At 40.8% G+C, this 52,304-nt stretch overlaps 3 protein-coding genes across 3 annotated transcripts; 1 reads left to right on the forward strand and 2 right to left on the reverse strand.

Moving 5' to 3' along the window:
* The first annotated feature begins 9,585 nt into the window (after positions 1-9,585).
* Positions 9,586-15,566, forward strand: mrps22 (mitochondrial ribosomal protein S22). Its single transcript, XM_084951154.1, has 8 exons — positions 9,586-9,730; positions 10,200-10,357; positions 10,465-10,629; positions 12,013-12,156; positions 13,985-14,068; positions 14,295-14,440; positions 14,554-14,662; positions 15,187-15,566. The coding sequence occupies exons 1-8, from the start codon at positions 9,604-9,606 to the stop codon at positions 15,277-15,279; spliced, it is 1,026 nt and encodes a 341-aa protein (XP_084807280.1). The 5' UTR covers positions 9,586-9,603; the 3' UTR covers positions 15,280-15,566.
* Positions 15,567-15,612: 46 nt separating this feature from the next.
* Positions 15,613-27,061, reverse strand: LOC146374216 (coatomer subunit beta'-like). Its single transcript, XM_084951153.1, has 22 exons — positions 26,914-27,061; positions 26,308-26,445; positions 26,054-26,140; positions 25,735-25,861; positions 25,293-25,441; positions 24,852-24,998; positions 23,310-23,409; positions 23,084-23,226; positions 22,710-22,909; positions 22,334-22,444; positions 21,094-21,179; positions 20,885-20,991; positions 20,635-20,778; positions 20,392-20,522; positions 19,999-20,206; positions 19,563-19,673; positions 18,972-19,186; positions 18,767-18,859; positions 18,341-18,521; positions 18,112-18,183; positions 16,644-17,624; positions 15,613-16,563 (listed from the first exon to the last, which is right to left on the reverse strand). Exons 1-22 carry the CDS (start codon positions 26,914-26,916, stop codon positions 16,480-16,482), a joined length of 3,618 nt encoding a protein of 1,205 aa, XP_084807279.1. The 5' UTR covers positions 26,917-27,061; the 3' UTR covers positions 15,613-16,479.
* Positions 27,062-27,711: 650 nt separating this feature from the next.
* Positions 27,712-30,036, reverse strand: LOC146374217 (retinol-binding protein 2-like). Its single transcript, XM_084950635.1, has 4 exons — positions 29,911-30,036; positions 28,656-28,834; positions 28,449-28,550; positions 27,712-28,193 (listed from the first exon to the last, which is right to left on the reverse strand). Exons 1-4 carry the CDS (start codon positions 29,981-29,983, stop codon positions 28,140-28,142), a joined length of 408 nt encoding a protein of 135 aa, XP_084806761.1. The 5' UTR covers positions 29,984-30,036; the 3' UTR covers positions 27,712-28,139.
* Positions 30,037-52,304: the final 22,268 nt, after the last annotated feature.

Raw genomic sequence — 52,304 nt, forward strand, 5'->3', positions numbered from 1 at the left:
ATTTCCTACCCAAATGTTAAAGAACAAGATTTGCTCCAAATGAAAATGACAACATACCATAATGTAAGATACATGACAGAATTATGTATGTAGCTATAAAAATAAATCATGTAGGCCATACAAGCCCATATAGTACAACCATAATTCATGCAATACTTTTCAACCCATGTGGAAAATCTGTGAAAGTCAGGTAGGGTTAGTTCAGTTATTCCAAACAGAGCTCTGGCCTGATGCCCTCTAGTGGTTTATCTTCCATTAAATAATAACTCCTATCTCAGAACACACTGAGATACTGTGCATGCAGACATTCAGGGACAACAGTGTGCACACACACCTCTATCACATGTATGTCCTTGCTTAATTATGAAATAACCATAAAAAGCAGAGCCACGAGGTAAAACTGTGTTTCAGCTACAAATTTAAATCCTACTCTTATTTTGCAAATCACAGATTTTCAGGCAGGTTATTACATAGCAGTGAATCCCTGACACCTGTAGCTAAAATATAAATCCAGGTTTTTTTAAAAAAAAAAAAAAAAAAAAGAAATGAAATGAAATGAATGTGCAGCTCCTGAAACAAATGTGACTTCAGCTATGTGCACCACTCTATTTTATATGGTTGGAAAAAAACACAGATTCAAAATCATATTCTCAGAATCTGTAAATACTGACAAAGTTCCCTCACAAAATTATCAGAATCTTTTATTTTGTCCTCATTTGTTTTCTTTTTGTGGCTAAAACTTCCATCCAGTGAAATGTAATCTATACACTTAAAGTCACACAAAACTGTCTGAGTCAAGGATCTGTGCATAGCTCTAACAAATGAAATACAGTGCATATGCTCCAGCTGTCCCCCTCCCTAGACAACAATAACAACAACAGCTGTTAGCATCTCGCGTGTAACTCCATTTCCCCGACAGCATCAGCGCTGCAGACCCTCCCCTCTCGTGCGCGACTTTGCCGTGACAGACATGACAGTTATTAATCACCTTTTCTTCCGCCTGTTCGTAAAGAGCTGCTATTTGGGAGCCAGGGGCCGACGGCTAAAATTAGAGGCCTGCTCAATCAACAGGCTGATTTAGTGCTAGCATGTGTGTGTGGTAAACTGTGTGTGTTTGTTGTCTGAGTGCTAGGGCAGATCAGAAGACTGATCCCAGTGGATTTCCTGTTCCTCTGAGCCACTGATTCTGCTTGCTGTCACTTAGGCAAAGCACCTTGATTTTCCTGCTGCAGTGTTTTGGTTCAAATTTTTCACCCCTGAATATTATGTGATGAACAATAATACCACACAATACCCATTCACCCCCCCCCCCCCCCCCCCCCAAACACACACACACACACACCCCAATCACCAGCAGTCAAGCAGAGGTGACCTTTGACATTTTAAAAAGCTGGGTATTAGCTACCTTATCAGTGCCACGCTCCCCCTGTCACCTCATCTCTTACCCTCCCCAGTCTTGAATTATAAAAATAACAATGTGAGGGTGAAAGAGGAGGTGGAGGGAACATGGAGAAGTATGTGTGTGTTGCTTCTCACATTGCATGTAAACCCCGTAGACCAAGCTGACTGTGGGTTTAGTTGGAAACAAATGCATTGGAGGCGGGGGAATAAAGGTGAGGCCGAAGTCAGGTTATTGTGTGCATATGAATGCTTTTATTTGAAAAAGAACATTTGTGAGTGGAAAGCTTTTTGAAGATCTGATCTATTACTATTATTAAAACTTAAGCCATTGCGATCCCTCAGAACTTGAAACACAAATTATTTGGGGCAAATATGAAATTTTTCAACATTTAGTCATAAAGAATTCCTTACACAGGGGACATCAGGTACTTCCAGTTGGTCGGATCCTTTCCATTTGTGATATAGTTGATTGCTGTGTACTTTTTATCACCTGTGTGGCATTAAAGAAGAGACTTTGAAGTTGTCTCTATAACAGATCAGCTTCAATTTTAATGTTTTTAATCCTCTCCAACTCCGAGCTTGTGTGGTATACCCCAAGGTTCCATCAAGGCCCTAATTTATGTTAATTGCACAATTTTTTGCACATGATTTTTCACTGCTGCAGAAAACAGCTCTCACTGAAACCAAGAAAACCAGTCTTTGATCAGGATATTTCAAGTTGCTTTGATGATATGAAAAGCTTTAGTTTGGTTCAATTCAATTTGATTTCTATAGCACCAATTTACAACAGCAATTAGCTCAAGGTGTTTTTTATTGTAAGGTAAAGACCCTACAATAATGGTGAGAAAACCCCCCAAATCATATGACCTCCTATTTGCAAGCATTTGCCAATGGTGGGAAGAAAGAACTCCCTCTTAACAGAAGGAAAACAGCTGGGGAGGAAGACAGGACGAAAAAGAGACACTCCAGAAGAGAGCCAAAGATCAATAATAACTAATACTTTAATTCATAGGGTGTAAACACATGGTGAGTGAAAAGAGATAAAAAATGAAATCCCTTTTTTTCCAGCTGTGCAATGTCAATGCTGATGCAGTTGCCCAATCTAGAATCTGTTTTGTCAAAGAAAGAAAAAAAGATAAAACGCTTGCAGCACCACAGCATCACGAAATTGTTGGACACGATGATGGAACCACTGATGTAAAAGCCAATGAGTTACCAATGATTGGCCACGATTATGTCCGCCACAATTTTCTTCCACGGGAAATACCCCAACTTCTGCTAGTAATGTTACATAACCTGTTAAAATGTGGGCTGATTGTTAAATGGCACCAAAGCGTAACTTGGTTTGGTTGAAAAAAAAGTATAAATACACTCTCTACTTGTTTTTGTACATGGCTGTTAGTAATGTAGGATTCATTAAAACAACACAAGGAAAAGTCTTTTTTTCCTCCATTACTATCCTTTTAAACTCTTTTAAAGTCTTCCCTAGAGTTAATGCAACAGTGAAACTACATGCTGTATTACTGCACACTGGTTACCAGTCCCAGTCTTATGTGTTACTTACAACTGGTTAGGAATTTTATCCTGACATTGTTTAATGATATTCCCTTCTCTCAACACTTGACTTGGTAAGTACCATGTTAAACCTGCTACTGATCAGAATATCCCTGACTCACTCCAGTTTCTGAAGACAGTACTATTTCCTGCGTTTATATGTTTCCTTATCTCACTATAACATGTCATAGTGTCAAATTCTAAGTAACAGAAATATAAGTCTAAAGATTTTATTTTTAAACCTACTAAAAATATACATGAATAAATTTTCTGTAAGGCATGCGTGTATCCATATGTGCTTGTGAGTGTGTGGTGGTCTTCTCTGGGAGGCACGAATCAGTGAATATAAACAGATGGATGGAGGTTAGTGAAGGTCATGAGGGGCAGGTGAACTGCGCTGCCATTACTGTTCATACCTTCTACATTCCCCTATTTTGACCCTTCTCACAGCCCCCACTTTCTAAAGCACACACGCCAAACTCCATATGACCCTCTCCTCCAGCTTCTCTTCTCTCAAACAGAAGCCTTTTTTGTTGTTGTCTATTAAAAATGATTCCACTTGTAGGAAACAGTTCCTGCCAATAAGAATTAGTAGAAGTGTCTTTAAACTGGTTTTAATGAGGTACCTCTCCTAGTTCCCGGTCTGTATCTTTGCTCTTGCAGAACTGCATCTCTTAACTCCCGTGAGATAGCAATATTATGGTTGTGTGCCCTTGAAGTGTTGCCTTCGCGATACCAGACACCTCCCAGTCTAGTTTGGAATGCACAAAGTTGCTGGGACAAGATACTGCTTTAGTCTGGAAAGTGACACAGGTGTGTAATTTGTCTCCTTGTACACCACTACAGTAAGTTTTAAATCAAACAGTCAAGATGCGGTTGGCACTCTTACCCTCACAGCAAGAAGTTCCTCGCTCCGGCGTCCAATGTCATGCTGGTTAAACTGGTAAACTGGGGTTTCTAAACTGGTCGTAGCTGTGGATGTGAGCATTAATGGTTGTCTGTGTCTGCGTGTTAGCCTGTGAGAGACAGGAGACCTGTCCAAGGGGCACCGCACCACTCACTTCCGCTCCCCCTCCCAGTTTGGATTATATAAGTGGTTAAGAAAAGGAGTGAATGGACGGGGCAATCAAGATCAAAGTGCAGATTTTCAGCTTGAATTTATGAAGTTTTAGGGATTACAGTTATTTTTATTTATACCTTATTTTCAGAGGCTCAAATGTAACTGGAAAAACTAACATAATTTATATACAAGGATTGTTTTAAATACTTGGATGAAAATTCTTTGCAATAAATGATGGGAGAATAGAACCAATTAGTGATTGTTTGATTATTTTTAAACCCACTGTGGTGGTGTACAGAGGCAAAATTGCAAAAATTATCTTTTACGGTATTAGATTAGACGGTATTACATTAAAAACACTAAACACATACCTTGCTGCTCAATTTAATTTTCTTTTTAAAATGTCAAATAAATAAACAATAATGTCTATAGAAGTGATTTTTTTTGTCTCGACCTTTGGATTACAGAGTTTGAGAGGGAGGCTGCTGAAGCCAGTGTCACTGTGATACCCCCACCCGAATCTTTTCCTTCTCTCCCTCTCACTCCTGCTATCACTACGTCTCCTCTGACCTTCCATCTGCCCTCTTTCTCCCATCCACATTCCTCTTCAAAGACGGGATGGAGGAGGCAGAGGAGAATAACACTGGCCTTGAGTGCCCACTGCCAAGCCACAACAGCTCATGCACTCATGCACAGGTGCATATCACACACACACACACACACACACACACACACACACACACACACACACACACACACACACACACACACACACACACACACACACACACAGCAACATTCTTCATATTTTTAACTTACATGAATCCATTTAAAAGCAAATCATTCATACATGGCCTTTATCTTTCAACAGGAAGCCTCTGGAGATAAAATACCTCTTTTATAAGAAAGCTGCTCAGAATAGAAGAAACAGTCAAAGTAAAACTCACAAGGATCATGCAGTATACAGCGCACAGCAGTAGGATATAAAACGTCATGGCTAATAGAAACCACAAGTACACATGTTCACATTATAAATATTTTTTCTAATCTCGAATTGTTTCTTCATCTCATAGTGGGAAAAACTGTAATAAAGGTTGTTAATAAAGGTTAATAATGTTAATAATGTAGATGTTGTCCAATTCTTTGATATTTAGCATTCAGCAATTACCTTTGTGCAATAATAAAAATGATGAAATATGCTGTCATTTGACGTACTCACACTGTGGTGTGAAAACATTCATTCAGAATCATTTCTGCACTCTGGCACAGTCACAATATGACAACAATGAAAAGAAGCACGAAAAAGAAGCATAAAGTGACAGAGGAGAGTGAACACCTGACACACACAGAAACATATTTAACTGGTGTATGGATTTATATCTGCATGCAATATTTATTTATGCAACTTATGGTTGCACTGCTGTCCTTCTTTGGCCAGGACACTCTTGTAAAAGAGATTTTTGATCTCAAGAGCTAAATTTTTTCATGGTTAAATAAAGGTTAAAAAGAGGGGGAAATAACAGCTTTTGTATCTATTTTTGCATTTTTACATGAAAAAATCAACAACATAAAAAATGATAGTGCCATATAACTGCACATCATTTTCAACATTGAACTCTTTCTTAAAAGTGTCACACACAGTTGATAGTGTGTGTGTGTGTGTGTGTGTGTGTGTGTGTGTGTGTGTGTGTGTGTGTGTGTGTGTGTGTGTGTGTGGGCGAGGGGGGGCAGACTGTATCGGGGCCAAACTGACAATGGCGAGCTGAAAAAGTTGAACTTATTTGTTCCAGCATCTCCTCTCACAGCCCTGCGTTTTTTACACTCCAGTTGTTTGAGGACAGACATCCTCTTCACATTCTCTCTCTCTTTCCACACACACACACACACACACACACACACACACACACACACACACACACACACACACACACACACACACACACACCTTTCCGTTTCACCTCGCTCTGAACTCGTTCTCCGTTGACCGTGCAGAAAGCTAAATAAACATATGCGGCAAGTCATTCCCAGAGTGCCCCTACCACCACCACCATCACCACTCACCCACCGGCTCACCGCACTCCTCAACCCTGCATCCCCTCTCCCCGATTCATCCCATCCACCCCCCTCCATATCCAGCCTCTCTTCCACACTCAGGTTTCACCTCTCAGCTTCCTGCTGCTCCCAGTCACGCTGACACACACTCTTACACTCAACCTATTCACTGTAGCCGGAGCAGCAGTAGAAAAGTCCTTTTCATTAATAGAGCAGAAGTAGCAAACCTTTATTAAGAAGTCTTCCATTATAGATAAAGGCTCATGATGAAATGACACTTTCAGTAAGAAAAAGCAGAGACTGGCAGCAAAATATATTTAAAATATATATTTTTTAAAATCACTTAAATTTGAAGTTTATTCTATCATATTTTTATAGTTATGAATGAATGAACAAACAGTATTTGTTACAGCTGGTGGAGGATGAGATTGTTTTAATGGCTATATGGCCTTTTTATTTAATATTATCCATCATATTTTCAAAGATGATCATGCATTTAGGAGTTAAATCATTTCAGCATGATTTTTATGGAGTTTTTAAAAGATACTTCAGAATCTTACAGCAAGACCCTTAAATTTGTGTGTGTGAGTGTTGCACGTGTACTAGGACTCGACAGTAAGAATTTTGATAGATAGATAGATAGATAGATAGATAGATAGATAGATAGATAGATAGATAGATAGATAGATAGATAGATAGATAGATAGATAGATAGATAGATAGATAGATAGATAGATAGATAGATAGATAGATAGATAGAATTGGAAGTAAAAGTACTTGCGGTCATTTAAACCTCCACGGGATAGACACTAATTCTGTCTCTGTCTCTCTCTGGCTCTGTGCTTCGGTGGCAGGATTACTTTCTGTCAGCAGTGTGACAGCTGTGTACATCTGGTTGCGTAGGGGCCTCTTACATCTCAATCCACACGTCGTTTCGCCGGTGTCTGGGCCTCCGGATTCACTGCCACTGCTCACCTCATTACCAACTGAGCCACACCTCCATCTGTCCGTCTAATATCTAAATCCCACTGCAGATTAGTGGGGGAGTTGGGGCCCGGAGGAGGAGGAAGGGGGTCGAGGGGGAGAAGGCAACAAAGATCCTGGCGGAAGAGTTTGTGCATGGCGCATGAAGTTATATTAATGATCCCCATGGCTATGTGGTGGCGGTGGTGATGGTGGTGGGTAAAGCGGCTGCATTTTGGGTTTGCGGATTGTAGTAGCATGTGGGGGGCTTGTGGCTACTGTCGTTTGTGCACATGAGTGTTGAAGGACAAACAGAGAAAGAGAGAAACTGAGAGAAATGCCATCATATAAAATCTAGAAAATACTTATTTCTAAAGTTTCTGGTCTTCACATAGTGAAGGTCAGCTGCATGGCAGCCTTCTTTTCAGTGCCTGTCTTTGTGCATATGTATCGCCTGTGTAGACAAAGTCTAATTTATCCTTTTCCTCTGTGCCACAGAGTCACACTGATGGTTAAATACTGGACTGGATCTCACGTTCCCTGTTGAATTATCACTATTGAATGCTATTACTCTGGTATTAATGCCTTTAATATAGAGCACCAAATGTGGAATAATAGTGCTCCTTCATACTCTAGTGACATTTTCTAAAAATAAAGTGTTGCTTTATTATTAAATCAGGCTTTTTTTTTTTTTTAAAGAAATACTTTTAGGGGTTTTTTTAAAAAGTTTTTTTAAGCTTGGAAACAATTGAGTGTCAGTGTGAGAACTATATTACAGTATAAAAAAACCCTGCCAGAATTACCCTTTAAACCTATTTTACCATGCATTACATTAAAAACATATATAAAAACATTAAAAGAAAGCTTGTGGTAGGCCTGCTGAACTAGTTCAAATCAGCACTAGACGTTAATTGCACCTCCCAAGATAATTCAGAGGTGTTATTTTTTTAAAAATTTTTATTTGTTAGTTTTTACTATCTTTTATATATTTAATAATAGTAGAGAAGGATATGTTTGTAATATTAATATTACTCTAGACAAATTAGGCATCATAGATGATGAAATTACCTTAATCATTCTAAAGTAGATTTTTACAGAGAAGGAAGAGCCACCATGGAATTACAAACTATTTCAAACATAAAAGTGACTCACTTAAAAATAAAATAATAACAATATCTTGGAAACTTATACTGAAAAAGATCTTGGTTTGAATTTCCAAGCCAAGCACTTCCGCTAATGATTACTCATTATCACTTCTTTTTTAAAAATATTTTCTTTTCATTTTTCCGGTTGACCAATAGACACTGCTTATTTTTAAGTCAAGGCTGGAGTGTCTATACAGCGCTGATAACATGTGGTTTGATTTTTTGTGTGTCAGCAACTGACTCACTTGCCCTTAATTGCCCTCTCATACTCGAGAGGGCAAGTGACTAAAATGCTCCACCGTTCAAGGGCATTTTCAACCGCATTAAGCAAAACTTTCATCCTTTTTACTCGCAACACTTTTCCACATTTTTCCACACTGTCTCAGTTAATCTGAAGTAAGAAAAAAGTGTAAAACACCACTGCACAGTTTTTGTTCGTTCCTAATATTGTAAATATTTGAAAGCATGCATTTTCTTGAAGCTATAAAGTCATCGACAACTTTTTTTTTGTTTAAACATATTACACTATTTTTTTTCACTGTTAAATTCTGTTAAAATAACAGAATTTCTTAAATCTTTTTATATTCTTTAAAAAAAAAAGGTTTCAAAAAGTGGGAAAGAGAAAAAAAAAAACACAGTCTTGACCGTCTAGCGTTTTATAGCTACACTTGATTCTTTTAGTCCCACACTGCACAAACTTGGTGTTAAATAGGACAAAGTTCAAAACAACCAATGGGTATTGTTTGAGACAGACCTATCTTTACATAGAAAAAATGTAGCATATATTTTTCGCTGGAAGAATAGTGTGTAATTTATCATCCAGACAGATTATCCAGTTATCAGACAATTCAAGAACACGCTGTAATGGCAAGTTAGGAATGTGTGTGGGCTACCCAAAGTTAAGCCGCACAAGAGGAACAAACAAATAAGAAAAAAAGGTCTTTGAAAATCTGATACAATGGTACGACATTTTTGAAAATGAATTATTTTCCAGTGCCCACACTAAGGTCACAAGTGAACGCTTTACTAGTGGGGCTAACCGCATGTGGTAGCACAGTGCCACCTGGTGGATATTTTCACTGAGATTATCTTTTAATGGAATTAACTTTTTTAATATTCTACAATGAAGTTTTGTTGTAGACAAGTTCTAAATATCAATACATTACCAAAAAAAATGAAGTACCCAAAAACAACAAATTAAAAAAGCTTTTTTTTTAAACAGCCACAGTTTAACACTCGAAAGAAAAAATAGTTTTAAATTGCTTAATTATTATTAATTTAAACTGCGCAAGCTATGAGAAAGCAACAAACAAATAAAGGTGATTTTATTTTATTTTTCGTAGCGTTGTGTAAACACACTACATATCCCATGATCACTTGGGGGCGGGGGTTGAAAGGTCCTGTCGCACAGATGAGGTAATAACAAAGATGGCGGCCCTCGGTACAGCACGGTGCTTGTTGCGGAGCTGCTCTGGGGTGAAAAATGTGCAAAGGAGCAAACAGATACTGATGAGGTCTGGCGCGAGGACTTTTTGTAGTGAAACACCAGATAAAGGTGCGTTTTATTGCTGGTAACATGACTGCAGCTCAGGCTTTTTCTTCGCTGTAACGCTGACCTTGTAGCTCGTTGGGCTCAGCAGTTGGGGTGCCGGTGACAAACGCTCACGGACGCTTTATTGTCGCTCTGCCTTTCGGCACCAGCTTCTTTTACAAGCCGCTGTATTTGGAGGTGTTGGCCGGTATAGTCGATGCTTGCTAATCCCAATGAATGATGCTATACAAGCTAAGTTCGTCTGGAAAGTAAACAATCTACAGTTAAACGTAACTGTCACCAAGCCAGACTTTGTAAATTATTTAACTCATTAACTAGCATCCACCAGTGTGTGAATGCGAGAGTGAATGAATAGTGGCATTGTAAAGCGCTTTGGGTGCCTTGAAAAGCGCTATATAAATCCAATCCATTATTATTATTATTATTATTATTATTATTATTATTATTTTTATTATTATGTCTTTCTCTGCAGCTGCCACAGACCATGCAAAGCCCCAATTCACCGATTCAGCTGTACAGGACATCCTCACCAGGATTACAGGCCTGGACCTGCAGAAAGTCTACCGACCAATTAAGCAGGAGCTGAAGCCACCCACGTATAAACTCATGACGGATGAACAGCTGGAACAGGTGCCCTGTTGATGAAGTGTTACAGAGTCCACCCCTTTTGATCGCATACATTCTTATATATGTTGGTGTTGCTTTTGTTTCATCCAAACCTTTTTTTGTGATTCCAGGCAGTCGAGTTAGCCAAAGAGCAAGCTAAAAAGCTGCTGCAGATGCCCCTTGTGTTGCAAGAGAGGCAGCCCATCAGCGATGTGCTCTGTGAGGATAAGATCCTGGACGGCATGGACACAGCTAAATACGCCTTTACAGACATCACCTATAATATTCCACACAGGGTACACACATCTTGCTTTGTGTGTGTGTGTGTGTGTGCGCTTAAGTGGGTATTAGTTGGCTTCCACAAGTCGATCAGCCGCAGTCCTGGAAGAGCAGTAGTTACCCTTCCACATATCCAACGCACGACTCTCGTATAAGATGCTCCGTTTTATTTGCTTTAAGCTTACATTTGCGTCATATCTGCAAGTGTCTTTGCAATCCACTTCCACCCCAGCTCATCTTTTCATGCTGCTTCTCATTTAGTCATCATCACTATTGCTTTTATTGATACCTGCTCTGTGCCAGACTGCCATATATAAAATACAGACTTTTTATTATAGGGGTCCTGACTGACGTGAGCTTCCATAATATATACATCTCTATGCCCCTAATTAGAGCAGGGCGATATGACCAAAAATATTTATCACAATATACATTTGAAAATGTGCAATAACGATATAACTGACGATATAATTGACACTAGACAAAATACTTTACAACTCCACAACTTTATTAGCGCAAATAAAAAAACATCAATGTATTTTCACTTAAACAAGCAGCTGTTTTTTATGTGCATTAAAGTTTAACAGTGCAAATTCCTCGCTGACAGTTTAACCAAAAGGCATTTCCAGTGGAAATTAGCTGACATATCCTCAGCATAACCATGTATAATATCCACAAAACTTAAGAAGTTATACACACACAATGTGATAGTATTATGTTGAAGCACAGTACGTATCATTCCGCGAGGCTCCTGCCTACGATAGCCGTAATGCTCCAACAATCCATCCAACGGTGTGGGTTCGTAGCTTAGCAAAATCGTACTAAAACATTTGACCGATGTTCGAGCGCCGTGTACGACAAAAATCGTTTCGAGGTCAGTAAACACAACCAGAATTCATACATAAGGCACACGGGATTATAAGGGGCTCTGTCGACTTTCAGAAAAATCAAAGGATTGATTTTAAGTGTGCCGTATTTTCCAAAAAACACGGTAATAACGACGGCCTGCTAGCATGCTCTACCAAAAATAGTGCTTTGTTGTGTATCTGACGGACGAAAGCTAAACCAGTTCCACACTGAAGTTGCAGCATTTTTACAAACCAATTCTGGTTCATCCGTTTCATTCAACAACCCGCTTTCGCCCTTCTTATTCTCTGTCACTGCCATGCTTTTTCCGCCATGTGCGTATGAAAACAAAGGCACTGCGCATGTGCGTTTCACCCATATTCTATCGCGATATTTCATTTTCTTATCGTTGCCCAACATTATACCGGTATTACCGTGAACGGTATGATATGGCCCAGCCCTACCCCTAATTGCCTAAAACTCACCAATTTGATATAGCTTTGGATTCAAGAATGTTACTAAAATATACCATATTCTGTATGTCTTTTCAACAGGAGAGATTCATAGTTGTACGGGAACCTAATGGAATCCTTAGGAAGGCCACTTGGGAAGAGAGAGACCGACTTATCCAGGTCTACTTCCCTAAGAAGGGACGCAAGCTCACTGCACCACTTCTGTTCAAAGAGGAGAACCTCAAGGTAGGACCTAAGAATTCTCCTACCTCTCTTTCTTCTTCTTCTTCTTCTTCTTCTTCTTCTTAAATGATATTCCATAAAACTCCTTCAATGCATCTTTTACAGAACTCAGGTTTTATAAGCGGCTTCTGTAGACAAAGGCTTCATTTTGTGCCCATGACTTGTTCCCTTTTATTTTTTTATTGGTCGCAGTGAAAACATCATGTGCTGAAAGTGTTACACTAGAGTGTGGTGCTGGCCAACAGCAGATACTTGGCCTTGAACTGCTGTAGTTAATACGTTTAATAATGGTTGCCTTCCATTTATGTCTGCCTGTTCCAGCGTCGTTTTATTCCTCTTGCTGGGCTCATCGTCACAGTTTGCTGAACACTATTAGCCATTATTGTGATTTGTTGGATCTGTGATTTATTTATTTATTTATTTTTCCCAGTATGTAGCTCATGTTTGCTCTGATATAAAATGTGTTGATGTAATCTACTCTACTTTTTAAAATTGTTTTTTTATTTACACACAGTCAGCATAATCCTTGTTTACACTGATGTTCTATTAACAGGGCTAACAAGGGAAAACTCTTGTTTGGACCCAATTTTCCAAACTTCATGTATTTCAGAATATTGCTGCTTGTATAGCATTACCGTGGATACATTGTATCCATACATGGGCACCAAATTTTAGTTTATTATTTAAATTGCAGATACAAATTAAACTTTTAAGTACCAGAATGGTAAAATCAGTTCCTTTTGTAGTCCACCAGAGGGTGCTGTGGGGTTTTCCTAGCCAGGTCAGCTATGATGATTGTCAGCATGCAGGAGGAACGTTCATTAAACAAATGGGCATCAGAGAAAGAAATGAGAAAAGCACCATCTGCATTAAGATGAAAAATATGTTTGTTTGTTTTTTACTTTTGTAACAAGCCCGGGATAAAGGTGCAGTATGCAAGTGAAATACTCTGAGAATGTTACAAACGTGAGGAGTTGTCTCATGCACCGCTATCCTGAAATACCTCATGTTAAATCAGATCAGTCAAAAAACAACTAACACTTGACCTACTTATCATGATTCAATTCAGTAAAACTTTTTTGATCCCGAAAGTTGGCCCGGAATGAAATGAGAAACCTACCTCACAGTTAACGGTGAGCTAAGAGAATAGGGTACATGCTGAAGCCATTGGAATGAGATATGTGACACTGTCACAGTGTTTTATCACAGACGCAGACCTGTCTAGGCTGTACAGAGGAGTGAACTGTAAGGCCGAGGAAAGTTAGTGTAGAACACAAAGGGTTACATTAACTCGCAGGCTGTGGATTCATATGTGATTAATATGGCTCATTTTGTCTCAGAGGTGCGGTGACTGCTGTCTCATATTCTAAATGTATGTAATGGTACAGCAGTTCACACATTTGCATTCAGTTGTTTGACTAGAATGTGATACAAACAGTTTGACAGGTGGGTGCTGCATTTAATGACAATGTTGGTCCACCTGTGTGCCTAACAATAAAAGTCATTCGAGTGGAAGAGACTGAAAACCTTGTCAACATTTGTTTTAATTAATAAGATTAAGTTTATCACTGGAGGCCATAATTTGCAGATAAATCGCAGTATATGTTATTGCAGAACTCAGCATATCACAAAATGTTTAAAATCACAATAAAATATCATGAGTGAACTTTTGTGATAATATCATAATCTACACATTATTCTGTCCATTTTAAAAAACGGCTATTAACCATGACTGACAACTGATCATCACCTCATGTTGTTCATTGTCATTGTGTCTGGAGGGTTTTCCTCAGTACACTGTTACCCACTTAAACCTCTTTCTCTTCATTAGTTGGTGTTTTCCCAGGACCGCCATGAGGATGTGTTGGACTTGTGCCTCGTCCAGTTTGAACCAGACTCTTCAGAATACATCAAGGTAAAATACCAGTGACCTTGTGGTATTTTGACCTCATCGTTGGCTGCACTGAGATCTGTAAACTCTACCTAGAACTTGTTATGCTGTGAAATTTTCTGTCTTTTTATATGTTCTCTGCTTCATTTGATATGAAGTGAAAAAAGGTGCATAATGAGTGTTGTGCTGATTAATTACAAATGAGCTAAATCATCAAGGTCTGTATTCATTTAATGTGTTTTGTGTCTAGGTACACACGACCACATATGAGGACTTGGACAAGCATGGCAAATATGATCTGCTGCGGTCCACCAGACACTTCGGAGGCATGGCCTGGTACTTAGTCAGTGTTCGCAGGGTGGATGGGCTCATAGTGGACATGCTAAAAAGAGAGCTGTGAGTTTTTTTTAAGCATTTGCATCATTTTAGAATTGAGTTACATTGAGTATGCTGTACCTGCTGGCAAAAGCTCTGATCTGAGCCTTCAGTGTGTGTGTTGGTGTTTCCAGGCTCCAGGATGCTGTAAGCCTCGTGTCTCTGTTCCACATGGTCCACCCCCACAGTGAGTCAGCCCGGGAAGCTGCCAGCCAACAGGCCACAGGCACCGACCTGCTTAAGGTAGTTGAACTGTGACAAACAGTATGTGCCGATTTGTATCTCTGTTTGGCACTTGAGTTCATTTGAAGTCTGTTTAACGTATTGCTATTTGATCTAGTTTACATAAATGGTATTCCTGGATGTTCGAGGCGAATCAGGAGTCAGTATAGCTGTTAAGAGGTCAAATCTAGGCTGTTTCCTGCATTAGACCTTTGGGTTTTTACTCTAAAGTGGGAATAGAGGGACCAGGTCCAGGATACATCAGGTCTTATTTGTTCTCACATGCCTTCAGCCTTGAAGTAAGGGGGAGAGACACTGAGAATGACAACCATTTAATGTGAAAGGTTAGCAGCAGGAGGTGTGGGTGTGTGTCTGTCTTCTACATTCAAGGCCTCTCATTTAGTCACAGTTGATTTCAAAACCCAATCTTAGCTGTGTTTACTACGTCCAGTAATAATACTATTAATACTGTGATATCACTTTGACTGCACTTTAGTGTAATTGATCTCTTTTCTTTTTCCATTTACTCATGTGTGCCCCTGCAGATCTATGCCCAGAGGGACTCCCAAAGGTCGGGCTACATCGAGCTGGCTCTGCAGGCATATGAACAGACTGCTGTTGAGGGCTCTGCTTCATGATTGGTCAATACCTCAATAGAGAAATGCTATACAGAACGTCTGGAAATCCTGCCTCTCATGTATAAAATATGACAGTTTGTTGTTTTTGTGTTGGGCCAAGAGTAAAATATGCTTCTCCAAAGGAAACCTTTTCACATCACAACCAACAATTTGAAGAGTTGGCTGCAACGTCTTGTGAGATACTTTAAGATGTTTGTTTCTTATGCGTAGAAATTGTCAGTGTAGTTCTTTGAATCAAGCTTCATGTCTGCTTATATCATGTACATAAAATAAATACAGCCTTTGTACTTGAGTGTCATGTTATTGGAATTATATTAGAGACTGTGGAAGCTCCTTTAATTTACTCGCCAAGGAAACAGTCACAGTAGCATGCAGTTTTTATTTCAAACAAAGGAAGCAGAAAACCACGTTAAACACACTAACAACAGCAACATACTGTATGTTTTTGATAATTTAATAAGCTTAAAAATAAAATTATGACTATCATTTAAGACAATGAGAAGAACCAAATGGAGGGTTTGCATGATGTGGTGTATACATAAAGTGGAATGGCATGCGGAACATTTAACTCGCATTGAACCGGTGAAATGGTAATTTGGAGTCTTGGATAAAATGCTGTGATGCTTGTGGGAGAGGTATTGCGATTCTTTCCTATGAAGGCTATGTTTCTGTCAGCAAGTAAAGCTTGATGCACTTAGATTTGAGACACAGCAAACCCCAAAGTATTTATTTAAAGATACGAACCATTTAAAATAAAATCATAAAGGCACGCTAGCAACAATGAAGAAATGCCTATTTGTCTGTCAGTACATTTTTGGCTTTAATAAACTGCATATGCAGATAGTGTTGAAATACAGCCTGGTCTCATCAGAGTCGTGGCTGGAAACCAGCATAACAGCTCTGTCCCACTGAGGCATGGACGGGCTTCCTAAAGGTTTTCACGGTGTCTGGCATCATGCCTCGAGAGCAGATACTTTGGGATTTGTGGGCTGCAAGGTAGGTGGGTTGGGCTTATTCCATTGTGTTCGATTAGTCTGGGATCTGGGCAGTTGGGAGGCTGCTTTTTGTCGTGTTTGGATAAGGGTTTAGGCCATAACTAAGAACGCAAATGCCTAATAATATTCACTTCAGTCTTAATTGTTTTGATTTATGAAACTCTCATCACTGAACAGAAAAAAGTGGCTTGTGAAAGGCTAGTTTCTATTCACCCAGGAACTCTTCATCTAGGTTGACATCTGTGGTGTCAATATCCTCCAGGTCAAAGTTGTCCAGATCATCCAGGGCCTACAGGTGTAAGGCAAAACAATTCTGGATTTAACATTCATAGCAATATTAGTGTAACGGGCTTATAAACCTTTGTTTACCTCATTGTTCGCCTCGAGGTCCTCTGGCAGTACCTCAGGTCTTTCAGGACCTTCCTCTTCCTCTTCTGCTGCATGGCCTTCTGCATGAGCTACAGTGAGGGCTAAAACCTCTGGCTCAGCCTTGTGAATAACAGGAGGCTTTACTGGAAGTTCTCCAGTTTGTTTCTCTTGTTCTCGTTCTTGTGCTGGGATTGGCTTCAGTACTGGCACTGCATCTTCAAGCAAGTCTAGCAGAGGATCCAGGGTCAGCTCCGGTAAAATCTGGACAGCTGCGTCCAGTGCTGGAACATCTGTGGTTTCAAAAGAGATGAGCTCCTCCACTGCCGTGTGTGAAGGTGCTGTTTCTGCAACAAGTTCGCACGTAACAGGAGTCTCTTCTGTTTCTGCTGCTCCACCCATTGAACCTGGAACTTCTGAGGCGATCCTATCTTTTTCCAGATCTTGATGAATGATCATTTCCCCAGGTGCTATAGGCTCGGACGCAACTTCATTATCGACCGTCAGACCAGCGCTAACCAGGACATCCTCAGCTGCTAATGCCTCATTTGGTGCTTCTTGTGTTGTTAGAGTGGTTTCTGTTTCCGAAGCACAGACAGCAGGTGGAGCTTCAGTTTCTGGAGATAATTCCTGAACGTCTTTCTTCACGCATGACCTGACATCTTCCACAGGACTGAGCTGTACCATCTCAGCCTCCTCATCAGGCATCCTGGTGATTTCCTCTACAGAGACTAGAGTGTCTGCTTTAGTGCCCACCTTCGCTGCTTTAAACTCGCATGATTCTGACACTGCTTGTTCTTCTGTAGCAGCAGTAGTAGGAAAAGGGTCTGCTCCTCTCAGGACAGATTCTTCTTCACTTGCTGAAACGGGATCAGTCGACTCTTGTTTTACTGAAGTGTCCTCCTCCACTACTGCAACTTTTGAATATTTACTTTCTGTTACTGCTGGCACAATGGTGGCCTCACTAATGCTCTCCGCCCCTTGCTTTAAAGAAAACACAGAACGATCAAACTCAGAAAAGGAGTTGCAGTGTTTGCTCAGCCGCTGGCTTTAATCATCTATTTAAGTTATATCTTTTTTAAAATTTGGATACTACATTTACGTTTTACAGAAGGAGCAACACTGTTCTCTTTCATGCACCATGTGCCATGAAAGAGAACAGTCAAGTGTGAAAGGAGCTGAATCAGTGGTAAATTTGAATGTTTTTTTTTTTTCGCTTCTCACAGTGAACCATTACAAATCTTTACAAATCTTTTTCATTTTTGTTATCATCCATTAGCTAATATTGTTACCCTAAAAACACATATTAGGTTAGGATATTACACTGTAGTCATGATACCATGGAAGGAAATTAAAAAAGACTGGTATGCTGCTGTGACATTTATAGTAGCTTAGGCACTTATCACAAGAGCAGCCTGTTTGACTGCACTGACTGAATGAGCATGTGTAGAGATGAAGACTGTGCTCTCACCTCTGAGTCAGTAATTTCTCCTTTAGGTCTAAAACCTGCTGATTCCTCCAGAAGACTGCGCTCTTCATTTGGCTAAAGAACCAAAGAAATGGGAAAAGTGGGATCTCAGACTCTTAACTTATGTTCAAAGCATGAACAGCTATAGTCCAACGAGCTTTGCAGAAAATGCAAAAAATCTTAGATGCTGATTTAACTTTGAAAATACAGTTCGACTGACTCTCACACTGACCGTAATGAGAGGGTATTCTGAAGCAGGTCTGACCCCGACATGAGTCTCCTTCAGGTACTGCTCAGCCAGCAGGGCTTGCTGGAAGCCAGGGAACAGGTTGGTGTACTGGCTGGGGTCAGCCAGAGCATCTGCTGCCTTCTGGTTGACCTTAGAAAGACTCTCCTTCCAGAGTTTCACCACCCTGAAGGAAGAGAGGCACACGCATCGCCACAGTGATGCATAATATATTATAGAAATTCTAATTAATAAGAAAGAACATTTTTCTAAAAACTCTGATTCAGACTAGTAATTATTTCAACAGCTGGGAGGAAAACAGGCACACCAAGTGATACATGCAGAGGTTCTTCAGGACACAAACAGATAGGCCCACAGGCAAAGAGTGTTACACTTGGACATATGTTAGGTATTCATTAGAAGCAGCATTACCTTGAGACATGGCTGGGCAAATATGTTCTAGCCAGGAATGCAGCTTCTGGCAGTCGATCTGTTTTGATCAAAAGGTCCAGACATTTGTCCACTCTGAGCAAATACAAAAAAACAAAGATGGTGGTGACAGAAAAAAAGAATAAAGTTTAAACACATAAGTCAGTTTAAAAACCTCCTTTGTGCTCTTTACCCCTGACGCACTAACCTCCCCTGCAGGAAGTAGGTGAGGAAGGCCACGTTGGTCTTCCCATCTCTCTCTGCCCCCTCAGCCAGTTGGCCCACCATGTCAACGTTGCCTGAAGTGGTGGCCAGAAGCAATAATCCCCCATAATCCTGAGCTTGGTGGAGACACTCCTGAGCCAAGCTAAACTGGCACTTTGTAGATGCAAGCTCTGCCAGCTGCTTCCATTTTTGTTCTGACTGACTCGGCCCCCGCGAGCAGAGGTGCCAAAGAGACAGGAGAGCGGATTATCTCAGGACGAAAGGCATGAACCTCGACAACAAAACACTGTAAAGCGGTTACTAAATAAGGGACACCGGGTCTGTGACTCACACTGTCAGGCTTGTATAGGGGAAATAACGGATTCTGCGCACATTATGCATCAAATTACACAGCTGTTGATTAAAAAACAAAACCAATAATCATTGATTTATTTATGTGAATATACACCACACAACTATTCCACTCTGTAGCTTTAGCTAACTTTAGCATTTAGCTCAGAGTAGCACAGTGCCTAAAGACATCCTTACATAGCCGCTAACATTTAGTAGCTATAGAAATTGTCCAGGCTCTCACCTCTGCTTTCAGGGCCAGTTGATAGGCTGTCTTGAGCTCTCCCAGCTGCAGAGCAAGTTCAAACTTATGCTCTGGGTCATTGGACACAGCGAGGGCCTGCTGCCTAAAGCCCTACACAGCACAAAATAACATTCTCATTAGTCTATATTCTGTATATTATCCTTTCTCACTCGTTGTGATGGCCAGCAGTAGAGTCTAGATATATGAAGCAATATGAATAGGGGAAAAGTGACTGCGTGAGAAGCCAAAGCCCTTGCATGATAAATATGTTTTATAAGAAACACACAGAAATTCTGCCCAGAGGTATCACACCATCTGGCTGCCTCATGTTCTGTAAATTATGCATTCGTCCAAGTCCTGAATTTTTACTCAGCCAAAGGAGCAAGAGAAGCACAAAGATGGATTTCCAAGGGTAAAAGCTGGCATGCAAACATACCTGTTTCTCCAAGAAGCGGGCTACACGGGTCTGCTGCTCCTTGGGAATCGTGGGTAGAACCTTGTCAGCAGTGCTGAAGTCCTTCCTCATGACAGCTGTCTGATATTCTAGCACAGAAAGCAGCAGCGAATAGCTGATAACGTTCAGCTCCTTGTCTCCGAGGTAGAGACGGTCATCCTTCGGGATGTAGCCCAGCAGATACATCGTCCTACACCAAAGAAAGACTGTCTGTAGTTTTGAATTTACTGGATAGCAAGTGGAAATAAAACGTGAAATAAGACACTAAATGGATTCATAGCCATACAACAGATTTTGCAGCATTACAGGAACATTTATGAATATGCCAAGGAAAAAAAACTAAATGGATTTGCAGATACATATTTGTGAGTTTACCTGTCCATGTGAGCAATGGTGATTATCTCTCCTCCTACATAATAGCTGAGTCTGTTAACAGAGCTGGTGTAGATGAAGCAGTCTCCCACCCAAACCCCTGTCTTTACCACCTCTTGGACCTCCCCCAGCACCTGACCAGCAGGAAAAAGAGGACAGACATAAAAGAGATTGAAAAATGATCTAAAAAGGTAACAGAATTCTATATAAAAATAGTCTAGACAATTAACCATGTGAGTCTCTGACCTCAAAGGCAGCCTCTATCCCATCTTCTGTCACCCCTTCTTTAGACTCCTGGGCTGTGGACACTTGCTCTGGTAGGTAGCGCAGCACGAAAAAAGACTCATCTGTAGCGATACAGATGAGCTCCCCAGAGTCAGACCACAAGACCTAAAGACACAATTAAAAAAAACCCAAACAACTCCTATTAGAAAGCCACAGTAGTAAATTTAGTATCGATTTAAGCTGATAAAGTGCTCATTGGATTATAGCTGACATGTTTAGGCTGGATCTCAATACGCCGGATCAAATCAGAGCTCTCCCAGTCATAAAAGGCCAGGCCGCTGTTTGACCTCACTCCTAGTAGGAAGCCACCAAAGATGCCTGTAGGGATGCAGGATAGTAATACATAGGCACAGATACTCACACGTATGCTCTCAAAAATATATTCAACAAATTCAAACAAAAACGTGACATGAAACTCACCTTCAGCTCCAAATTCAGGTTTGAATGTCTTCTTCTCTTTGAAGTTCTTAAATATTTTGACACTGTTGCCTTCTCTGACTGCATACCTATAACAACATTTATAATAATAATAATAATAATGTACCAGACCACAGGGGACTTACAGTAAGGCTAATCAGTCCTTTGACCATTTTCAGGAGTACATATTTTGGGTTTATGTTGACAGTTCGATGAGCAAGTTGAAATCCTGTTTTTAAAAAAATCACTCTCCATTTAATCATTAGTTATTATTAATCTCTGGCTCTTCTTCACAGCATGTTTCTGTCCTCTCTCTCTCTCTTTATCCCCAAACAGTCTCAGCAGATGGCTGCCACTCCCTGATTGTCCAGGTTTCTTCCTGTTAAAAGGGAGTTTTTCCTTACGATTGCTGCCAAGTGCTTTACTCACTGGGGGGTTGTCTGATAACTGAACTTTTTGCTGTATTGCTGTAGGGCCTTACAATAACAAAAGAGCCTTAAGGCTACTGCGATTTAGCAAATAAAACTAAATTGAACTGATTTGAAATTGGACGATGTGTAAAATGTAAAAAAAAAAAGAGAGCAAGAACACAACACTTTGCAAATCATATGAATGCTATGTTCATTTGCAAAAAGTACAAAGGCAACATATCAGAGTTTGAATCAGTCTGAAGTCTGATTTTATCTTAAGGTTAAATTCATTTGATGTTACTATTACCCCTGAGTTACATCACATTAAGAATATTCTGTGATTTTTTTTGAGGGGGGAACTGATGATGTAGATTTTTGAAAGCCAAATATATTTCAATTCTTGATGCAAAATATAGATATTTAGCTGCTCAACAGAGCCTCCTTTTTCATATTTCTTATTTCAAAATGAGCCAAATGGTTTTAATGGGCGATAGTTCTATCTTGCAAACAGGCCCATTTACACACCTAGACTCTTTTACTATCAAGCAACACCTCTGTAAATAGATTAAGAATATGATTTGGTTTTGCATTGTTGAAATAAGCTAGGTCTTCCCTAAAAATAAACTCAGTCCTCAGACCTTTTTTGGAAATTGGGCTGTACCACTCACCCTATAAAATTGCAACTTTTTACAGTGTTTACTATTTCCAGTATTTACTCTGAGCTAATCAGCCTCTGCATATTTAGCATACGTGTGATATTGGTTTTCTTATCTAAGTCAGCACAAAGTATATTTTCTAAAATGCTGAGCCTTAATGTAAAGGTAAAGACTTACTGTGAAGAGTCGTGTGCCCAGATAAACTCCAGAGCTGAGCCGAAGCTCTTGTTCCTCAAAGCCATGGCAGTATAGATGATATACTCCCCATCCCCACACACCACTACAAATCTGTCAGTGTGCAAATATACAAATTACACACATGATTATCAAATTATACTTTAAGATTTTTACCCCAAAGACTCAGTGAGCACGCAGGCTGCCACTATCTTACCTGCACTGAAACGATCATAGGCATTACACAATTACACTGCAGTTAGACATAAATCTAGTTCAAGTCTAATTTACACTTTAATAACGGTCATATTTTGGTTAGAGGAAAAAGAAAGATTAGTCAGAACCTCATGCTGTTTCCACCCAAAGCCTGGCGCTTTACCTCCCATTAGGGCTGTGTCGGATTGTCTGGGGGTAAATCTCACAGCTTCCCAGGTCTTTCACACTCAGAGGGAGCCTCTCTCCATCCCTTATCTCAGTCTCTGTCAGTGCCTTTAGGTTGGCCTGCTGCACTTCAGAGTGACGAGCCCAGATGACCTTCCCGCTAGAGTCCATGGACATGACGGGCTCCACTCGACCAATCTGAAACAAAGAGGGAGTGGATGAAGAAGGATTAAGAATAATAAAGGGAAAAAAGAGAGAAAGGTATATGAAGAAATGGAGGACAGAGATGTTACATCATCAGCTGAATCTTAACCACGCCACTACTTAAAAAGTCCATTCAGAAATCTGTGAGAAAACTACAAATATAACGACCTTGATGATGATGCTGCCTTCATCAAAGCCTATAGCCACACTGTTGGAGCCGGGCTGGCCACATATGCACCACACCCGCTCCATGCCATAGTTGAGTGTGTTTTCCAGCCGGTAGGTGTTGGAGTGCCACACACGAACAGTGCCTATGGAAAGGACAAAAGGTCAAACTTTAAGCAAGATGCCGTGCCCATTTGGGAGCAGAAAAATGTACGAATGTTTGACCCACCATCTTCAGCGCCTGTGAGAATGATTGGCAGCTGAGGATGGAAGCTGACGCAGGTCACATTCTGAGCGTGACCCTCCAGAGTCTGAACACAAGTTTTGTTCTAGGGAGATAAAGCACACACTGTTTATTGTTCTTTTCACATGTGGTAAGTTTTTTATATGAATGCACATGAACATGTGTGAATTGTCTATATCAACGCTGAATAACTGCTTAAGGACAACGACTTTGCATATAATGGCTATATAACACCTTCTTACTTTTACTTCTACTACAGATGCACCTCTTACTGTTGCAAAATTAAATGGGAACAGCAGAAATAGAAATGGTTACATAGATATGGTTTTGCTTTCCATTCATGATAACCATATAAGTTATTTAACTGTCCTGATTTAGCTGTATTTAGAATAAAAGGTGTTTATCTTTAAGCCTTATTTTGCTTTTTAGCATGTACAGCGTACATACATAAATTGTACCAGATATAGAACAAAATCTAATACAAAGGCCCCTAATGTCCAAAGTAATAATGATAGCACTTAATTGTGTCTAGTTTTTAGCTAATGAGAATCACTATCAACAGTCCCAAAGAAAACAAACACTTCATCAGGGCAAGGAAATTTCAGCTATGGGTACCAATGTTCACTACAGTTTAAGGCAGACCTGAGACTCTTTCAGTTACGTCTTCAGACTAAATTTGCAATCTGTGCTTCACACTCTGATGCACACACACACCTCAGCCGCCTTAACTGAAAGCAGCTTTGCCCAAATGTTGTAGATGGAAACCAAAGATGAAAGACTCCTTGGGTTGAAGCTGTCATTAACCTTGAGTCAGCACTACATGTTTTTCATATTTTTACATACTCTGGTAGATTGTGGATACTTTTATACAGTGCAGCAACATCACCGCTGGCTCAGAGAGCTAACTTCAAATATGAAACTATCAAAAGACTTGATAGTGCTTGATTATCTATTTTGGAGTGGCGATGAGAGTTTGGCCTTTTGTCCATCATTTTCCATGTTTGCTTTTATAGACTAAAGAGGAGTTACACTGATGCAGGAAAGATAACAGTGTTACCATTTGAGTGACCGTGTTTTTTATAGTGCTGACAATCAGACCATCCAAAAATCTCTGCATTACATTTTTTTGTTGAGTGAAATTCTAATATTTTATTTATATATTAGCCCTAATTAGCAGGTAGCTGTGTCTGTGTCATGCACTATGTACAGTGTTTGGATACTCCTTGCTAACCAAGCTAGTTACTGTTAGCGGATGAGTTAGACGTGAAACTTTTCATCCACAAATCAAATCAAATCAAATACAAATGGTCAAACTGAAGGCTTGAAAATAACAACATATGTCCATCTTTTATATACAGGTTATGGTGGAAATATTTTACTGTAGTATGTTGTTATTTTATTTTTATTGTTTTTGTGTACCTCTTTGCATGTTTTGTATAATAGATGTCACATAATTATGGCAATAAACTGTTTTGATCCTAGGGTGCAGAAAGGAAGAAAAAAGCAGTCTAGTGTGTTTGTGATAACCTGATAATCCCAGATCTTGACCAGGCGATCATCAGCCCCTGATATGAGGTACGGCTTGTCTCCTCCACTGTAGTAATCAATACAATTCACTCCCTTCTCATGGCCCTCCAGAGTAAAGTTGGGAGTCTTGGAGCCCAGCTGCCACACCTACAGTACAACAATTGAGTTGTTTATCACTGAGCAACTGAATAATGTCAGCAAATTACTGCTCCTGTCTCACTTAAATTGTATTGTTAGCAGTAGTGTTTCTCAAAATGAAGACCACCAATCCCCCTTTTCTTCCTCCTGTAGAGAAACTACACCTGTGTGTTCCTCCTTTTTGTCTCCTTTAACTTAATTTAAACTGAAAAACACTTTCATTTCTTCATGGCTTACAGCGGTCTTCCTTGCCTGCTCTTACAATTACTTTCCTGTATTTGCTAGGTGTGCTTGTGTGTATACCTTAATAGTCCTGTCCAGAGAGGCACTGGCAAACTGGTTGTTATCTCTGGGGTTGATGACAATCTGCATGACATAGTGAGTGTGTCCCTCAAACACCTGACTGCACAACCACTTTCTGTCCCAGTCCCACAGCTTGATCAACATGTCATCTAAAAACACGGAAACACGAGAAACGTAATTTCAATTCAATTTTATTTACACACCGAAGCACCACATCACAAAAAAAAGCCAGACACGGAAATGCCGTCCAACTGCTGTGATCGGTTGGGGTGAGGGAAAAGGCAAGGAGAGAAGAGCGTAGAGAGACAGTAAACAAGAAGCAGGAAAAAAACATGATGATGATGATTACAGCTTGCAAAGTTTAAAAAGTTACATGCATGAGGTAACATTTTATATGAGAGCATTTGTGTTTATGTGAGTATGTGTGGCGGCAGTTTCCTACCACTGCTGGTGAGGATGTACGGCTGTGTGGGGTGAACAACGATGCATCGGATGTAGTCAGAGTGAGCCTCAAACAAGTGAACTCTCTCCAGCGTGTTGTAGTTAAACACTCGGACCTGCATGTCATCCTGCAGACAGTCAAAGAGATTTGAATTTCTCTGCCAATTAGAAACGGGTCATCTACCAAAGCCAACATTACACACAACAGACTCATTCTTTTTACCCTTAAAACTGTCACATTTGTATTGGTATTTGCACAAAAAACATACAGTAAAAATAAAAGATTTGAATCAGCAGTGCACATGAATCCAAATACTTACGGCTCCAGTGATGACCCAGTGTTTCCTGGCTATGAACTTGGCCACTCTTACAGGCAGATCACACAGCTCGAATGTTTTCACTATCGTCTACACACAGAAAAAAGCCCCATGCTGTCAGACTACATCACCATTAAAGACATCAAAAGCACAGATGAAGGAAGATGAAAAGATTGGTTATTTCGTGTAACCACTTAACGAGCGATTAGGGGGGAGATCAAACGGCTTTGTACAAATGCGCAGAGATGGATGGTGACCTGTGTTTCATGGTTCCAGACCACCACGGTGCCGCTGTAGAGGCTGACCACCATCCACGGCTCAGTGGGATGCAGGTCCACACTCTTCACCCGGTCTGACCGAGCTGTCAGCTTCCGCTTGATGTCCAGTCTCAGAGGCTGTGGAATAAGAGTGAAAAGACAAAGAGATAATAACGCTGCAAAAATATGTTAAAGTAAGCTTTAATCATCCAATTTTGTCAGTAATCAGCGTGTCTCAGCTGCGGTTTGATTTCAGTTTTTGGCTACCTTGAGGGTGGGGTTGTGTCTGTTGATACTTCCCATACCAGATTTTATATGCATGCCTGCTCCATAACAACAAGTCCTTTCAAGTCTTTGCATAACTCTGCTTATTTAGTATTACGAATGCATGTTCAAAGTATCCAACAACCAAAGGACAAAAGTGTTTTTTCAGCCTTTTCATTGTCTCATTTTGAGAGTTTAAGACATACAAAGTTATTCCAAGTTATTATGTCACAATTATTATGTCGCTGACAAACACCCTTAAAAAAACTGCAAACGAAATAACTATATTTTTTTTCATAAAGAATAGTCACATAAACAGTTTAGTGTTTCAGTTGTACCTACCATGGCTGCACATCGGTGAGTCTCTGCGGTGCTGTCCACTGTAAATACGGGCCTCACTGCTGCCTGCCTGTGGAGCTCAGCGGAGGAAGTTTCTGTAAGAAAGTTCGAGGAGCTGCAAAAACTACCTCCGGTACAGATTTTCCAAAATAAACCTGAACGCCCAAATTTCGACAGCGTTATAAAGCCAAATATAGAACCAAAAGGCTCAGTATAAACACCCGTCTTGTAGATTTTGCTAGTTTTAAAAGCGTTTGTGCAAATAAGTGACTAGTATTTCTTCAATAACAAGATGTTAGCTCTGTATGTTCACACTTAGGAAAGCTAAGCTAGCAGTTGTTCTGCACATATAAATATGGTTTAGAAAATGCCATTTTATAACAGGTTTTCTCGTTTTCAGAGCTACACAATAGCTGTGAATATTTTTTTTAACTATTAGGTATAGTAATTAATGCAACACTAAATATATAAATGTAGATATTTCAACAAGTTACAGTGGGCTATACGGGATAGATTGTATCCTGTTTTACAGTATGTATGCAGGTTTATATATGTGCTGCTTCCTGTTTTTTGGGGGTGAGCACCATTTCAAACACATTTCAATTCGTATTGCTCAGCAACAGCATAAATCTTTTCTTGTGAAGACAGAAATTTCCGGCCTGTATATCTCAGCCGCTGTGTGATGTACACAGCTTCCTCCAACGTGGATTCTTCCGCATTTCCTGTAGAAGCAACTCACGATATCACTTGTACACTTTTACCTCCGCATTTGGTTCTCAATAATTTCCAAGCAAATTATTATTTTATTTATTTATTTATTTACGTTTGTCTGACAGAAGAACAAAGTTTAATATGAACGTTATTTTCTGACGCATTCCTTTATTCATTCTGGCGTGTATAATTAGTATTTCTCTGTTTATAGTTTAGACATCAGACATTATTACATACATTACTTACATATCAGAGAAACCTTTAATTATAAAAGTTAATTTTAATGTATAAAACATACACTCTTTATGTGTTTAAAAGCCCGTACTTTTTAATCCAGTACTGGATTTATGAGCAAGGTTGGACTTCACTTTTTGTATGCATTTAATAAACAAAATATATCATATCAAAATCACAGTAAATTAGAAAAGTTGTGTGACATCAGTTTATTGCAGCTCTCCATAATCACATTAAAAAAAGACACAGCAGACGGTTTTGTGCAGTTGAACTTCATTCCCATGTTATTTTGCCTTCTTAAATACTTGGTGGCAGATTTTGTCGAGAACGTGGATTTCCTAGAAGAGAGGGTACAGACCTTCAGACTTAAAGTCCAACATGGTGCAACACATGTCTGTCTAGATTACACAACAAGGCTGAGCCCGCATGTGTGTGTTTTTTTTAGATAGTGATTCATTATCTTTGTTATAACATTTAACTTACTTAATGGATAAGATTCCATTAAGTAAGTTTAACTGCTTTTGAAAGATTCAAAACACAAGAACATCTAAATATATGGTGGAAATTTCCCAGCATGTCACATTTTTTCTTACCAGGTGTAGTAGGTCTCCCTCAATCCAGTGTCTCCAGCCACGATTTTCTTTCTCCCCCTTCTGAACACACACCAGCTTATCCCCATCCCAGGTAACTAGTGTCTGTTACACCACAATATAGGACAAAGACATAGCGCTTAATGCATCACTGGTTCAACACAAGGTGCACTTGTTAAAGGTTCTAGGAGTAAACAAATTCAGTCCTACCTTGACCTTTCGGCTGTCCAGTCCCTTTGTGTACTCCTCAAACTCCTCACCCACGGTGAAGTTGACTTCGTAGTTTCTGAAGGTGCTGAGGGTCTTCGTTTCAAACTTGTCTCCATTCTGGACTATCACTTTCGTCTGATGCAGGTGGACGGCGATCTTCCTGGTGGCAAAGTCAATGTCTGCAAGCATGCAGGGATGCAAAAAGTGAACGCAGTGTCAGCTGAGGCATCAGCTCTTTGTGGGTCTGTGAAGAATATTCTGTCCTGTCTTTGTGTGTGCGCGCACACACCCAAAGCACACATCCAACAGAAATACACACAACACCACAGGCCACTTATTATGATTCCTCTCCTACCGGTCCTTTTGACAGTTTTGTTTACCCTTTAAAAATGACCTTGCTCCCAGTCAGAAGAGGCCTAAATGAGTTTTACATCCCGCTCAGTTTGGGCTCTGCCAAAGAGAACCACCCATCCTGACCGTTTAGATATTCATATCCCATTTGCCCTAAAGTGAAAATTCAATTTCTTCCCATCACTCTTACAGATGAGGTCCCTATATTTACCCATCTAAATGATATTTTTGACCCATTTCCATAAGGATGTCATTTTCCCATCCGCTGGATGGAAATGAGGCGGAGGCATTGAGGATTTCCTGGATTTCGTGTGAGCCGAGTGTACTGAGGGTTGTTTTATGAATTGCAGATAGAGTCGTGAATAATGAAAGTGTTTCTGGGCCTGATCAACGACACGCCAAAAAAAAAAAAAAAAAAAAGGAAGGAGAGCCTTTTTTCCCCTCCTTTTTAAAAAATTGACGAGCTGGCCCGCTGCCTGATCCAGGGTCGGAATCTGTCTTCCATTTCTGCGGATCGTGGAGGATGAAAATGCAGAAAGGAGTGAATCAATATTTATTTGGCGTCGTAACAGACGGCAACCGCTCACAGAGTGGAGGTTAACTCGGCCTGACAGCAGCTCAATGAGGAAATGAAGCAGTGCCATAGCACTCTTCTTTTTTTTCCCTTCCTCTTTCCACTGTCTTCATCTGTCTCTCACACTGCTGCTCTCTCATCTTTTCTGTCACACACATGCTAGATTTCCTGCCCAGACCTTCCTGTCTACTTGGCTGCTTTTAATTGCAGCACTGTAACTGAGCTACAGTAAGCTACAGTGTGTGTTTTTGGGTTGGTTTTTTAAAGAGAGTTGTCAAGCCAAATTGTCTCGTTCTATGCTGTATCAGATGTTGCATGAGCATGACTTACCGAGGGCTTTCATGACATCCTCAAAGTTGTCATTGCTCACCATCTCCCAACGTCCATTGTAATCTGCAGGCATGTTTGACTGGTGTGCGTTTGAAGGCAGGAGTTTACTGTAACGTGTGTTTGTTAAGCAGAGAGAGAGAGGCAGTGCATCGCCCAGCCCTTTATATATACTGTGTTTGTTCCTGTGTGTGTGTGTGTGTGTGTGTGTGTGTGTGTCAAAGTGTTTGAGTGTGCATGTGTGTGTGTGTTCACACTTATACCACTATGTGAGGACTAAAAATTTCAACTATTACTATGCTTGTGGGAACCAACATTCCCCACAAGCTTGAGGGTCAAAATGTGGTTTTAGTGTCAGGGTTACAGTTATGGTTAGGTTTAGGCTGAGGTTTGGGGTTAGGCATTCATTTTTGATGGTTAGGGTTAGGGTGAGCGGCTAAGGAAAGCATTATGTCAATTAGATGTCCTCACTAAGGTATAAAAGGGAAGCATGTGTGTGCGTCTGTGCATGTGTGTGTGGACCAAAGGACAGGGTCATTGTTTGTCCTTTCAGTGAGTGTGTGTGTATGTATGCAGAATAAGCTTAGGTTTGCATTTTTTGCATTGTAAACACACTCATGTGGGTTTGTGTGTTATGTTGTGATATAAAATCTCATATTACCTACAGCTGAGAGTAGACTTTGTGCATGCTTCGAGTTCTGAGCATTACACTGATGCACTGTAAAGAGTCTCCTGCACTTGTTCCAATCTCCATTTCCAACTTCCGCAATCACTCATTCTAATGTGCTGGAGTGGAGATGAGCTGTAGTGGAGCATGGAGATGTGTGCTGATTACCTTAGCGATAGGTTTGGGAGTTTTGCAGTGGAGACATTCTTCTCTCTCTTTTTTTTAACTTCAAAGGAAGAAATTCTGTTGACTCAAACACAGATTTTTTTTTCTTTATTGGCAAATCGCTTCTTGATAAGATAAGACACTCAGGCCTCAGTCAGCTGGAGTTACTTTATCAGCAATTGAGTGTGAGTGTGTGCTCACATTTTTACAACACAGTGTTTCTCTGTGTTAATGTCTGAGCTGCTTAGTTCGGGTTAATGAAAAGTTTCTGGTTGGTTTATGTGTGCGGGGTTTCGGCATTGTATCACAGTTCCTTATTTGTGTTTAAGAATTCTGAAAGCTGCCATCTAATCCAGTCCTCTTCCATGTCCGTTCATTGAATCAGATACCCCAGCAGAGACTGTGTCTGACACAGAGTCAATATGACTCACTCTCTGGATCTCTTTCAGAAGCTGCAGTGATTTTCATAAAATATTGTGCTGTTGTGACATGGTTTCACAACGGCAGCGATACCGCGCGCTCACGCTCGCATTGAATTCATCTACGGCTCAAAGATGGTGTTGTATGTGGAGGGCCAAAGGTGATGTTGGAGCAGAAGCTCTGATAAACCTCATAATTTATCAGAGCTGATAATAACCTAACCACAGCAACACTTACATTTAACACAGAGAGAAGAACAGATCGCAATGTCCAACTGCACTCTTTGCTTCATCTCACTGCATTTCAGCTGTCTAGTGTAATCATTGACAGACTCTGCCTGCAGTCTGTTTAGTTTGTGTTTTCCTTACACTATGCATGATTCTATGCATAATACATATGCAGTAGAGAATTAGTAAGACTAAGTAATACTAGTAAGACTAATACACTGATTGCCAAAATAAGAATCAGAGAAGAATCCTTCTACACTGTCTCACCTACTGCTGAAATATTTACGTAATACATATTTAAAAATGGGTCTGACCCCAGGCTCACCAAATGGTCTGCTTTGAGGCAAATCTGGGTGTGTTTTGGGATTTTGTATCAACCATAAAATTAAAGCGAACAAAACAGGTTCTTTTACAGTGCTGTGTATCTAACATTCACACTCTAATGAATGCATCAGGAGCAACTCTGGATTCGGTGTCTTGCTCAAGGGTACTCTGGCACACAGACTAGAGTAGCCAGGGATCTATCCAGCAACTTTCACAGACAGTCCTGGTTGATAGCTAGAAGGTAAAATTAGAAGTAACTAAATTGTAGCTGTGCTGCTTGGATCAGACGCTGAAAATGTGTCGTCAAAACAGCCAAAACCGATAATATGTAATTAAAGAGTGAACTAACAATAACTCAGATTACTTACAGGTTTTTGCCCATTGCTGTTCCTTGGGCACAAAATGTTTGAAAAACCCTGATCCATCCACCCTTAAAAAAAGAAAACAAATGACAGAAAATGGTTATTGGAATCATAAATATCTGCATAAGCATGGGGAGCTTGTTTTTGTTTTGTTTTTTGATCAGATATAAGACTTTTTGGCTGTTACTCTTTACATGGAAACCGTTTGTTATAAATATGTGTGCTTCTTTAATCTACTGTAAAAACTATGCTTTCTGTTTATCTATTTTACTTCTTTTCATCATTTCAGCAACTGGTTGATTATCAGGGAAAAAAAAGTTTTATAATTTTGTTTTATAGTTCTTCAGCACTATATACGTACAAATATTCAAGCTGGTTTTAAAAAAGTAATATGTAATAAATAGTGTTGTGTATATACAGTTGGGTTATTGCACATAGAATTTGGTATTGCACAGTGGTGGTTCACAGAGGAAATGGGGAAAAAAAGAAGGGGGTGGGGGGGTTGTTTTATCGGTGCATGTGTGAGTTCAGGGTGGTTATGGCTTTAGGGAAGAAACAGTTTTTGAGTCTGTGGGTTTTTGTGTTGATGCACCTGTAGCGCTTCCCTGAGGGAAGCAGGCTGAACATGTTGAAACCAGGGTGGGAGCTGTCCTTGAAGATGTTTGCTGCTCTGCTGAGGCAGCGGGAGGAATAAATGTCCATCAGGGAGGGGAGAGGGCAGCCGATGATCTTTTGTGCTGTCTTGACTACACTCAGGAAGTGCAGCCGCTGTTGGGCCTTCTTGACGACCACTGAGATGTTGTCTGTCCAGGAGATGTCAGCAGAGATGAGGACACCAAGGAACTGGAAGGTGTGGACCCTCTCCACACACTCCCCGTTGATGTAAAGGGGGGCCAAGTCAGTGCTGTGTCTCCTGAAGTCGACAATGAGCTCTTTGGTTTTCTTAGTGTTCAGTGCCAGGTTGTTTTCTGAACATTATGCTGCCAGCTTCAGGACTTCCTCCTTCCTGCCTCGTCTCCCTTTGAGATGAGTCCGACTACCGTGGTGCATCAGCAAACTTGATGATGAGATTGTTGTTGTGGGTCAAACTGCAGTCGTGGGTGTAGAGAGAATACGGGAGGGGGCTCAGCACACAACCCAGTGTTCAGTGAGGGCTATAAATAAAAAGCAGGACATTTGTAAGAAGTGGCACAAATGTAAAGATGGTGCTGTCTTTTGCTGATTGCGAAGTAGCAGGTTTGCTACACAATATTTAAATGATGTTAAACTACAAACTACTTTTTAAAATATTTTATTAAAATATTCACCAAAATATTAAAGATGAATTAATCACTTTTCATTTCAAATGATAAAAAAATCAAAATAGATAATGGGTTTTGTAGTTGCTCAAAGTGATCATTTGTGGAGAGTAAAACACCAAACGTGGCAATTTCGCACGCTTTGAGGTGAAGGGACCAGAGACAGCAGCAGCAAAAACATCGGACAGCAGCAGCAGCCCAAGCCTCATAGTGCAGGAATATGAGGTGAGGCGCACACTGAGGGCAGTGAACCCCAGGAAGGCCGCCTGACCAGATGGGGTAACCGCAAGGGTCCTTAAAGAGTGTGCAGATCAGCTGGCTGGGGTCTTCACTAAGATCTTCAACACTTCACTGTCCCAGTCCTGCATCCTGCCGTGCCTAAAGTCAGCCACGATTGTCCCACTGCCAAAGCGTACTAACATTAGCAGCCTCAACGACTACTGACCAGTTGCTCTAACACCTGTTATAATGAAGTGCTTCGAGAAACTGGTTCGACGTCACATCGTGTCCTGCTTGCCACCCACACTCGACCCGCTCCAGTTCGCATACAGAGCTAACAGATCAACTGAAGATGCCATTGCTACAACGCTCCACACCACCATCTCTCACCTGGAAGTGCAGGGCCGTTACGCCAGGCTGCTCTTTGTTGACTTTAGCTCTGCTTTCAATACGATACTCCTGGACAGACTAATAGTTAAACTGCTGGAAATTGGACTTCCTTCTACCACCTGCCGCTGGATCAGAGACTTCCTCTCAGACCGTGTACAGAGAGTTAGAGTGGGACCTCATCTTTCCTCAGCCCTCAGCCTTAACACCGGCTCTCCACAAGGCTGTGTACTGAGTCCCCTACTGTACACTCTGTACACACATGACTGTGTTAGTACCCACCCAGACAACGCAGTCATCAAGTTTGCAGATGATACCACCGTGGTGGGGCTCATCTCTGGGGGAGATGAGACGGCGTACAGAGCTGAAGTTCAGAGGCTGTCAGATTGGTGTGTAGATAACAACCTGGACCTCAATACCACCAAGACAAAAGAACTGGTAGTTGATTTCAGAAGGAGGAAGTCTGAGCTGCAGCCTGTCAGCATCAATGGGGAGTGTGTGGAAAGGGTCTCCAGTTTCAAGTTTCTGGGTGTGCACATAGACACAGACCTCCAATGGAGCTCTAACATCTCTGCGGTTTTAAAGAAGGCCCAACAGCGTCTCTACTTTCCTCAGAAAAATGGACCTGAAGAAGGAGCTGCTGACCATCTTCTACCGCTGCTCCATTGAAAGTGTGCTTACATATTGCATCGGTGTGTGGTTCTCCAGCTGCACCACAGCACAGAGAAAGGCACTCCAGAGGGTCATCAATATGGCCCAAAAAATCATTGGACATCCTCTTCCCTCCCTGAAGGACCTGTACAGCACTCACTGTCTCAAGAGGGCACGCAGCATCCTACGGGACGGTACACACCCAGGAGACCGGGTGTTTAAGCTGCTGCCGTCTGGCAGGAGGTTCAGGCTGCTGAGGTCCCGAACAAATAGACTCAAGGACAGCTTTTACAACAGGGCAATAGCCCTGATCAATGCAAACAGCTGACCTGACTGGCTACTTACCTGGACTTTTTTTTTTTTTTTTGGGGGGGGGGGGGGGGGGGGGGTAACAACAGTAAAAACAGTAATAATAATAATATTTATATTTATAACAAGGTGCAATAATAATTAATGTGCAATAATAACAGTGTGCAATACAAATACACTTATTCTTCTTTTTTATTACTAAGTTATTATACTGTGTTGTGTTGTTTGTGTTGCGTTGTGATGTGTCGTATCGTGTCATGTTGTGTTACATGTAGTGCCGACGTAGGACAGTTTTCCAATTTCATTGTACTATTGTACTATGTATGGCTGTGCAATGACAATAAAGAGTTATCTCTTATCTCTTATCTCTAGTTTTCCAAAATTCTGAGACCTTTAGCAACTCTCAGCTCATTGTATTCATTTTGTTAAAGCCGCCACCTTAAAGGTTCTGGCACAAAGTGATCTCACCCAATGGTTTTATTTTCATCAGCAGCACATAAAGCAAAAAACAGCTCAGGTAAGGCCAATGTATAGGCTTCTACCTGCCCAGCACAAACAACAGTTAGTTGACAACAAGTCAAGAGCTGGTTATTTAAAAGAGAGCAAAAAAATCTATGAGGCTGAATAACAGACTTAATTTATGTTTGTTGAATGTATAGAAACTGCAAAAATAAGAGCTTTGTATATTTAACAGTATGTCAGACAGATGCACACTCCCCAAGCCTTCAATAAAATCAAGCATTATACATTTAACATAAGAGAACATAGATTCTATAAGCAGTTACACAACAATGACACTTTACACCTGCAAGGTATATGGATGAATAGATGAAATTGTCAATACTGAGGGTCTTATATTATTAGTGCAAAAATGCATATGCAACACCGATTAAAAAAGAAAGAAAAGTAAAAATGAAGTTACTCAAAGCAGAGTAAAAATAAGACTGACTGAGTAGTGCAAATTGCATAACTAATATGTACACTATAGATCTAAGAACAACAGCTACAGCAAGGTATAATACAGACATATGTGTGTGGAATCGTATGCCTGACAGGTGTGTTCACCTGTCATACACAGAAGAGTTATAAAGTTTTCTAGCATTAAAGCATTCTTTATGGCAGTGTGGTTGAATCAGTGTGAGAGCAAAGGAGCTCTGCTGAATGTGGCGTGGGTGTGATGTGTCGTCCTCGATGCAGCAGTTTGTTCAGTGCCCCCCTGTCCTGATCTTTAGTCAGTGTGGCTCTTGCGCAAGGCCTCAATCAAATGAACAGGAACGACAGAAAGGGTCTGGAAGACTTCTATGGGGCTCAAGAGGTATAGCATGTAGGCTGTCCACTACTCAGATACTTAGTTATTCAATCCTTCCTCTGCACTTGCACAGGTGAATTGTTCACTCATTCACACATGTTCACAGCCAGAATAATTGAATGTTTCTTGCAGTTTAAAGTGCTTTGAGCAGTTTATAAGATTTGAAAAACTCTGTGCACGCTATCTATTCACTAAAAAATATGAGGGACTTTATGAATGTGCATCTTTTGGCCAACTTGGAACACTTGTGATGATTCAATATGAAATATTGCTGCACTTGTGTTTTTTTCTCTGCTCTGGACAGTAGAACAGGCTCTGCTGTAAAAAAAAAAAATGATGTTATACACTGAAGCAAAATCTAACAAAAGTTGAAGGGTTGTTTGCTTATACTGCCAAGTTGCTAATCACATCTGATCAAAGTGCACCAGCACAGCACTGATAAAGCAAATTAGTAGAGGTTGCTTTCCCTCTTTAACATTTTAACTTGAGCTTGATTGCTGGCTGTTTCTGCATATTTAAGGTTAGAGAGAAAACTATTGCACTTATTTATCCTCATTAAAAACCACATTTCTAACTCACAATACAGAACTGTGCCTGTACATCAAAACAGTTTCTAGCTGTATCTACCTACACTTTGAAATGTGGACTGCTCTTCATCAAAGTTACAATAAACTAAACTAAACTGAACTAAACACACGAACAGCTTTACTCTTGATGTCTTGATGACACACTGGGTAGTCATTAACAGTTTATGCTGGAAAAAGCATTTGATCATCTACAAATGTCTCACAAAGCTACTTGATACCAAAATTTTCATTTTGGAGAAGGATTGTGGGCTGTAACTGTGTCCCTCTCCATAAAAAAAATCTTGCATAGTCTGGTTACCGGCAACATTTGATCTTTTCAAGAGAGATTGGTTCATGTAAACCACGCTTCAAGCACAGCAAATTTCCCTTTAGCCCTGAGGAGAAGCATTATCGAGAAGCACAAATCTGAGAAATGCTACAAATCATTTCTCCACCCAGATGTTTATCAGTTGGCATGAGAGGGAGTCCTGCAAACGACACATCAAGACCACAGCATCCAGCCCTGAATTAGATAAGAAGAAAGGTAACAGCAACACCTGCAGAAATCTCTACAACTGACTAAATATTAAACCGTGTGTCCATTATATGAACATCAGCTTCATGCTTTTAACTGAACTAACCACAAACAAAACTGTTACTCTCCAGAAAAAATAAAACGAAAAACTGGACGTCTGAAATTTAGCGAAAAGAAGTAGAAATGTTGAACTTCATAGTCGCATCTTTATCCTTGGTTTGATTTCTCTCTTTTTTTTTGTAGTTTTTTAAATAAAAATGGAACTCCACACTGACTCTAAATCCTCACCACTAGGTTCTTTTTAGAGAACCGGCTCTTTCGGCTCGGCTCACTAAAACGAGCCGGCTCTTTCGGCTCCGAACCGGCTCTTCAGGTTGTTTTGTTGCTTTAATGAATTTATTATTAACAATAATATAAAATTGTGCACAAAAGGAATTACTAATGTAAAAAAAAAAAAGGTTTTATTTATATATGTTTATATATATAAATATATACGGTGGCCCCTAAAGACAAAACACGTACAAACTCCAAAACACATTTCTAGCGTTAACTGAACTTCCAAAATAGAATAGAATAGAATTCAACTTTATTGTCATTGCACATGCACAGGTACAGGGCAACGAAATGCAGTTTGCATCCATCCAGAAGTGCTTTAGTGATATAGATATATTACAATATATATTAGCAATAATATAGATATGTAAGGATATTACAGAAATGGGTCTATTATGGTATGTTATAATGTACACGGTATGAAGTATGTTGTGAATATTCTATAACTATAGGTATGTACAGGCTGTAGTGAGTACAAGCTATTTACAGGCTATGAACAGGATATAAATATGAAAAACTATACAGAATATGAAATAAATAACTTTACAGAAATCTGAGATATACAGTTATACAGAAATGGGAACTATGCAAGTTGTAAACAGTTGTAGGGTTAAAAATTATCGTATGTACAGAATGATTATTTACAGAGCTATACAGTAGTGCAGTTAAGATAAATTAGATATGTGGATAATTTCTACAGTATCTATATAAAGTGCTAGTGGTTGTGAGTGGTGGTTCAGTCCATGTTATTATTGTGTGTTTGAGGGTACAGTTGTCCATTGTGGGTGTGTGTATGTTCAGTCCATGTGTTAATGTGGGTCAGATGTCAGGAGGCAGAGTTCAGGAGTCTGACAGCTGTGGGGAAGAAGCTGTTCCGGTACCTGGTAGTCTCAGTCCGGAGGCTCCTGTAGCGCCTCCCAGAGGGCAGGAGGGTGAAGAGTCCATGTGATGGGTGACTGGGGTCTCTGATGATTTTCCCAGCCCTTTTCAGACACCGCTTCCTGTAGATGTCTTTTATGGCAGGAAGTGGTGCTCCGGCGATGCGCTGGGCAGTTTTCACGACCCTCTGCAACGCCTTCCGGTCCGAGGCAGAGCAGTTCCCGTGCCAGACTGTTATACAGTTGGTCAGGATGCTCTCGATGGTGCAACGATAGAAGTTCACCAGGATGTCCGAGGACAGGTGGTTCTTCCTCAGAGTCCTCAAGAAGAAGAGGCGCTGGTGAGCCTTCTTGACCAGCTTGGAGCAGTTGGTCGTCCAGGTGAGATCCTCGGAGATGTGGACTCCCAGGAACTTGAAGCTGCTCACACGCTCCACAGCCGTCCCCTTAATGTGGATGGGTGGATGTGGGTCAGCATTCCTCCTGTAGTCCACGATGAGCTCCTTGGTCTTCTCGGTGTTAAGCAGCAGGTTGTTTGTGTCGCACCACTCAGCCAGACGATCCACCTCCTCCCTGTAGGCGGCCTCATCGTTGTCACTGATGAGGCCAATCACCGTGGTGTCATCTGCAAACTTAATGATGGTGTTGGAACCATCAGCAGGTCTGCAGTCATGGGTGAAGAGGGAGTAGAGGAAGGGGCTCATCACACAGCCTTGTGGTACACCGGTGTTCATTGTGATGGTAGATGAGCAGTGGTTATCCAGCCGGACATGTTGGGGGCGGTTGGTCAGGAAGTCCAGTAACCATTTGCAGATGAGGGAACTGATGCCCAGGTCTGTCAGTTTCCTGATGAGTTGTGAGGGGTGGATTGTATTGAACGCTGAACTGAAGTCTATAAACAGCATTCTGGCGTAGGTGTTGTTGTTGTCCAGGTGTGAGAGGACAGAGTGCAGTGCGATGGAGACTGCATCCTCTGTGCTCCTGTTCTGGCGGTATGCGAATTGGTGGGGGTTCAGGGTGGGGGGGAGACAGGATTTGAAGTGTGCTAGGACCAGCTGCTCTAAGCACTTAGTGATGATGGGGGTGAGTGCTACTGGGCGGTAGTCATTGAGGCAAGATGGGTTGGAGTTTTTGGGTATCGGGACGATGGAGGTGGATTTGAAGCAGGCCGGTACCACAGCGTGGGCCAAGGACAGGTTGAATATGTCTGTCAGCACTCCTGCAAGCTCCCCAGAACACGCTCTGAGAACACTATCAGGGCCTGCAGCCTTGTGGACATTGATCCTGCTCAGCACCGCTCCTACATCGGTGGGGGAGAGAGTCAGAGGTACCTAGATCACTTAAATTACACAATTGAAAGCATATGTGTATTGTTTGTGTATTTATACACAAGCACTCATATATATTAAAATTATTTAAAAAAATGTTTACCTGTTACTACCACACACCAAATCCGGTCGTTGGTACTTCCTGGCTTGTGTAGCCACTAGGTAACAAAAGCTCAACACTGCGCCCAGCATCCTGGAGCACTTCTGTTGTCTTTTGTACGTGTTTTGAGTTTTTATGTGCTTCTGAGTTTTTACGTGTTTTGGAGTTCGTACGTGTTTTGGAGTTTGTATGTGTTTTAGAGTTTGTACGTGCTTTGTCTCTAGGGGCCACCGTAAATATACTTTTATTTATTCACTCCACATAAAATGTAATAAATAAATCATATAATACAAAAACCAACTATTCACAGTTCAACTTTTAACTATTTAAATTTTCAGCTTTTTCCTTTTAAACAAATTTAAAGTGAAACAACACAAAACGCTGCAAACCACAACACAATTAAATATAAATTAAAATATGAAAACAAAAAGAAGATGCATATTCTCTGTCATATGGACCTGCATGAATAAATTTTATGAATCCTTTATCATCTGCAACTGAAAATAGTTGTGGATGATTACTATGCCTTTCTAATGTGACGTTGTTGTCCCTGGCTCTCTTTCTCTGTCTCTCCCTCCCGCTCTGTTCCTGTGCTACTGCTAGTGTAACTGCCCCCTTCCCCCCTCTGCCCAGTGCAAAGCACAAGGCTCGCATGCGGAGTGAAGCAGAAAAAAAGTGCGAGAGAGAGAGAGAGGGTGAGAGAAAGAAAAAAAACCCCACGGCTCGCGATAAGGAGTCGGCTCGCGTCGTTCACTTCAAAGACCCGGCTCTAAGAGCCGTTTCGTTCGCGACCGACACATCACTACTCACCACTGCTATGAACGAGTGTGGAGGGAACATCACAGTTTAAGGCTTCATGGTTTTGCAGGGACAGCAAATTTGAATTTGAATTAAGGAGAATGTCAGGGCAGCCGTTCATGACCTGAAACTTGTGAAAGGTCAGCAATGCAACCAGGCAATTTATCCACAGCCCAGGAAAAAGAAAGAAGAAAATCCATGTTTGTGAGGCGCTAAATCCTGACTTCACACCAAATGAGATGCTGTGGTTCATTAGGAATATTGATGGACTGAGATTGGACTGAGAAATGATTACCACTTCCTACTGATCTTTGTGTAATTATCATAGGCAGCCACAGGAAACATCTATTGTTAATGCTAAAGGAGTTTGTATGAGTTACTGCAGTAACACTTACTTCTTCTAGAGTGTTCATCTCTTTGTTTGTAAGATGAAGTCACATGAAGGTCAGCTTACATTTGATAAGTGAGGGTTCACCAAGCTTTCCTCGCTGCCGCACACGCAGCAGAAAACGAAAAAGTCTCTTTCTTTCTTCTCAAGTTCCCTCTCTACAGTTTCCCCATTTTACCACACAGGGGCGATGTTGCTACACACGAGACAAAGTACCTCGTGAGACCTTGTGAGAATATCTTGGACTCTGTGCAAAAATATTAGCACATTTCATACTGCGATCAAAGTTAAGACGACACAGAGCCATCTGGGAACTGAGAGGCTGACTTAGTGGAAATCTGTTCATGTTTTTTTTTCTTTTTTTGTTAGGTTAAAGAAAAGTATTAGCTGATTTATAGTAAACACAAAGACAGAGACGGTTAATTACACAGAGAATGACAAGCAGTCCCCTAAGAAAGAATGGCTGCAACTATGTGCACACGTGTGCAAATGCAATCAGGGTAGTTTTAATAATACATCACCGTGCATCACATTTTCAATTCTGCCTGATTCACACCTAATGGCACAGCCCCCGTAACCTTGTAGGCACACACTGCATTGACATTTACTTCTGTCAGCTGATTACACACTTCCTTGTGTGTGTGTGTGTGTGTGTGTGTGTGTGCGTGTGTGTGTGAGAATGTGTTTCAAGATATCTTTACAACTTGCCTGCAACGTTGGCATCTAACTGATACACATCTTTGAAATAGTCTCACGATTCTGTTTCCTGCTAGACTTCACACCTACCCACCTCCCCACCCCAACTTGTGAGTGCCTTATTCCACTTATCTCAGCATAATCTTTTTAATGGTGAGATGTCGTGCATTGTGCTCGCGTTCTGCGTCAGTCTCCACAAAATGCGATTTCAATATCCTGTGCGATTCAATTCAATTTGCTTCATTAGTGTGGCATTCAAAGCTTTGCATTACGAAGTCTTTACACCCCCGTGCAGCTCCCGCAGTGGGCTTCTCATCCCTCCCTCATCTCTTCCTCCTCCCCGTTGTTTTAAAAAACATCAAAGGTTAGATTAATCACAATCCTCAGAGGAGACGGATGACTGAGAGAAGTCTGCTCTTTGTTATGAAATCTTAGTTGCAGATTTCAGCAGAGAATAGATATATTTGCAGTATTTTTCCTTCATCCCACCCATGGATTCTAATAGTGCAGTGTCTTGCTGTGTGCTTTGATGTCCCAGTGAGAATTGAAAGGGCCCCAATGTTCCCACACAAATGAATGATTTTTTTTTTTTGCTTTTACCCTCCTTATGGAAGCCTGTTTGGGGAAAAAAGAAGCTCAGCAGTGTTACATGCATCAGTACACACTGAAAAATAGCCGTGTTAGAGGAAATTGCACAAACAGGGGGAAAGCATGCTCACGCGCACAAAAAGATGCATAAAAAGACATTTTCATCCTAAATAACCTTTGCAATTTCAGACACAGGACACAATCCAGGTAGAGTGTAAGTCTGTTTTTATTGCTTCTGCACTTTTATAAATGATATGCAGGGCTTTAGACTGCAGAAAATAATAGATCTGCTGGTTATACAGTGTTGCTGTCAATACACAGGGTCCTTTCAGGTGTCAAAGACACGCTCTGTGGAGGTATCCTTTGTCAAGGTCACTCAATGTGCACTGCAGGCTGCTTCATAACAAAAAAGAAAAAAAAGAAGAAAAAAACCCCCAACAGTCAGATCTACAAAGCAAGCTCTGCTTCCTGTCATTTGTACAGAATGCTGCCATGAATGTATGCACGTGCTGCATGCACTCAGCTGTGCTTGTTTGTCCATTTATGCATGCTAAATGATTCACCCCCAACCAATCAGCATCGCTACATGTGTGCTTTGTTGCTTGCCTGCACCGAGTCTATTATTCTCACAACAAATCAAAATCTTTTTTTTTTACACCTCTGTGTGGACTCATTCCCCAGAGAGGGGGAACCCACCCCTTTAAAAAAAACTCTGACCTTCGCCAATCCACATGGTGCACCCCCCCCCCCCCCCCCCCGCCAACCATTCAGATATAGCAAGACCACATACTGTAAATAAACTCTCTGCTGCCATCTTTCACTTAAAAAAATCAAAAAAAGTAACAAACTTTTTTCCCTCAGGAAGTTTGAGCAGGAAAGTAAAGAAGAGGAGAGGGGAATGACAATGTTAAATATTTCATGTTTTCCTCTTGGTAATTCCGTGCGGTTGGAACGAGACCTCGTTTTCCACAGAAACATGAGCAACTTTGGGACTGATTGCAGGAGCCTGGGAAGCTGTGTGTTTCTCTTTTATTTTTTTTTTAAGTTTTTTGCCTCTCTGCTCCAAAATAGGCCTGGGTGGTGATGCATAATGCATGGGGCTTCCTATGTGCAGCTGGAAAGGGCTGTGAGTCCTGTGGGATCAGCCAGGGAAAGGGGTGTCCAGATTCACATTCTGCTGCATGGGGCTGGGCACCTCAAAAAAACAAAACAAAAAAAAAGAAAACTGAGCTTGAAGGAAAACATGAAGTTTGTGTGTTTTTTTTTTAAATTTCCTGTTCAGATTACTGTAAGATATCTTACTGGCTTTCATCTAAATCAGGGCCACGAGAGAAAACGTAGGGCTCTTTTTGTCAAATGTATTATTAATTGAAAGTTTCTTCTAGTGTGTATTTAATTTTTATGATTCAAATAATATTATATTGGAGCACCATGTTGGTTCAGGCGTTCCATGGGAGTCAAGCTGCGGCAGATCAGCTGATTTCACTGCCAGCTCACATCAGCTGATGGTCAGCTGATAGGATTCTACACATCCAGCTGTCAAATCTCATACTCATGGGTCCATAAGTATTTGGACAGTTTTCTTTTTTGGTGGTGCAACTGCAAGCCACTTAGGAACCCACCACTATCTCAGCTTTTTCCATTTCATTCTATTCATGCTACTGTATTTCTGACTTAACCAACACCAAGTGTGTTGTCATTGATGCCTGATCTGTCATGCCTTTAGGCCTTCCATTCCTGGGACCAATCTGATTTTGATCTAAGTGGCAAGACAGCTGGACTTGTAGAAATGACATTTAAAGACTCCCTCATAAGAGATTTGCTTTATCTGTTCCTGACAACGTCATTGTGGATCCTGTGGTGGTTCAAGTAAATCTGAGGCTCTGCGCTATCGGTGCATTCCTCGGCATATTTATGCAGAGTTGACGCTGGGTTTGGGTTTTTATTGCGCAGCGTGGCGGCTTTTATCCCTCCAATCCAGTGTTTTCCTGTTGTGTTGAAACAGAATCTCTGTGCGTCTCTCACGCGTACAGTTGTTTATTCTAAACATTAGTATGCACAGGCATGTCAGCTGTCACACTCATGCTTGTATCCAGAGCCCCTCCCCGATGGAAAATGAATTTCAGTGCACAGCTTCTTCTTCTTCCCAGTTGTTGACAAAAACCAGTGCGCCGTAGACTCTTATGCTGCTAACCTGTTGTCGTGCAAGTTTGGATTTGTATAATGAGCATTCGTTCTCTTCCATCCGACGCTGCCTTGTGTTCAAACATTTGTTTGATTAAGTAATTAACAGAGGAAAAGAAAAGAAAACGCCAGGGTTTGGAAGAAGAAGCCTATATATAATGTATATATGTATATAATGTGTTCACTTTAGAAGCATCATATATATATCTCGAATGATTAAATCCCCCTGCTTTAAACACTAAAAAGCAACTGATGCCGGGACTGATGTCTTTGGCCGTGTTATTAAGATCAAAACAAAATTTGTAGCAGGACCCTCCTCTAATTTCAAGATGCTTCTCAAACACTGCTCAAGGTCTTAGTTAGCAAATCGAGCTGGCTCAAGTTTTATTGTAAGACCTTGGTGTGGTTATATGATAGTCCCATATTATTTCTATCTTTTTAATCCCTGCGCACATCTTCCACGGTGCCCCTGCCTCTGGCTCAGAAAGTGACCAAAATAACTTCCCATCACATGACTCTTCAGGTTTATATGGCTCGTACTGTGATTTATTCATGAAAGTGCGTTTTTCTCCTCTAACAAAATCAAGAAGGAAATAAGTAAAAAGGGGGCACTGTAATTAGTAGAGACACATACTGAGTCTTATAAATAAAACATTTACTATCAGAATGAACATAATTTGTTCTAAACTTTTGTTCTATGTAATTGAAACCGATAAAGCGCCTTGAGGCGACTTTTGTTGTGATTTCAATAAAATTGAATTGAATTGATATTGTTGCCAATATATCTGAACACATTGTCAGTGGGGGAAAGTAAGATACTCATACAACCTATAGCCTGTGTTACTATGACTTTTTGACTGTGAGGACAATGGCTGGATGGCGGTGGCAGCGGTGTACCTTTGTTCCACCTGTCGGTATTGCAAGTAATACACTAGCAAAGAACACAATTATTGCACAAGTCATTTTCTTTTATTTCATAGTGTGTCATTCTGTATCATTATACTGACTGGGGAAAAAAATAAACCTTAGCTCAGCTTTGCTTTGCGACACCTCTTGCATGCGAAGTGTGCATTATTTAACAGTGTATTCACTTCACTTAGATATTTCATGTGTAGATCGAGGAGAGGAGAGGCTGCTGGCGGAAATGAGAGTCTGCTGTGCTGAGACAGTTGGTTGCCAGTCCATCTGGGTATGAAAAGTGCTCCAGTTGTCACAAACAGTCTGCATTTCTGTCCTGTGTTACTGAGAGAAATGGTGAAAAGGACAGGAATGACTGAAGAAAAAGTGATGCGTAAGCATTGTGGGAACAAGGAAAGGAAGGCAAACATAAGTGAAATGTGGAAGGAATGGAGGAAAACATAGGTTAATTTAGTTATCTGGAGTTTATGCCTCACTGTAGGAGCATTGTCGGGGACTCTGATGGTGGGGGAGTGAAATGAGAAAACTTTGGGCCAGGTTCCCGTCTAATTTCTCTTAGTTATTTGGCCTTTCCGCTTGCGGAGCTTTCAATCTCTGAGGCCTTTGGGGGGTCCAGATTATCTCTTTCGTTTGGAGAAAATGAGCTGAGCTGGAAGCTACATTACCTCCCCTGCCTTATGTGAGCTCATTTTTCCCACACCGCCATTAGCTCGCTAAAGCCATTTGGAGATGCACTGTGGAGTGTTTTCCATGTTCATCAGTAAGTGTCTGGCATTCCTTCAGTCAATTATCACCAGAACTGTCTCTGTGTGATAATTCAGGCCTCGGGCTTGTGTCTCTGTGCCAGGGTGGGTATACAAGGGACATGTTGATGGAGGTTTTGAGCAGAGCTTCCAAATTCAAAGTAGCAATCAGCCATCCCTGCTTCATACTCACATATGAGACCGAGTGATTTAATACAAGTAAAAGTGGAATGTTAGATATTGTGCAACTAGCTGTACAGAGTGCATTATTGGTTAAAGAAACAAAAAGAAATAATACAGAAAGCTTGAAGTGAAATGACGCTTCTGAATGCACATGTATTAGACTGTCATACAGAGAAATCTGCATTCTATGTGGATATGAATATAGATGTGTATAACATTAGCTTATCTGTTGTGGCTAAAAGTGTTTCAACTCTGAACAGGCCATATTTATTGTTCATGCCATAATTTTGCTTTTCCTACACACTGTTGTGTTTTAACATGTTTTAATGCTTTGTATGTTTTTCTATTTAATCTCAGCAAGCCCCTAAAAACAGTCAGTGATCCCTGTCGGCCTCTGTCAGTTTTTATTACCTCTATTCATTTTAAAGCTCAGTTTTTAAAACATTATGACGAAACTACAGCCCAGCCGATGCAGCAGTATATTAAAGACTAACTTCATATTGTGGATGGATTATCTCAGTTGTTCTCCTGACTGAAGTTTGGTCCGTTTACAGCATCCCGCCATGCGATTGCATTTGTCTCTAACCGTCAGGAACCCTCACGCTAACTTTTATTGAGTGGAAAAAAGTTAGCGTTCATCTTCCACCTCAATGACTGTAGAAGCTCCACCTTCACTGTTTATATTATGCTAACATAGCTGTGTTGCTAGCGATCACGTAGCACATCATTATATACCAGCTAGCCAAATTTCAGTAACCCTACAAATGTCCCTGCTGTTTACTTTCCTGTCTTCATTTATGTTGGAAGTGATAGCAGAGCTGTACGTCTTAATTTGTTTCAAAAATCCCTCAGTCAGAACATGGTATATTATATTTAGATGGAAGCTAGCAAGCTAACTCTCTGCTAACTTCTAACTCTATTAAATATAATAGAGGGAGTGCAGAATTATTAGGCAAATGAGTATTTTGTCCACATCATCCTCTTCATGCATGTTGTCTTACTCCAAGCTGTATAGGCTCGAAAGCCTACTACCAATTAAGCATATTAGGTGATGTGCATCTCTGTAATGAGAAGGGGTGTGGTCTAATGACATCAACACCCTATATCAGGTGTGCATAATTATTAGGCAACGTCCTTTCCTTTGGCAAAATGGGTCAAAAGAAGGACTTGACAGGCACAGAAAAGTCAAAAATAGTGAGATATCTTGCAGAGGGATGCAGCAGTCTCAAAATTGCAAAGCTTCTGAAGCGTGATCATCGAACAATCAGGCGTTTCATTCAAAATAGTCAACAGGGTCGCAAGAAGCGTGTGGAAAAACCAAGGCGCAAAATAACTGCCCATGAACTGAGAAAAGTCAAGCGTGCAGCTGCCAAGATGCCACTTGCCACCAGTTTGGCCATATTTCAGAGCTGCAACATCACTGGAGTGCCCAAAAGCACAAGGTGTGCAATACTCAGAGACATGGCCAAGGTAAGAAAGGCTGAAAGACGACCACCACTGAACAAGACACACAAGCTGAAACGTCAAGACTGGGCCAAGAAATATCTCAAGACTGATTTTTCTAAGGTTTTATGGACTGATGAAATGAGAGTGAGTCTTGATGGGCCAGATGGATGGGCCCGTGGCTGGATTGGTAAAGGGCAGAGAGCTCCAGTCCGACTCAGACGCCAGCAAGGTGGAGGTGGAGTACTGGTTTGGGCTGGTATCATCAAAGATGAGCTTGTGGGGCCTTTTCGGGTTGAGGATGGAGTCAAGCTCAACTCCCAGTCCTACTGCCAGTTTCTGGAAGACACCTTCTTCAAGCAGTGGTACAGGAAGAAGTCTGCATCCTTCAAGAAAAACATGATTTTCATGCAGGACAATGCTCCATCACACGTGTCCAAGTACTCCACAGCGTGGCTGGCAAGAAAGGGTATAAAAGAAGAAAAACTAATGACATGGCCTCCTTGTTCACCTGATCTGAACCCCATTGAGAACCTGTGGTCCATCATCAAATGTGAGATTTACAAGGAGGGAAAACAGTACACCTCTCTGAACAGTGTCTGGGAGGCTGTGGTTGCTGCTGCACGCAATGTTGATGGTGAACAGATCACAACACTGACAGAATCCATGGATGGCAGGCTTTTGAGTGTCCTTGCAAAGAAAGGTGGCTATATTGGTCGCTGATTTGTTTTTGTTTTGTTTTTGAATGTCAGAAATGTATATTTGTGAATGTGGAGATGTTATATTGGTGTCACTGGTAAAAATAAATAATTGAAATGGGTATATATTTGTTTTTTGTTAAGTTGCCTAATAATTATGCACAGTAATAGTCACCTGCACACACAGATATCCCCCTAAAATAGCTAAAACTAAAAACAAACTAAAAACTACTTCCAAAAACATTCAGCTTTGATATTAATGAGTTTTTTGGGTTCATTGAGAACATGGTTGTTGTTCAATAATAAAATTATTCCTCAAAAATACAACTTGCCTAATAATTATGCACTCCCTGTAAATTCTGTTTCCATGGATGCCTGGATTTTAAACTTAATTGTTACACCTGGTAGAGCAGCCACACTGATCATTTTATTAAAGATGAAAGAATTTAGACAGTTTTTCAACTCTCAGTGATCCCACAGTGATCGTTTGCCTTTGGGACCTGCAGCGTAGTTTGGGCCCAGACATGACGAATGACATTAGACTTAAAGACAGATAGGTCCATGTAGTTTTATATTTACTGCATATTTTTTAATGAAAAGGCAGTAGGAGTTAAAGCAGATGCTCTTAGACACTTATTACCACTTATTACTTAATATATTTTCTCTCAGTCCCGGAATAAAAAGCGTAGCCTCAGTAAGCTCTGTGCTTCTTTTTAAAAAATATAAACACAAAATGCATCATGACACAGGGTTATAGGGATGTTAAACTTTTACTCCATTCACATCACTTAAACCCTGTTTTCTTGGCATAATATGTGTTATGTTGAAAAATTTAAGCAGTTCTCTCCTGTTTGGCTGACAGATCAGCTGACCCCCACCATCCTCCTGCTTCCTTCTCCTTTTTCTTCAACTGTTATTTGCCTGTTTAGGGCACAACTTCCAGTACTAAGGTCCTTGCAACACAAACTTCCCTTTTTAAAAGAAAAAAAATTACAGCATCAGTACTGAAAAATAAATTTCCTGGTCTTTTCTTTGCATCTATTTCTGTGCAATTCTTTTGCTTAGGCAACCTAAACAAGCAATTTCTCCACAATGAACCGCTACTCAAAATCGTTATTTTCTTGCAGAGAGCTATACGGCCATGGCAGTATGCTCACTGCACATAGCTGGACCGTTATCCGCTATCAATTAGTCATCAATTCTTGGGATTCATTTTTGGATGAGTACACAGTTGGGATCTCTCCAATATTATGATGTCACATTAGGTCAACTGAAAGCTCAGCAAAAGGAAATATAATATTATAATAAAACTGTAACTCAAAATAAAACCTATACCTACTGGTTAACATCCACAGAAAAATGTGTGAAATAATTTCCAATTTAAAACTTGTTTATTGAACGCTCATAATGATGTAATCAATCTACTACAAGTAGTGTTTAAAGATGTTCTGTCTGTACTGATGTATAAGAGCATACATATATGTCCTTCCAGAGTAGCCTTAACCTTTTGACTCCACAATTTGACTTCATTATTGCCACTGAAGAAAAGTAGCATAGCAGCTTCAGGTTACTGCGAGAAGTAACTGCAAGAGTTAAATTGCATCCATAGTAACAAGCGTCCTTGCCCCCCCTCTTGCAAACTTGGCTGTTCACATCTAACATTGGTACACTTCTTCTTAGTGACGATTCCATAATGATCCAACATTGCAGGCTAAACATATTTTTATACTTTTATAGTTAACTGAGGGTAAGATGGTGGCATGGTGGTTGGCACTGTTGCCTCACAGTAAGAACATACTGGGATTGAGCCCACCGTCTCACAGACAATCATTAAATGGTTTTCCGTCTCTCTGTGTTAGCCCTGCAACACATTGGTGACCTGTCCAGGATCGACCCTGCCTCTCACCTTTTGTCAGCTGGGATAGGCTCCAGCCCTCAGGGCCCTGATTTGGTTAAATTTAAGTGGAAGAATGGATATAGTGAACTGAAGTCAGTTTTACAACATAATCTATCTGTAGAGCCCTGAATTCTGTTTACTTCCTACATAGTTCTTTTCACTTCAAAAATCAAGCAAGAATATAATTTCCGCTTGAAGTGACCAAAAGCACTCAGACAGCTGTGTGAAGAGTAAGTCCAGTGAGTATGTTGAGCCACTTCCAGGCACTACAAACTGATAGGATAACCTCGTTTTTACCATAAATACCATCAAAGAGGCCTGACTGCAAATGTTTTCATCTCAGGTGTGTGTGTGTGTGTGTGTGTGTGTGTGTGTGTGTGTGTGTGTGTGTGTGTGTGTGTGTGTGTGTGTGTCTTGGTGCAACAGTCATATTTTAGGGAACAGAAAAGTCCACATTAGGTCTTTGCAGGGGTTGTATGGGAGCATGTCACAAGTGTGTCAGCCCAGAGGCCCCAGTTTGTGAACTGTTTGAAGACTTTGTGTTTTGTGCTTTTGCTGGTAAAGTTCACAAAGACACAAAGAAGAACATGGTAATGTTCAAATATGCTACAACACCATGGTAACAATGTAGACTGAAAAATGACATCCACATATGGCCATGTGGCCAGCAATTGCAGCTTTGACAAACCTGTAGCATTTAAAGCCTTAATAAAGAGAGCAACCTGATACAACACATCTCAACCTGGTAATACAAGGCCCTCCTAATATACAGTCACTTGCTCAGGATGCACTCGGCATCATGTCTTAAAACACTGGATACACTTGTAACACCAGTTCTCATCCCGTGAGGCCTCCTTGTATGCCTCAGTGGAAGCCATAGTTTTATGATGTAAACATCATAAAACTGTGGCTAAATATTCAAACTATTGCAGATGGAGGAACAGGCATTCTAACACGTGGTTAAATGGGTTATTGTGGTGAACAGGTTACAAAGGGTACCTCAAACCATGATCATTTCCTGTCCTTAACCAGGTACTTAACTTGTTCAGCTGAACAGCAACTACAAATCAAAGAAAACAAAAAGAAATAAAATAAAACTACTACTAATTATAATAATAATAATAATAATGATTACAAAAAGGGCACAAGCTCCTGCCTGCTTGTATGAGCTCCCTTATGCCACTGCCTACTAATGCAGACTTCCATTGTTCTTCCTAATTTATTCAGCCAGCTGATACCCTGCAGGTCACAGTCTGAAGCTAAGGGGTTACACAGTGACTGAAATGTGACTCCAAGGAGGCATGACATCAGTAAGTCAGTATGCGACAAGCTGAGTTGAAAACGTGTTGTGTGTTCCAGCAATAATGCATTGCTTCTGAGGCAAAAGATGAGCTCTGAGGGCAGTGTGTGTGTGTGTGTGTGTGTGTGTGTGTGTGTGTGTGTGTGGTAGCTTTCACTTCGAGCAGCATTCATGCCGAGCTGATGTGATGTTGCCATGGGTCTGAGGGGTTCATTGTGTTCTGGAGGTTTTATCGTGGGCTTAAAGGGGCGTATCAAACAAGTGAAAGGGCTTTTTAAATGTCACTTCCAGGTCTGATCTGTAATTGGTTATTTGCGGTTTTGTCCAGAATTGTTAACCTGGGCCTTCACGACTCCTTCTAACCTCACTTTTCTGCCTCGCTCTGGCCCACGCTCCACTGTCTCGGCTAACATTTATTGCAAGTTATGGACCGTATGAATAATTGATCCTGATTCTATTTAAGATCCTGACGAGGACAAATGG

The sequence above is a fragment of the Perissodus microlepis genome, chromosome 14, assembly GCF_051167445.1.
Source record: "Perissodus microlepis isolate ML-2025 ecotype Zambia chromosome 14, ASM5116744v1, whole genome shotgun sequence".
Lineage (NCBI taxonomy): Eukaryota > Metazoa > Chordata > Actinopteri > Cichliformes > Cichlidae > Perissodus > Perissodus microlepis.

Coding starts and splice junctions, on each gene's coding strand:
- LOC146374217 (XM_084950635.1), bottom strand. CDS start 29,983: ATGCCTGCAGATTACAATGGACGTTGGGAGATGGTGAGCAATGACAAC. Junction 28,835..29,910: donor GGATGTCATGAAAGCCCTCG/GTAAGTCATGCT, acceptor GCATGCTTGCAG/ACATTGACTTTGCCACCAGG. Junction 28,194..28,448: donor AGGGAGACCTACTACACCTG/GTAAGAAAAAAT, acceptor CCTCTCTTCTAG/GAAATCCACGTTCTCGACAA.
- mrps22 (XM_084951154.1), top strand. CDS start 9,604: ATGGCGGCCCTCGGTACAGCACGGTGCTTGTTGCGGAGCTGCTCTGGG. Junction 10,630..12,012: donor CCTATAATATTCCACACAGG/GTACACACATCT, acceptor TCTTTTCAACAG/GAGAGATTCATAGTTGTACG. Junction 12,157..13,984: donor TCAAAGAGGAGAACCTCAAG/GTAGGACCTAAG, acceptor TCTCTTCATTAG/TTGGTGTTTTCCCAGGACCG.
- LOC146374216 (XM_084951153.1), bottom strand. Junction 20,992..21,093: donor ACCTGAATTTGGAGCTGAAG/GTGAGTTTCATG, acceptor GCATCCCTACAG/GCATCTTTGGTGGCTTCCTA. Junction 18,522..18,766: donor TTGCCCAGCCATGTCTCAAG/GTAATGCTGCTT, acceptor CTCTTCCTTCAG/GGTGGTGAAACTCTGGAAGG.